General features: G+C 35.5%; 9 protein-coding genes across 9 annotated transcripts; 4 read left to right on the top strand and 5 right to left on the bottom strand.

Annotated features, from left to right (window-relative positions):
* The first annotated feature begins 14167 nt into the window (after positions 1–14167).
* Positions 14168–16159, top strand: BO94DRAFT_526974 (RCC1 domain-containing protein). The gene is made up of 2 exons (XM_025610371.1): positions 14168–15022; positions 15083–16159. Exons 1-2 carry the CDS (start codon positions 14186–14188, stop codon positions 15920–15922), a joined length of 1677 nt encoding a protein of 558 aa, XP_025462510.1. The 5' UTR covers positions 14168–14185; the 3' UTR covers positions 15923–16159.
* BO94DRAFT_502576 (Chromosome segregation in meiosis protein 3) lies at positions 16122–17356 on the bottom strand. The gene is made up of 3 exons (XM_025609455.1): positions 17015–17356; positions 16884–16962; positions 16122–16818 (listed from the first exon to the last, which is right to left on the bottom strand). Exons 1-3 carry the CDS (start codon positions 17218–17220, stop codon positions 16258–16260), a joined length of 846 nt encoding a protein of 281 aa, XP_025462509.1. The 5' UTR covers positions 17221–17356; the 3' UTR covers positions 16122–16257.
* Positions 17357–17640: 284 nt separating this feature from the next.
* Positions 17641–18571, top strand: BO94DRAFT_628380 (putative NADH-ubiquinone oxidoreductase 21 kDa subunit). The gene is made up of 5 exons (XM_025617480.1): positions 17641–17772; positions 17838–17854; positions 17906–18111; positions 18175–18377; positions 18452–18571. Exons 1-5 carry the CDS (start codon positions 17713–17715, stop codon positions 18539–18541), a joined length of 576 nt encoding a protein of 191 aa, XP_025462508.1. The 5' UTR covers positions 17641–17712; the 3' UTR covers positions 18542–18571.
* Positions 18572–18767: 196 nt separating this feature from the next.
* BO94DRAFT_560649 (nucleoside deaminase) lies at positions 18768–19646 on the bottom strand (the record flags this gene model as incomplete). The annotated part of the gene is made up of 5 exons (XM_025614168.1): positions 18768–18850; positions 18910–19007; positions 19057–19265; positions 19411–19515; positions 19572–19646. The coding sequence occupies 5 exons, from the start codon at positions 19644–19646 to the stop codon at positions 18768–18770; spliced, it is 570 nt and encodes a 189-aa protein (XP_025462507.1).
* A 478-nt stretch (positions 19647–20124) lies between these two features.
* Positions 20125–29215, top strand: atrA (protein kinase MEC1). The gene is made up of 26 exons (XM_025609454.1): positions 20125–20808; positions 20859–21484; positions 21540–21838; positions 21894–22289; positions 22343–22495; positions 22557–22653; positions 22729–23208; positions 23263–23505; positions 23560–24789; positions 24850–25390; positions 25445–25919; positions 25977–26283; positions 26337–26434; positions 26504–26596; positions 26650–26811; positions 26890–26986; positions 27036–27230; positions 27288–27570; positions 27625–27822; positions 27895–28019; positions 28080–28162; positions 28221–28343; positions 28398–28485; positions 28543–28627; positions 28679–28797; positions 28847–29215. The coding sequence occupies exons 1-26, from the start codon at positions 20223–20225 to the stop codon at positions 29036–29038; spliced, it is 7374 nt and encodes a 2457-aa protein (XP_025462506.1). The 5' UTR covers positions 20125–20222; the 3' UTR covers positions 29039–29215.
* BO94DRAFT_539870 (RNA-binding domain-containing protein) lies at positions 29116–30625 on the bottom strand. The gene is made up of 3 exons (XM_025612795.1): positions 30090–30625; positions 29929–30034; positions 29116–29875 (listed from the first exon to the last, which is right to left on the bottom strand). Exons 1-3 carry the CDS (start codon positions 30375–30377, stop codon positions 29361–29363), a joined length of 909 nt encoding a protein of 302 aa, XP_025462505.1. The 5' UTR covers positions 30378–30625; the 3' UTR covers positions 29116–29360.
* A 98-nt stretch (positions 30626–30723) lies between these two features.
* BO94DRAFT_539869 (putative AAA family ATPase) lies at positions 30724–33446 on the bottom strand. Its single transcript, XM_025612794.1, has 2 exons — positions 31636–33446; positions 30724–31584 (listed from the first exon to the last, which is right to left on the bottom strand). The coding sequence occupies exons 1-2, from the start codon at positions 33160–33162 to the stop codon at positions 30856–30858; spliced, it is 2256 nt and encodes a 751-aa protein (XP_025462504.1). The 5' UTR covers positions 33163–33446; the 3' UTR covers positions 30724–30855.
* Positions 33447–34423: 977 nt separating this feature from the next.
* Positions 34424–37469, bottom strand: srgA (Rab family GTPase srgA; the record flags this gene model as incomplete). Its single annotated transcript, XM_025614167.1, has 5 exons — positions 34424–34746; positions 34800–35067; positions 36538–36541; positions 36601–36726; positions 36775–37469. 5 exons carry the CDS (start codon positions 37467–37469, stop codon positions 34424–34426), a joined length of 1416 nt encoding a protein of 471 aa, XP_025462503.1.
* Positions 37470–39634: 2165 nt separating this feature from the next.
* On the top strand, positions 39635–40490 carry BO94DRAFT_628375 (sterol desaturase family protein; the record flags this gene model as incomplete). The annotated part of the gene is made up of 3 exons (XM_025617479.1): positions 39635–39733; positions 39786–39871; positions 39926–40490. 3 exons carry the CDS (start codon positions 39635–39637, stop codon positions 40488–40490), a joined length of 750 nt encoding a protein of 249 aa, XP_025462502.1.
* Between the last annotated feature and the right edge of the window lie 20458 nt (positions 40491–60948).

The raw sequence follows: 60948 nt of genomic DNA, 5'->3' as shown, positions 1-60948 counted from the left end.
TTACTACCTAAGATTCTTTAAAACACTATTAAAAAAGTAATTAATTATTAATATAGTTAAAAATATTATCACGTTTACAAAGAATATATATATTCAGTTATTCAGGAATATTAAGTTTATAAATCTATAAAGTAAGATCTATTATAATTAATAATATAAAGAGAAACCTAATCTAAAAAGAGAAAAGAAAGTATTCCTACTCTACAGATATATTAAGATAAAATAACTAAGCTAGAAGCTTGACCCTTATAAGCTAGGACTATTTATCATCAAAAATAAGAAGAGGCTAGTCAACTACAAGTTAAGATTACTAAAGTCAATGAGTAAAATCTATCCAATATTTTATATCTTATTATTAAAACCTGTATTAAAGAACACTAGAATTACAGAAAATATAGAGATCAACAATAATATAAAATAAGAATATAAAGTCAAAAAAATCCTAAATCATAAGAAGATTAGCAGCAGGTCATAATACTTAATAAAATAAGAAGGATATAATATCTTAAAAAACATATAAAAACCTATCAAGAATTTGACAGGCTATTACCAACTTATAGAGTAATATTACTAACAGGCAAGTTAAAATCTGTCTAGAAAAAAGAAGAGCCAACCAGTTAGGACAAACTAAGATCAAGCTCAGATATAGTAACTAGTTTAACATCACTATTTATGATAATACTAGCCTCAGCCTCAGATATTACAGCTTTTTAATCATGCAGTCTCTCTTACACCTCATATTCCTTTTATTCTTACTTCTTAAGCTCTTCCAGCTCCTTAATTTTCTTTATATCACGAGCCATAAAATCACTAACTTATCTTTATAATAACTATTTTCATTTCTATAATTAAAAAAGCTTTACCAGAATAACTTTTTTCTCTTCTTCAATAAAATTTTAAGCCTTGACTAAATGCTTCTACTCAGTATTAAAAAAGAAAGAATCAGGTATTTTATAATAAATATTATTTATTTTAACATATTTACTATAGTAATCAGAACTCTCAGACTTAATATATATCTTGTGTAAATAGATACAGCACTCACAAGGGAAAACTGTAAGAAAACCCTTATTCTTAATCTATTAGTAGAGGCTCTTCTTACAAACAGAAGAACTGGACAATATGATTAATAATCTAGATAAACTTTGGGAAAACAATATCAGATACTTATCTTAAGAGAGAGATATCATAGATTTATATTCTTTAAAAATAAGAAATCTTGAAGAAGGGAGAGTGATGTTACAGATCCCTAGTAGCTGAATAAATTAGTAAGGCAGACTCATCAGGCAGAAGGCCACGTCTGGAAAGACAAGGACTCTTATTAAGTAAGATCCTGATCTGAGTAATTAATAACTAGAGTAGTTATATAACATGTAATCACAGTAAGCATATTACCAATATATTATAATATATCAGTACTATAATAGAACATGGCAGTAATATAAAATAATATATTAATAGCATGATATATCATAGCAACGCCATAATAAAGGATAGAATATAAGGACACTCTTTTATATATTTAGCTAGTTTTGTTCTTCGTGCTTAATATAATTATCTTTAAGTAACCATATGTTTAGAAAGCTTAGTGATAATACTCGTCCACACTTACTTACGGATAGCGACGCGGCACTATCTGGCCTTACTTCTCTTCTTATGTTTAGGACCAATCATCTTTAGATAGTTATCAGTCTGACACTACCTTAATTCAGTTCGAAGGTACGTATACCGGCAAAGCTAAGCTAACAGGAACAGGGAGAAGCGATCCTAGGGTTTGACATACAGTTTGTGTAGAATAAGTCTTATATACTTGACATATTCTTTTTCTGTTTTCAAGAAGATTAAGATATTGTTTAGATAGGTAATTAGAAATCTATTAAGGTGTTTTCTTAATATCTTATTAATATATCACTGAAATGATGCCGGTGTATCAATAAGTCTAAATAATATAATCAAATACTTAAAGTATCTATACTTTGTTCTGAACATGGTTTTCTATTCTTTATCTTCTATAATGCGTATACAATAATATATATCTGTAATATTAAGTTTAATAAATTACTTTATTTCTTATATCTTATTCTAGATTTCTGAGATTAAGAATAAAGAGTGTTAATCCTTAATCATGATTATATTGAGTAATCAGTAATTCATATATAATTATAAACTATTATCTTTTTTTAGTATAAATAAAACTCCGTATCCTGCTGGTGATTTTAAAGATCTGATATTATCTTTTACTAATTAATTATTAATATATTTTTATAGTGTCTGGGATTCTTTTTCAGATATTAGATAAATCTTTTTATATATCAGTAACTTTTCTTTTTTAATAGAAATAATATGGTCATACTTTCTGTGCTGAGATAATTCAGATTATTCTAGTTATTTAAACAAGTCCTTAAATCTTTCATATTATAATAAGATATATGGATTATTTCTGATTACAGCTATAAATTCTTATAAATCTTTTAGTCCCTGTATTTATATCTCAGCTTCTGAGTTAGCATTGTTAATACTATATTTTAATACTTTTCTATTATTGTCAGTGCCCATTCTAATAATTTCTTAAACTAATCTTTCTATAATAGCTTGGTTACTGCTATTACTTATACAATAATACTTGAGATGCTATTTTTCTCTGAGTTTTTTCTAGTATCTGGTATATTAGGCTTCTGTGGTGTTCTCAACCTTTCTATAGATCATTTAGTTCTTGCTTTAACCTTATACTGTATAGCGGGCTGTATAGATCCAGATCTTATATCTAGTCCTTGTTAGTGTTGTCTTAGATAATCATAATTCATGAATTAGAGACTCTCAGTCTTCTAATCAATCTATGGATTATGATTTCTAAGTTATAAAATTCTTAATATAACATTATATTATCTTAGTAATTGTCAAACCCTAGGATCGCTTCTCCCTGTTCCTGTTAGCTTAGCTCCCGTTTCAATACGTACCTTTGAACTGAATCAAGGTAAGTCAGGTTGATGACTATCTAAAGAGACTGGTCCTAAACAGAAGAAGAGAAGTAAGGCCAGATAGTGCTGTGCAGCTATCCGTAAGTAAGTGCAGACAAGTACTGTTGCCAAGCTTTACCAAAACATATGGTTACTTAAAGATAATTGGATTGAGCATGAAGAACAGAACTAGCTAAGTATATGAAAGAGTGTCTTTATATCCTATCCTTCATCATGGCATTGCCATGATATATCATGTCGCCGATATGTTATGTTATAGCACTGCTATGTCCTGTTGTAGTGCTGCCATGTCCTGTCGTAGCGCTGCTATATTATAGTATGTCGGTGACATGTCCGTTGTGGTCACGTGTTGTATAACCGTCCTGGTTTGTAGGTTACTCAGATCGGGATTCTACTTGATAAGAGTCCTCATCTTCCGGCCGTAGCCTTCTGCCTAACAAGTCTGCCTTACTAGTTTATTTAGCTAACAGGGGTCCGTAACACCACTTCCCTTCTTTCAAGATTTCTTGTCCCCAAGAAACATAAATTTACAGTGCCTCCCTCCTGAGGTGAGTATCTGGTATTATCTTCCAAAACTTTGTTTGAATTGTTAACCATATCATCTAGTTTTTCTATTTGTAAGAAAAGCCTTTACTGGTAGATTAAGGATAAAGATTTTCTTACAGTTTTTCCTTGCGAGCGCTGCATTTATCTTTATAAGGTTTATATTAAATCTGAAAATTCTGATTACTATAATAAGTATATTAAAATAAACAGTGTTTGTTATAAAATATCTGATCCTTTCTTCTCCGACGCTGAGTGGAAGTGTTTAGTCAAGGCTCAAAATTCTATTAAAGAGGAGGAAGGAGTCATCCTGGCGAAACTTCTTTAATTGTAGAAATAAAAACAGTTATTGTAAAAATGAGCTGATAATTTTATAGCTCGTGATATAAAGAAAGTTGAGAAGCTGGAAGAGCTCGAGAAGTAAGAGCAAAAGAAATATAAGATATAAGTAAGACTGCGCGATCAGCAAGCTGCAATATTTAAGACTGAGGCTAGTACTGTTACTGGTGATGTTGAACTAGCCACTGTATCTAAGCTTGATCTTAGTTTGTCTTAACTTATTGACTTTCCTTCTTTCTGGGCGAACTTCGACTTGCCTGCTAGTAGTACTGTTTTATAAGCTGGTAACAGCCTATCAAATTCTTGATAAGTTTCCATGTGTTTTTTAAAGTATCATATCCTACCTATTTTACCAGATACTTTAATCTGCCACTAATCTTCTTGTGGTCCAGGATCTTTTTAATTTTATATTCTTATTCCGTGTTATTATTAATCTCCACATTTTCTGTGATTCTAGCGTTCTTTAGTATAGGTTTTAATAATAAGATATAAAATACTGGATAAATTTTGTTTATTGATTTTAGCAATCTTAACTTGTAGTTAACCAGTCCCTTCTTGTCTTTAATGATAAATAGTCCTAGCTTGTGATGATTAAGCTTCTAACTTAGTTATTTTATCTTGATATTTCTATAAAATAAGAACACTTTCTTTCTTCTTTTTAGATCAGGTTTTCTCTTATATCTATAATTATAGTACATCTTGCTGTGCAAGTTCATGAACTTAATGTCTTAGAATAACTATAAATATATGTTTTCTATAAATATAATAATATCTTTAATTATATTAATAATTTATTATTTTTTTAATAGTATTTTCAGAAACCTCGGATGGTAACTGTAATTAGTATAGAATAATAAGACTTTAATGATTGAGTGACTGGTATTATTGTATAAAAACTATATTATTAATAATAGATTTATCTAATTATCTTGCTAGTAGTTTACATAGTGTCTCAGATATTGTTTAATTATTTAGTTAATCTTTTCTGTTTGCTCATTCGTCTGTGAGTAATAAGTTATTATTATTTATTCTTTTATTTTCATAAGATCTATAAATAATCTCCAGAACTTTGAGATAAATAATTTATCTTGATCTAATATAATATACTTTAACATTTTATAATATATAACAATATTTTTTAGAAATAGTTCTATTATCTATATTATTATTATTATTATCTTACTTAATATAAGATAGATATATTTAATAAAATGATTGATGATGACCGTGATAGTGTTAAATCCTTCTAATTCCGGTAGTAAATCAATAAAGTCAATTATTATCTATTTTTATAACTATTATGGCGCCTTCTATACTTATATTTATCTGTAAGATTAATATCTTACAAGCTTATTTCTGATATAAGTCTTATATTGTCTAATATAATCACATATTTTCTGTCTAAGATTCGGAATGTAGTAATTTCCCATGATTAATTTAATTATCTTTTCCACTTTTAAATAATCCTTGAGTGGTTTATCATAGTGTCTAGCCACAATCTCTGTCCTTATTAAGATTGGTATAAAGATTAACCCATGAAAATAGGCTAGCCTATTTTTATTAATAGTGATCTTATCTAGTGAGTCCTTACTTATTTCTTAAAATATTTTGTTATTTTTTATACTGTCAGCCAATTATTTAGTTAGATTATTGCCTATTTCCAGTATTGCTGCTAAATTGGTCTTGTTATAGTTAATCAATCCATCCGTGTTCTGCTTCAGGATGGCTGGTTTGATAGCCTTCTTACTTAGTTTATAGTCTGGCCTGCGGCTCAGCATATCTGTATGTCCATTCTTTACTTTCTTACAGTATATAATTCTGAAATTATATTATAACAGAATCTTAACCTATTGTGCCTATCTTCTAGTCAACTCTTTGGTTGTTATAAAGTAGGTCAAGTTCTTATGGTCTGTCTTTATAATAATAGTATGTTTTACTTTTTTAAGATAGATTCTTTACTGCTTAAATATTATTATTATAGCTAGTAATTTCTTGTCATGAATGTCGTAGTTGAGCTTTGCTTAAACTAACTTTCTTAAATAAAATATAATCAGTCTTGACTTTCTGTCTTTTTCGGGTTGCGTCATACGCATATTAATAATATAGTCTAATATGTTAGTTTTAATAGTGATTTCTTTTTCTGGATTGTACTGTATAAGTACTAATAATATAATAAGTTACTGTTTAATGTTTTTAAACGTATTTTGCTATGGTTCTTTTTACTGGTACTTCTTCAATTTCTTTATAAGCTTGAAGAGTGATATTATGTGGATGGTATATCTGTCTATAAATCATTAATAGTAATTAATTAATCTGATAAACTACTGTAGTTCTTTTAGATTCTTAGGTTAAGGCTAATCCTGTATGACTTGTACTTTAGCTCGCTCAGTATAGATTCTCTCTGTGGATATCCAATATCTTAGGAACTCTGTTTTCTGTATATAGAATTCATACTTCTTCAGCTTATATTATAACTAATATAGGTATAGTTTATACAGAACTAGTCTTACATGCTTTATATATTCTTTCTCAGTCTTTAAAAAGATTAATATATTGTCTAGATAAGTGATTATAAACTTATCAAGATATTCTTCCAGAACCTTGTTAATATATTGTTGAAATGACGCTAGTGTGTTGGTAAGTCTAAATAATATAATCAAGTATTTAAAATATCTATACTTTATTTTAAATATGGTTTTTTATTCTTTATCTTCCGTGATATGTATATGATAATATATATTTATAATATCAAGTTTGGTGAATTACTTTGTTTCTTGTATCTTATCTTGAATTTCTAAAATTAAAGATAATGGATATTAATTCTTAATTATAATAGTATTCAGTGACTGATAATCCACGCATAGCTGTAAACTACTGTCCTTTTTCAGTATAAATAGGACTTCATATTCTGCTAGTGATTTTGAAGGTCTGATATTATCTTTAATTAACTGGTTATTAATATATTCTTATAGTGCCTGTAATTCTTTCTTAGATATTAGATAAATCTTTCTATATATCAGTAACTTTTCTTCTTCTATAGAAATAATATGGTCATACTTTTCATGCTGAGATAATTCAGGTTGTTCTAGCTATTTGAATAAGTTCTTAAATCTTTTATACTGTAGTAGAATCTGCGTGTTATTCTTAACCATAGTTAAAAGTTCTTATAAATCTTCTAGTCTTTAGATAGTTATCTTAATCTTTATATCAGTACTGTTAATACTGTATTCTTGATATTCTTTAGTTATTATTAATATCTATCTTGATAATTTTATAAGCTAATCTTTCTGTAATAACTTAGTTACTGCTATTACTTATATAACTATACTTAAGATATTATTTTTCTTTAAGTTACCTCCAATGCCTGGCGCGTTAGGCTTTTATAGCAATCTCAACCTTTCTTTGATAAGTTACTTAGTTCTTGCTTCAGCTTCTTACTAAGTAGCAGGCTGTACAGATCCAGACCCTATATCTAGTCCTTGCTAATGTTGTCTTAGACAATCACAATTCGTGAATTAGAGACTCTCAGTCTTTTAATTAATCTATAGATTATGATTCCTGAGCTATAAAATCTTTAATATAATATTATACTGTTCTAAAGATATCATATCAAAGTCTATATACTCGTAGTGATCCTTTATAATTATAGATATAGTTCCTAACTTGACTGTTAATGTAAGAGTTCCCAAATTCCCTTTATTTAATTCTGTAATTAGTTCAGGTTCTGCTTTCTATTATCTGAATATCTTAAGCTGTTGTATAAATTATAGATTTATGAAGTTCCTGGTTACTCCAGAATCTATTAATACTTAGACTGGTTAATCTAATATGATTGCTTGGATTTTCAGATGTAGTCCTGACTCTGTAATTACTAATTACTATTTTAGCTAGTTAGGTTTTAATTACTATAGATATCTTTTTAAAAATCTTGAGCCTTTTATCTTTACCGCGTAGTATATTATATACTAATCATTGAAACATGTTAGCTAATATATTAATCTATGGTGAGGATGTTTCTGGTACTCTTTACATGTATAATCAAAGATAGTATATAGATAATAACTTATCTTAGCCCTAACTATTTCTAGTATCTTAGATTAGTAGTTGGTGATATACTTCTAATCATGGTATATTAAGCATGTGTTTATATAATATATAAGTTAAGAAAGTTTATTATATCTCTAATAATCTTTATTTTTTTTAAAATAAATATACAGACATGATTTGTCACACCAAGATTCTATTTTAGTAATATTTACCTTCTGGTTAATCTCTGATAACTGATAATAATAGTCTATATTGTCTCATCTACATGTCAAGCAAACTTCTGGATAATAAAGATATCTTTATAGATATTGTTTCTAAGTCTTATTCCATGATTTTTAATATCTTAAATCCCAATATGGACAATGCTGCATGATTATCTTAAGCTCTAGACAGAATCATGCTGGATTTTCCAAGATCTTCTTCAAGATATGATTTAATTAATAAGCAATATCTTCTTAATCATTCTTCTAATTTTCCTTATTCTTATCTCGCTGCGATGGACAGGGTTTATTAATTTCTGATAGAGGTTTTTCCAGGGTATTGGGTATCTTGCTGAGTCTTTTCTTGCTAAGTTCAAGGCCTTTAAGCAGTATATTATACTCTTTGTTTAACAGTTTATCTTCATTCCAAACTATACTAGGATAGTCATTTCTTGAAACTGGCTTATAATTATTATTATTGACTTTTATAATCTAAACTAATAATACAGATAATCATTAATTTTCTTGTTAATTAAATAGTACTGTTAACTCATCTGTAGTGGCCTGTTGTCTTAATTAATCATAATATATCCTGTTCTCTGACAGCTGACTATACTGAATAATATATAACTTCTTATTATCTGGTATCCGTATCACGGATTCTGTCTAAACTTCATGCTAAATAGTGGTGATATTATAGGCCTCTCTGCCTTGATCTTGGTTTGTAGTCCTTAATTGTTTCTGAGACTGTTGCTGTTTCTGACTTTGACTGTAGTTCTTTGACTAGTGATCTGCTTCGCTGCAGTTAAAGTACAAGCAGTCTTGTTTACGCTGTTTGAGTTTCTCTTTAAACACTTGAATCTGTTGAGTCTGATGCTGTACTGTATCTAGCTCCATTAATTTCAGTCTGTAAGGATCTTTATATCCCAGGCTTCTAGATTATACTGATCTACTGTTGTTGACTCGATAACCTGGCTGGTTATTGTATTAAGATGTAGATCCACTAGTCTATTAATCTTCTTGTTATTTTATGTTAAAGTTGTATAACTTGTTATTAATCTTAACTGCTGCTTTAATCATCTTAGTTAATATATCCGGTTATTCTTGCTAAATGATCTTTTCTTGGATCTCTATCTTGAGTTCTTCTTTGAATCGTGTGATATAGACATCGTCATTCCAGTCTAAGTGACTAATGACTTACTGAAACTCTGAAGTATATATAGATACTGATCCAGTCTGCTTAAGTCATTATAACTTTTGCTCAGTGTTTCATGCTGTATCAATATCTTCGAATATCTGTTTGAGATGCTGTTTAAATCTGGCATAACTAGTAAAAAGTTGCTTTGTATTATTATTCTGGTTGCTTACTAACTTTTCTTATTATTTGCAGATATATGGTTTGAATTAATTAAATACTGCTCTAGTTAGGTAAGTAGACGCGAAAAAGATCTTGTTCTTCTTATTCTTGAGCTTTTCCTTGTTTATGTTGAGGTACAGATCTAACTGGGTTAAGAAAGCTCTGAGCCTCGCTCGTTTGCTGTTAAATGGCTTGGGTGGTCGGACCTTAACAGACTTGACTGCTAAGCAATCTTCGAATAGCTGGTTCTGTTGTTCTAAGACAGTGACACTTTCTTGTAACTGATTAATCATGTCTATCAGTTCCTTGGTTATCGGGCCCTGCTGTGGCGCACGCGATGTGTTTGATGTAGTTAATATGATGATTAGTTGTCACTGGGTAACACTCATACTGACTGGTGCTCAATGTGTCAAACCCTATGATTGCTTCTCCCTGTTCCTGTTAGCTTAGCTCCCGTTTCAATATGTATCTTTGAACTGAATCAAGGTAAGTCAGGTTGATGACTATCTAAAGAGACTGGTCCTAAATAAAAGAAGAGAAGTAAGGCCAGATAGTGCCGTACAGCTATCTGTAAGTAAGTGCGGATGAGTATTATTGCTAAGCTTTACCAAAACATATAGTTACTTAAAGATAATTAGATTGAGCACGAAGAACAGAACTAGCTAAGTACATGAAAGAGTGTCCTTATATCCTATCCTTTATCATGGCATCGCCATGATATGTCATGTCACCGATATATTATATTGTAGCGCTGCCATGTCCTGTCATAGCGCTGCCATGTCCTGTCATAGCGCTGCCATGTCCTGTCGTAGCACTGCCATATTATAGCGTGTCAGTGACATGTCCGTCGTGGTCACGTGTTGTGTAACCGTCCTGGTTTATAGGTTACTCAGATCAGGATTCTACTCGATAAGAGTCCTCATCTTCCGGCCGTAGCCTTCTGCCTAACGAGTCCGCCTTACTAGTTCGTTCAGCTAGCAGGGGTCCGTAACAGTAATATCATATCAAAATCTATTTATTTAAGATAACTTATTACAGCTATAAATATAGTTCCTGACTTAATTATTAATACAAGAATTCCTAAATTCTCTCTATTCAGTCTTATAATTAGTTCAGATTTTGCTTTCTATCTTTTAAGTATCCTAAGTTACTGTATGAATCATAGATTCATAAAGTTTCTGGTTGCTCTAAAATCTATTAATACTTGAGTTATTTAATCTAGTATAGTTATTTAAAATTTTAAGTATATTCCTGATTCAGTGACTACTAACTGCTGATTTAGCTAGTTAGGTTCTGATTATCTTAAATATTTTTTTAGAAACCTTAAGCCTTTTATTTTTACTATATAATATATTATATACTGATTATCAAAGCATGCTAGCTAATATATTAATCTATAGTATGAATATCATTGATACTCTTTATATAAATAATCAAAGTTAAGATATAGACAATGGTTTATTTTAGTCTTTACCACTTCTAGTATTCTAGATTAATAATTCATGATATATTTCTGATTATAATATATAAAGTACATATTTATATAATATATAATCCAAAAGAGCTTATCATGTTTCCAATATCTTCTGTTTTCTTTAAAGTATATGTACAGATATTTTCTATTATCATATCAAGGCTCCGTCCCAGTCACTTATATTTTTTAGCTGATCTTGGATAATTAATAATAGTAATCTATATTATCTTATCTATATATTAAATAAACTTCTGGATAATAGGGATATCTTTATAAATACTGTTTCCAAATCTTGTTCTATAATTCTTAATATCTCAGGTCCCAATGTGGGCAATACTGTATAACTTCTTTAAATTCTAGGCAGAATCATACTGGATTTTCTAAGATTTTCTTTATAATATAGTCTAATCAGTAAGAGATATTGTTCTTATTATTTTTTTTAATTCGCTTTATTTTTGTCTTACTATATTAAACATATTTTAATAGTTTTTGATAAGGTTTTTTCTAGAATATTAAATATCTTACTGAGTCTCTTCTTACTAGGTTTAAGACCTTTCAGCTAAGTACTGTATTCTTTATTTAAAGAGTTAAACTCATCTTAAACTATATTAGAATATTTATTTCTTAAAATTAGCTTATTACTATTATTAACTTCTATGGATTAATTAAATAGTATAGATAGTCAGTAATCTTTTTATTGTTCTGATAGTACTGTTAGCTTATCTATAGTAATCTATTGCCTTAACTAATCTTAGTATATTCTGCTTTCTAATACTAGTAAATATTTATATTATATAATATATAGCTTCTTACTATCTAATATCCGCGTCGCGGGTTCTATCCAAACTTCGGGCTAAATAGTGGTAATATCATAGACTCCTCTGTCTTGATTCTCGTGCATAACTCTTAACTATTTTTAAGACTGTTACTGTTTCTGTTTACAGTTCTTCAACTGATGACTTACTTTAAGGCAGCTGAAGTACAAGCAGTCCTTATTATATCTTTTAAGTTTCTCTCTGAATACTTTATTTTATTGAGTCTAATGCTGTGCTATATCTAGCTCTATTAGCTTTAGTCTATAAAGATCTTCATACCCCAGACTTCTAGACTGTACTAATCTTTTATTATTAGCTCAGTAGCTTTACTAGTTGCTTTATCAAGATATAGACTTACTGGTCTATCAGCCTTCTTTTTATTTTATATTATATTTATATAATTTATTATTAATCTTGACTACTGTTATGATTATCTGTAACAGTATATTTAGTTATTTTTAGTAGATAAGTTTTTCTTAGATCTTTATTTTAAGTCTTTTCTTAAATTATGTAATATAGGTATCTTCGTCCTAGTCTAAGAAACTAATAACTTGTAAGAATTTAAAAGTATATTTAGATATTAATTAAATCTACTTTAATTACTATAGCTTTTATTTAGTATTATATACTGCATCAATATCTCTAAATATTTATTTAAGATATTTCTTAAATCTAGCATAACTAGTAAAGATTTTCTTAATATTATTATTCTAATTATTTACTGACTTTTTCTAGTACTTGCAGATGTATAACTCAAATTAATTAAACACTATTTTAATCAGATAAGTAGATATAAAGAAGATCTTATTAACTTTATTTTTAAGCTTCTCTCTGTTCATGTTAAGATACAAGTCTAACTGAGTCAAGAAAGCCCTGAGCCTCGCTCGGTTGCTGTTAAATAGTTCTAATAGTCAGACTTTGACAGACTTAACTGCTAAGTAATCTTTGAGTAGCTGGTTCTGTTGCTTTAAGGCAGTAATGCTTTCTTATAACTGACTAACCATGCCCATCAGTTCCTGCATTATTAGATCCTGCTGCTGCGGAGTGCGTGACGAGTTCAAAATAGTTAATATAATGGATGGTTATAACTGGTAACACTCATACTGACTGGTGCTCAATGTGTCAAACCCTAGGATTGCTTTTCTATCCTGGTTAGCTTAGCTTCACTGGTGTACGTACTATCAAACTGAATCAAGGAGATATCAGGCTGATAACTATCTAGAAACAACTAGTCTTAGATAAGAAAAGAGAAGTAAGGCTGAATAGTGCCGCGCAGCTATCCATAAGTAAGTATGGATGAGTGTTATTACTAAGCTTCCAAGTATATGGTTACTTAAAGACAGTATTAAGAATTGGATTGAGTATGAAGAACAGAACTAGCTAAATATATGAAAGAGTATCTTTATATATCCTATCCTTTGTATACCATATTATATATTATTCAAGATAGATTAATAATTAATCCAATCATAATCCGAGATTCTAGTATATCCTGAGTATATCTTTAATAATAGGATTAATGGTAGATAATCACGTAACACATGGTCATTCCGGGTATTACTTAAATCAGGATTTTACTCAATAAGAGTTGCTGTCTGTCCGACCGTTACCTTCTCGGTGCTTTCTGCCTGACGAGTCCGCCTCGCTAGTAGTGTAACTAGCAGGGGTCTGTAACAGCATGTTTTGCCGGGCGCGCCGGCCCACTCGCTTGTGCGGCCCACTCGCTTGTGGATTACGTTAAACTTATAATCTTATATAATCTTGATTTAGATAACTATATTATATATAGGCATATTAAATAGGATAAAACTAATTTTTAGACTTATAATCTGTTAAGTTTATATTAATAAGTTAAAACAAAAATCTGCTGACCATCTGGAGAATATATAAAATAAAAGATTCTATATTCTAATATTATTCTCTCAGACTAGCTATTTAAAAGATATAGACTTTTTGATTTTATACAGTCTGCTATAGTTTTAAATTAGTAAGATCTAGACTTAAACTTATAATCTTATATAATCCTGCATTATCTATATTGCCTTCTTTCATACAGAGTATATAAATAAAGACCATTGGCGTCTCATTGTCCACATTCATAAGCAGGGGAGAACAAGCTTCATATCAAGCATGTCACTTGGACGGAATGTTCTCTCTTCAACGGCTGGCTTGGTCTTAGCGTCTGTTCCCCAATCCCAAAACAACCACAACAACACTAGATTTCGTCGCGTGGGCGCATTCCCCTACCCATTCTTTTCCTTTCCACCCCCCTATCCTCTCTTTATCTACTTTCCGTCGTTTTCGTCTTTGACAATTATCGCCCAATTGCTCCTGTCCTTTTTTACCCTGGCAATCCCGCCGCGGTCGCCCGTTGCAAGCTCTAGGAAGAAATAGCCCAGACAAAGAAAATCACTGTCATTCAAACGGCAAAGATGCCCCCCAAAAGAAGCGCACCCAAGACGGCTGCAGAATCAGCTACCACTACAGTGAAAGGCAAAAAGACAGCGGCTGCTACTACGGCGAAAGCAACGGCAAAGACCACGACTGTCAAGAACCCAACAGACAAGCAGAAAATCCCAGCGAAGCCCAAGAAGACCCTCAGGAAACAGAAAGTAGAGAAGCCTGCGACAGCTTCCAAGAAAGGCAAAACCGGCGACGCCATTGCAAGCAATACGGCAGGAGCTGCACCCGAGAAACCCAGGAAGCGGAAGGCGGAAATTGTCGACGAAGCGCCAGCCCGCGAACTCAATAAGGCTCGTGTCGCCAAGCCCCGTGTCACAAAACCGAAGCCGAAGGTGGTTATTAACCATGCACCAACCACTCGACTGAATGTCTATGTTTGCGGCGAGGGTAGCTCAGGTGAACTAGGCCTAGGATCTACCACCAACGCAATTGATGTGAAGCGGCCGCGTTTAAATGCCAACTTGCCAGCGGACGGTGTCGGCGTTGTGCAGGTCGCTGCTGGAGGCATGCATTGCGTTGCGCTTACGTCTGATAACAAGATCCTTACATGGGGCGTCAATGATCAAGGCGCGCTTGGCAGGGACACTACTTGGGACGGAGGTTACAAAGAAATTAACGAAGACAGCAATGAGTCTGACTCGGACTCCGATTATGACCTTGCTTTGAATCCCTACGAATCGATCCCCACTGCTATTCCTTCCGAAGCTTTCCCAGAAGGCACTATCTTCGTTGAAGTTGCTGCCGGCGATAGCTCGAGCTTTGCCCTTACGGATGACGGCCAAGTCTATGGTTGGGGCACATTTAGAGTGAGTCAAATCATGGATGTCGGTGTATGATGAACATTGTCAAACTGAAACGTGAGTTAGAGCAATGATGGCATCCTAGGTTTTGATGCCAACCATAAAGTTCAGCTTACGCCTAGTCTGATATCATCATTGAAAAAGATCAAGCATATGGCGTGTGGCGATAACCATGCTTTGGCACTTGACAATAAAGGGGCTGTGTTTTCATGGGGCTCGGGCCAGCAAAATCAATTGGGTCGTCGTATCATTGAGCGAAATAGACTGAACGGCCTCCAGCCGCGCGAGTTTGGTCTGCCTAAGGACATCGTGCATATCGGTTGTGGTGCCTTCCATTCTTTTGCTATCCATCAGTCAGGAAAGGTTTACGCGTGGGGGTTGAACAGTTTCGGCGAAACGGGTATCAGGGCCGGTGCCGGTGACGACGAAGCTGCTATTGTTCACCCTACTGTTGTAGATTCGTTGTCAGGAAAGATTATCACACAAATCTGCGGAGGGGCTCATCATTCGCTTGCTATTGCAAACGATGGCGAGTGCCTTGTCTGGGGTCGATTGGACGGTCACCAGACAGGTCTGAAAATTGACAGTCTGCCCGACGAGGCAGTAATTAAGGACGAGCGTGGGCGCGCTCGTATCCTGATAGAGCCCAAACCCGTCCCTGGAATCAAGGTCAATGCTGTTGCGGCTGGCTCTGACCATTCAATTGCTATTGATGTGGACGGTCGGCCCTGGTCTTGGGGCTTTTCCGCCACCTATCAAACGGGCCAGGGTATACAGGATGACGTTGAAGTAGCTACTATCATCGAGAATACTGCCGTTCGAGGAAAGAAGCTGAACTGGGCAGGCGCTGGTGGCCAATTTTCCGTGTTTACGGAGCCTGCGGCACTAGCACAAGCTATAAAATAGGACAGGAATCACGTGGTGCCATTGCCACGGCTTGTTTCGTGACCTGGATCATCGTTGGATCATATTGACGCCAACATATTCTTTGCTGTCATGGCCTGTGAACATGATGTTTGTATGTATTGAATTTGGAATTTCTTATATTTCAAATGTAATCGGATACTCTCAGGTGAGAGCGACGGGACATAAGAAGCTAAAGGATATGATGACAGTTTGTAAATCATGACTATTTTTAAGTATAATATAGAACCATTCTGTGCAGTGTATCAAAATCGAGTTTCGCCGAGCATCGCTTAAGTAGCTGCACCACCCGAAGCATCCAAGTTTTTTAAAGAACCTTAGTCACCCAAAGACATATTGAAACCGGCAGATATATCTGATCCTGCCAGACCTTTGTTGCCAATAATTCCGCCCTCATGCTCTCGAAGAAGGGCATCCAGTTCATCATCATCATCATCATCATCATCATCATCATCATCATCAGGAGCGCCTTCTTCAATCACTTCCATCGGGACACTTTCTTCATTCGATGCAAACAATTTCTGGGCTGGAGCGCCCCTTAATGGATGTGCGGGTGGCCATCCCAGGCTATGTGCTGGGGGTGCCTGTGTCACGCTACCTCGCCAGGATGGGACCGTGTCTGCATCATGACGACGCTCAATAGGCAATTCATCATCGTGGGTCCACTGGCTCGACAATGCCTTCTCTAGCACATCTTCAGATCCAGCCGCGGATAGCTTTGGCTTCTCCTCTTCTATCCACTCTCTTCGCATTGTATGCAAGCGCTTTGAATGTCCGAGTTTTTCAATCATAGCTAAACCATCGGCGAACTTCGCACGAGGGAACAAATCATCGAGCCATAATTGATAAAAGTTCAATAGCCGGGCGGCATCCGAAAACTTTGGAGGGGAAAGTTAGCCACATGGCGATCTCTGAGGGAAAGTACGAATTGATTCTAGCAGACCTCGTGCCCTTTGCCTTTGAACCTCAATTTCTGCTTTGCTGTAAGGCGAAGTTTTGGTATTCCGGATTGTGACAATAACCTAGGGAACGATAAGCCCGGACTCAGGGTGCTATCACAGTTGCCAGCCTCACCGGCCCTCATCTAATTTGACAGTATATCGTCGCTGCTTGGTGATTGTGACCTTTTCATCCAACCCTAAGATGGGAGCTGAAACAGCCTCTCTTGTTTTTGAGTCCACTGCTAGTTCTTGTAATGTGCTCTCCAAGCCGGCATCATAATCAAACAGTGTATCATCTTGATCCATTAGAGGATACAAGTGGCCCACATCATCCTCCATTCTCTGGGCGATGAATTATAAAGTTGAACAATGGACAAGGTTCGAAAGCCTTGTAATATGACAAAATGATTCCTATAAAGTCGTGAAAGTGCCTGCCCACCTTAAAGAAAACCTGCAGACTACTATCTATGAAGCAATGTTGACTGATAAGCTACGCGTGGTTTGGGACGCGTGCCTGTACTAATAGGATGCCTAAATTGCCTAAGTAGGTAAGGTCTGTAATAATGGCCAACTACCTACTACCTGATATGTACTCCTTGCTCCATATTTCGTAGGCGGTCATGTTAGCGTGGCAGCGGGTCCCTTTTGTTACATGTTAAGCAGTCAGGTGTATTAATGGCTTAGTAATTGTGAGCATATGGCGAGCTAGTCTTGAAGCGGAAAAGCATTATACTTGGCGCAACTCCCCTCCGACTTTCATCTCCATTGAAGCGGAAGCCAATCCAAAAAGGTCGATTATTATTCACCCTCCGCTATCCCAGCCTTGCAACAATGGCGACTGATAACAAGACGATCGTCGTTCCCCCAAAGCGGGCCAATACTGACTATCCGGTAGGATCGATGATTCTCAATACGAAATGATATTACGGATCTTGGGGCTGACTATGGCTTTGTAGCTGATTGACTCCGACCCGTATGGACCGGCTTGATGTTGCTATACTGCAAAATTGCTCACTTCTACCAGGCATTTGAGACGGGTTTTCGGGTATGCACGACCTTCTGATTATGCAGTGGGCGGTGGAATGGCTGCTGCGTCTCCTCTTGCATTCTGGGTTATGGAAAGAGTGAGCCCGTCCCATGTTGGCAGGGGAGGCTTTGCCCCTGTGATGCGATTGGCAACAGCTATTGGTCTTATTGGTGGTCTACACGTGGTTTATCAGAGATCCTGCAGTGAGTGCAATTCTGGAAATCTTGTTTCGCCCTTGATGCTGTTTCATTAACACTCTGGTATAGATCGCTTCTATGGGTTCACAGAGAACTCGAGAGAAGTCGATATGGATATGAAAGAGATGGTAGAAAAAGTCAAAAAAGGGGAGCCTATATATGGCACATCCAAGGTCTCCGCATACCTGCAAGGCGTTGCTGCTCGGAACTCCAGGTACTCTGAGCTATTTATCCATGTTCTCCCATGGTTCAACCTTGTCAACCACGACCAGGTAAGTTCAAAGAAGAAGCGATTTTCTCACATAGTCACGGGTGTAGCATACAGGATATATATCACTGACTGGAGTACAAGCATGGTGTCGACACGGCCAAATATTATCAGCAGGCTGAGCGGGAGCTGGAAGCCGAGCGGTTGAAACAAGCTGGATCTTCTTGAACTTTGTGGCACGAAGGGCGGTAAAAGCACCAGCCCATTAACGTTTCATTGTCTCTTGCGAAGTCTTGTATATTTAGTTCCCGAATCAACTCGAAATTTAGATGGAACATTTCTTCCACTTCACCTTCTCATTCCATCCCCATTCTCGCTCTAGACCGATTGAAAATGACATTTTTTTTGTTCTTTTTAATGCACAGCTACTCCATTATGAACAGCCTGTTGCTGCCTAAGGTATAGAGGAGGTGAGTGACACTTCATTTTCGAAATCCGTCTTCAATTCACGGTGCTTTTTAGGGCGAGGCTTAGGTGCTGTTGAAGGACTTTGTCAAGAGGCTTTTTCATTACAGGCATGGAAGTCTGCCACATACCCTTCTCATTTTCCTGTATATAAAAGCGACGAAGTAGCATTATAGCTTCTTTATGGAATAATCCACCTTGTACAGGGTACGGTGGATCTATTGAGGGACTAATGCGAATTAGCTTTAGGCGTAGTTCCACTTGGAAACCAAACGAACTCAGCATGTAGTGATAGGATGCTACCTGTTCCTCCAAACCTCTCATTTCCACAACCAAAATATACTTTCTGTATTTGATACTGCCTTAAAGCAGACGCACACATGACACAAGGTTCAACAGTGACATAGAGGTCTGTTGAACGTAGTGCTGACCTAGGATAAGTCTGCAGCATCTCCTCAATAGCAGAAAACTCTGCATGCCTTGTTCCCTGGTAAAATCAGGCTATGGTTTCACACAAACACTAATAAAACTGCTATGTAGTGAACGCTCACTAGAGGTAGAGAAAGATGTGCATGCATCTCAACTTATATTGTGGGAGGATTTTGACTCTTTGGGCCTCCTGGATCACCTACATTCATCGATTTATTGGTATCGTTCATTCCAGAACCAACAATCTTATTGTCATAAACAAGAATACAGCCCACTGGGGTTTCGCCAGTCTTGAGGGCCTTCTCTCCCTAGGACGATTATAAGAATACCTATCTGTAGAGTCACTCGGGCGGTATATAATTACCATCATTAGTGCCTGCTTCATGAAGTAAGCCTGTTGGGAGCAACCTCCATGCAACTCAGGTAACATATCAGACATCTCTGCTTGTGACGCGAGGAAGGGCTTGTGAGGTTGTTGCCGTCGGGTTATTTATGCAGTAGTAACTAGCAGTAGTAATTGGCACCAGCCACACCAAGAGTGGATTTTAACCACTTGATAATGAGTAAAGTTAGGATAAGGAAAATCACCTACTCCGTAAGCGCCGTAAGTAGATACCTAGACTCGGCATATGCTTTCCCGGAAATTTTTCCCTCTAAGCGGAAAGAAAACCTTGTAATTGTACCAGGCGTCTGTCCCTTCAGAACCATATAATTACCCACCGCCCGGAAGCCCACCTAGTAGCATAATCAACATGAGTCTTCCGAGGCACGTTTACGTGTCAAGTGTACCATAGGTAGCTATGTAATAGTTTTCTCTGTTACAAATTGTATCACCAGTATCATGTGATCCATAAGTTGCATTTCCGAGAGGACATACCTGTACTTACAGCGTACTAGCATTACCGAAACACACATATCTTTGTGTGAAGGCGGAGACGTCAACACACTTGATCATTATCTTTGTGTGTTACCTCAAGACTGCAAAGTACCAGGACCATGTGTAAAATCATCACCGATGGCAGCCAATAACCGCAAGGTATCCCGACTACCTACTTCAGGACTTCCAGTTTGGAATCCTGCAGAGCCAGTCTCCTCTACATTCACAGCACACCTTGTACCACACTTCTCGTCACAAGGTGATGGGACGCTTGGTCTAACTAAGGAGGCATTCTCACAACTCCGCTATGAACTACTTGAGGGGAAATGCAGTCACTTGCCACTGGACAACAACATCACTGAAGTTACCAGACTAATATGTATCGTGCTGAAAGCAGGTCTAGAGCCTTGTATCAAGGATGACAAGTCCGAATTGCAAGGCCAACTCTTGGACTGCTTGGACATTGTCCAAACAGCCGTTATCAAAGCGCCGTTAGCACTATTGGAAGTGCCGGACCCAGAAATTCTTGGGAAAGATATATCTATTCCCTTGCATTCCTGGCTAATCCTCTGGCTTGTTCACTTGCTCACTACTTGGGACAGTGACTCCATTGAAGATAAGATTGATGACATCCTCTCAAGTATAGCCAGCGCTTCACGTAAACATATCAGGCTATGGTCATCGTTCCTTGGGATTGCTACCTTTTTGCAGGCATGCACGACCGGTCTGTGAGATACCGAGATTAGAGTTCAATCCGAAACTGATAGTTTTTAGAATTGATACATGATCTTGAGGCCTCTCAGTCTCCAGGTCATCTTCCTTATGTGGTCAGCTCCTCTGTAGTCAATCCGAAGCGGTACTATACTTTGGATCTGGACAGACTCGGCCTGCGTTGTGGATCTTTCAACAAAGTGATAAGGCTTGGGAGTTACGCCCAAGCAGTTCGTCTATGTCTCAACCTACTCGGCTCTACGATCAATTCTCATGTCGTTTACAACGTGCCCTTGGATCGGCAGAACCTGGCGTCGTTCTCTAATGCATACCTACGTCTGTGGAAGCTCATCCGGAATTGGCTCCGAAGTGTGGATGCAGCTATCATCGCAAGCAAAAATCGAATTTGCTCACAGCTCCTGGAACTCACTCAGAGATTTTGCAGCCATTGTTCATACACGTCATCGAAGCAGAGGCTGGCATACATGTTTCTCCAAACTTTGGCCGAAATTCTATCCTTAGATAACTTGAGCCAGTCTTCTCATCTTCAACTCAAGCTAAGCCGTGCTGTTGACAGTTTCACTGATGCTTTTGGTTCAAGAGTGGATCTTATGCGATCTTTGAGGGATAGTATACTGCTTGTTAAAGAGAAACATGCCTCATTTGAGTCATTGGAGCCTTGTCTTCAGGTAACCATCCTATGCAATTGTCAGTATAGTTACTTTGTGGCTAACTAGAGACTAGACTGCTATTGAGAGGTCCCTCGCGTGCTGTTCCGGGAATGAGGCTCACAATAATGCCACAAGGGTATTGGCTGGTATTCGCAGGGGAAAGATACGGGAATCACCTGTTCACAAAACTCCCGTCTTAAAGCAGTCAGCCAATAGTGTTAGCACTGTCCACATGGCTAAACGTCGCTCTCTTCCTCGGAATGTTGCTGAAACAGAAAGCAAGGGTATAGCACAGGAGCTTATAGGCAAATCACTTCAACTACTTTGTTGTGAACAGACTGGAGACTTGAGAGACCTAAGCTCTGCAGTTTCGTAAGTTAAGCTACACTGGCCACGATATCCCGAAAGCTGACATGAGAATGGGAAGCACATCATATGCTGGACTGGCCGAGCAAGAAAAGTGCAGTTTTTTACGGACCCTGTGCGGTATTCCTTGCGCATTGACTGGGAATCTGGTAGATATCACCGGCCTAGACTTGGAGGGCGCTCTCAGTTGTAGGGTTTGTGACTCTGAAGAGTATGACCTCAACTCGAAGGACGAATGGCGTTGTTTGAACAGTTATGAGTTATGTGAGATCTTGGATTACACAATTTCAAGCCCAACACGCCCTGCAAATCTGAGAATAGCTGCAGCTGTTGCATTGAAAAGAACACTAATGCATACTTCCGGCCTAAGTTACATGCAGCTTACATCTTCTGTTTTCAGGGAATTTTGCCTAAATTCCCTCAGGAGTTCTGTTAGAGAGCTGCGTCTCATCATTGGGTATGATTTGACAGGGAACTGGTGAAGCTTCTTCAGTGCTAACACCGATTCAGACATTCAATAACCTCTTTTGTCCGTAAAGACCTGGACCGTGAAACCAGAAGGAGTAACTTTGTCGTCATTTTGGACTGGTTACAGAGCCTCTCTGAAAAGCAAGAAATAGCATTACATGAGACTTGTCTTCTTACTCTGTGTCATCTTGCGAAGTGGGTTTAACCTTATCATTGAATCATCTGTATTGGCTGACATTCTTGATATTTTTACCAGGTTTTCTAACGATGAAGAAATGAATATCATACTCCTTCGCTTGGTAGAGTACCTGGGACATCCAAATCCGTTTATCTGCGCAGTGGCTTATACCGAAGTATGTGTGGATCCCCATATTTCCGCCATACGCTGGATTCGTGATTCCTTAATGTTATAGTCTAACAGGATCTAGCTGTCAAGGCTTGCACAACATCTTTCTGTCACTCCAGCCGGCTTGTTCCGGCCCTTTTGGAGGACTTTGTCGGTAACAATTGTCAAAAATTTCCAGTCTCGCCCCTACATGGCGGAACAGATCTGCGATCTCCTAGGTATGAAAGTGGATGACTTTCTTAGATTGACTGAGATATATGTCCTCCCGTATCTGGTACTCACACGGAAGCGAGATGTCATCATCAGAGTTGGTGCAACATACAAAGAGAGCAAGACGCCCTTCGATCTTTGCTCGGAGAAGAATAATCTCGCATCAATACTGGCTTTTTTGTTGAGTCAGCCTTCGTCCAATCCAGAAGAATCAATCATGTCGGCTTTGTCGGAGGTAGATTCTGCCTTTAGTGGGCGTACTCTGGCCGAGCTTTTGAGGATTGAACCAATTCTGATCGCCTGTGACCTGCTCAAAGGCTTAGGAGACCTGGGGGAGGAGAAAGGTACCAGGGTAAGTCAGATAAAACTCGATGGTGTGAGCAATGCTGACCCGAAGGGATCTCAGTTTCGCCGGGCACTCCATCTACTAGCCGTCCTTGTTCCACGAAAGTCTGGCTACACACCAAGACGAGCGAATCTGATAGGTCATTTTATCGAAGAACATGTTCTTGGCATAATCACACAGTTCGCTCATGCTATTAATGATTTTCAAGTCAGGCAGCCTCTTGTTGAGAAAAAAAGGAACATCGCGGCCATTGGAGAGATGGTGAAGGTCGCACGCGGTCACATCAGTAGCGCCTTACCACAGGTCTGTGCATGATGCCCATATATGACCCATATCTGAATAGCTAATGTGGGATAGATATGTGCTTGTTTACGGGCCGCTCTCGAAATCGGAGAGTTATGTAACAATGCATTCATTGTCTGGGGGGTTTTGATCAGCTCCTTACAAGAAGATGAAATTGAGCCCCTCATTGATCAGACACTGTCAATCGTGATCAGACACTGGGATAACTTTACTGAAGATACCAGAAAACAAGCCTGTGAGCTTGTTGAATACATTATGCAGCGCCACCATGAACTGGTACATGACATTTTCAACACCATGCCTTCATTGGCGTCCATACCAATATTTTCGAAATACGAAGCCAAACTGAACAATTTGAAAGAGAAAATGGATGTCCGAAGCCATTTTCTCGCATTCGTTCGTCGTTGTCAGAGTGAGACTGCAACAGTTGTTGAGCAAGCCTTGCGAGAACTAGTTCCCTACCTCTCCCAGAACGAAGAGTTCATCCATAGATCTGTCCTCAGCGAGATTCCAGATCCAGTCGTTGCACAGTTAACACGATCCTTACTTGACTGTTGTGTGAAGTTCAACACAAGCTCGGATGTTATAACAGTCTTATCCGCCGAATGTCTAGGTTTGATCGGATGTCTTGATCCCAACCGAGTGGATACAGTCAAGGAAAAGAAAGACATCCTGGTTTTGTCTAACTTTGATAGTATGGAGGAGACCTTCGACTTTATACTATTCTTCCTTCAATACGTACTAGTCGAAACATTCCTGTCTGCTTCCAATACTAGAGCCCAAGGGTTTCTCGCGTACGCAATGCAGAATCTACTTAGGTTCTGTAATCTTGATTCAGCTGTCGCCAATCGGTCTCGCGACATTCGCGCAGAGGAAAAATATCAGCGCTGGCTAGAATTACCTGAAACCGTTCGCAACATCTTGGCCCCGTTTCTTACATCAAAGTATACAGTCACCATTGGCACTCTCAATACTTACTGTAGCTATCCGTTGTTCTCAACTGTGCTGACACATGGCAATTGGCTACGGACTTTTGTGCAGGACTTACTGCAAAGCGGAAATGGTGATAATGCAAAATTAATATTTAGTGTTTGCAGTCGCATTGTTAAAGGGCAAGATATCTCAATAGCATCTTTCCTGTTGCCATTTGCGGTGCTTAATCGCACAGTCTCTGGGAGTGCAAAAGAGAAAGAAGACCTACACTGTGAACTAGTGAATGTTCTGTCTCATCCACTCCCTGATGCTAACAACCACATACATGAGAACATCATAATGTGCAGCCAGGTAAGTCGTTTAAGGACACACTTTCAATAACCAAGGTCTGTCTCTTACTGTTTAAAACAGAGTGTTTTCGAAGTCCTTGACTACCTTTCAAGGTGGTTACAAGGGAAGAAGAAACAAGTAAATAGCCTCAGAAACCAAGGCCACCATTCAAATCGCGGCCACAGGGAAACGTCCCGAGATGCTCTATTGGACACATATTCCTCGCAAGTGAAGGCTGTAGAGACACTCATGAGTTCAATTCCCCCAGAGATCATCTCTAAAAGGGCGGTTGAGTGCAAATCATTCTCACGCGCTCTGTTTCATTGGGAGCAGTACATCCGACAGTGTAAAAATCAAGCAAGCAAGCAAGAAGGCGCCACAGTTGAAACTCTCTACCAACGGTTACAAGATATCTATAGTCGAATCGATGAACCGGACGGGATCGAGGGTATCTCGAGCCATCTGCATGTGCTAGACATTGACCAGCAGGTTCTCGAACATCGAAAAGCCGGAAGATGGGCAACTGCGCAGAGTTGGTATGAATTGCAACTTGAAAAAGAACCTAATAATAGCGAAGCACAGTGGAATCTGCTTACTTGCCTCAAGGAATCAGGACAGCAAGGTACCCGCTTCCCCGGTTCCAGTCCCTTTATCATACCACTGCTAACACTTTCAGATGCGATTCTCACGCGTTTTGAAATCTCGAAAATGAAGAATTTAGGCAGAAGGTTTCTCCCTTTCGCGGTGGAAGCGACTTGGATCACAAGTAACTGGGCAAAGCTGCACGAGTATCTTCAGTTACCTTCAAAGCACGGTACAGGGGAATTTAATATCGAGATCGGTTCGGCTCTCAATGCCTTTCAACACGACAACGATACGCAATTCAAAGAACATATGAAATCCTTGCGACTGAGTGTTGCCAAGTCCCTGACAGCCAGTTCTGTGGCGTCGTTGCAATCATGCCACGATAGCATCCTCAAGCTACACGCTTTACATGAGATCGAGTCCATAGCTCGTACTAAGTATGGCGAGGGCGGCAGCCCACGCTCAAAACTATCCGATATCTTGCACCGCCGTTTGGACATTCTTGGGGGCTACATCTCTGACAAGCAATATCTCCTTGGTCTTAGAAGGGCCACAATGGAGCTAACGTACGCTTCTTTCCCCTTTTCGTGAAAATCACAAACCAGTGCTGACCAAGCCGAAAGGGGCAAATTCGCCGATTCCGACATAGCTGCTGCTTGGCTAACCAGTGCACGTCTCTCGAGGAAAGGAAATTTTACCAGCCAGGCTTATCAATCGATGCTCCATGCAGCCCGCTTGAACGACAGATCAGCCACTATTGAACATGCACGACTTCTTTGGAAAGATGGCCATCACCGAAAAGCAATACAAACATTGGAAGGCGCAATCGCTGCTAATGAGTTTTCTTCAGAACCACCCTCGTCGGAAGGACCTGCCCCATCTTCTCTGGCTGCAAATAAGGGGAGACATCAGAATCTTCTCTTGGCTCGAGTATGTATAATTTGCGAAGCAAGTGACATGATCTGGATACTCACACTACTTAGGCACATTTACTCCTAGCCAAGTGGACAGATAGAGCTGGGCAAACTCAGTCAGATGCCATCGTTCAGAGATACAGAGAAGCCATCAAACTTCACTCAAGGTAGACTTCTTTAATTTGGAGAAATACTGCTACTGTGGTTTGAAATTGCAGAGGCTGATTTGTTAGTAGGTGGGAGAAAGCCCACTATTATTTGGGCAAGCACTACAACAAAATCCTGGACTCTGAGAAAGCAAAGCCGCTGGGGAAAGAGGCGCAGATTTAGTCAGTCTTCCCAGAACGTTCGATTGAGTTGTAGAAGCTCATATATTTCACAGTCTGAGTGGTGAGGCATCTAAACTTGTCGTTGACAACTATCTCCGGTCATTGGCCCATGGGAATAAATATGTATTTCAGTCCCTGCCCAAGATATTGACACTCTGGTTGGAACATGCTTCTACTGTTGACCAGCCGTTTAATCCGAAGAGAGGAGACAACGAGTGAGTGGCCAAATACCGCTTTATATGCTTCCAAAGCCTTTTATCTTAAGGGCCGAGACTAAAAGTACATCCTGCAAGGGAATTTCAAAAACATACTCTAAGTCAGCGGAAGAAGAGCCTTGATGATATGCATGCACAACTGAAAAAATACGTGAACAGAATACCGGCTGCACTGGTGGGTTTTGCATCCAGTTGCCATATGAATGGCTCGTTAACTGAACCAGCTCTTCACGATTCTCCCTCAAGTTCTTGCTCGAATATGTCACCCAAACACGACAGTATATGATTTATTGACTAAGGTGGTAGCCAAGGCAGTCAACTCTTTCCCCCAGCAAGGGCTATGGACAGTACTTGCTGTAGTAAAGTCCTCTTCCAAAGACCGAGCCTCCAGGGGCATTAACTGCCTCCAGAAGATTACAGTAGGTCAACAGAAACAACAAGGCACTGTTTGACGTCTACATCTCTAACATGAACAGGAGGTAAACAAGAAACTGAAGAATGAGACTCCATCAGATATGCATTCCATGATAAACCAAGGGCAAAATTTTTCACAGGAAATGTTGAGGCTGTGCATAGCTCGCATTGAAGATAAGGTCGCTCGGGTTAATTTACGCAATTTAGGATTCAATCACAAAGTGGCACCTTGTCGGCTTGTGGTGCCATTCCAGGCAATGTTGACACCAATACTACCAGCGAGCCATGAACCTGAATACTTGAAGGGTTTCAGGGCCTTCCCTAGGGACCCTACGACAATGGAAGGTAACACCTCTCGACCGTGGCTTCTACATAAGTTCCCTTATTGACTATTGTTAGCTATACTCAATGATGCACAGGTTTTGAATTCTCTCCAGAAGCCACGGAGGATAGGTATCCGAGGGTCGGATGGAAGGATATACAATATCCTGTGCAAACCCAAGGACGACCTTCGTAAAGACCAACGACTCATGGAATTCAATAATATGATCAACAGGTTTTTCAAAAGGGACGTGGAATCAAGCAAGCGGCGAATGTGTGAGTAACTAGACTCCAATCACGATTTCTTGGATTCATCCATTGTCTGCTAACTTGGTCGGTGGTGCGAAGATATCAAAACATATGCCGTAACACCTTTGAACGAAGAATGTGGGCTCATCGAGTGGGTCGATAATCTTCGTACGTTGAGGGACCTTGTCATCAAACTCCTCAGAGAACGAGGGATTGCACCAAATGTAAGTTGCTCACCAACAAGAGCGATAGGGCCTATAGTTGCTGAACTGGATCTGCTACAGTATAGTGAGATCAGACAGAATCTCAACGAAGCATGCTCGGAAAATTCCAAGCTCCATCTTTTCACGACTGAAGTTTTGTCAAAGTAAGCTTTTTGAGAGCACTTATTACTGAGATATGTGCCATTACTTACATCAATGTAGGTTTCCTCCAGTTCTACATGAATGGTTCATTGAAATGTTTCCTGAAGCGGGAGCATGGTTTGCAGCGAGACTTCGCTATACTCGATCATGTGCTGTCATGTCAATGGTTGGGCACGTCCTAGGGTATGTTGGCTCCACCCATTATCGAGGATGGTCCTAGAATTTACTTTTCTACAGGCTGGGTGACCGACATGGTGAAAACATATTGTTTGAGGAAGGGACAGGTGGCGTGTTACATGTTGACTTCAACTGTCTTTTTGACAAAGTTAGGCGCCAAATTCGAAATGAGCAGCCCTTTATCGCTCAAAGCTGACAATCATAGGGATTGACGTTTGATAAGCCTGAATTGGTTCCCTTTCGCCTCACACAGAACATGGTTGATGCGTTTGGCGCATACGGATACAATGGTTTGTGCTAATCAAGCATGATACGCGTGCATTTGTTAATGCTATTGGCAGGTCCCTTCCGCAAGACATGCGACATAAGCCTTGGGCTGCTCCGCCGTAACGAAGATGCACTCATGACCGTCTTGGAGACGTTTTTGCACGATCCTACCACTGATTTTATTGGGAAAAAGGTAGGTATCACGCGGATTATGGAAAACCGATTTTACTAACAGTTCGAAGCGTCGCACACACGCCAGTGTCCCAGAAACACCAGCTGGTGTTTTAGAGAATGTTCGCAATAAACTTCGCGGCCTTCTGCCTGGTGAATCTGTTCCACTCTCAGTGGACGGCCATGTAGACGAACTGATTGTACAGGCAACTGACAAAAGGAATCTAGCTGCCATGTATATTGGCTGGTGCGCTTTTTTTTAAGGACTGCCTCTGGCACTTACCCCTTCCCCAACATTCCCTCCCTTTGCATCTTGTATTTGTTTAAAGAACAATTGTCGTTGAATGATTGGATTCATAACGCCCGAGTGACGCAGGATAATAAGTCTTGGATGAATTCCTTGACTGCACTACATAATATTACATTATAATTTTTGCGACAATGTCTCAATACTTTCGCATAGCGTACCACTGACTTGTTACCCCACCGTGTCAGCACCATGTTTGTGAAAAACGGACACCCTTCATTACAGCATCCTGTCAAGATTCTCATGACATGAAGAGGCCTGATTCAGCAGGGCCCGTGTCAATGATGATTTCTACTTGGACTCAAACTCCGGCTCCCATCGCTGCGACTGCTATAACCATAGCTGCTGTAGCTGGGACTGCGGCGGCGACGGCGGCGACGGGAATCATCGTATCCCCTCCTCCTTGGTGGTGACGTTGAAAGAGATTTAGAAGAGAGTGATCGAGAGCGACGTGGCGATCTAGAGCGGGATAGGGACCGCGGCCTATAGATGTCATGTCTCTCCATATGCTGAGAACGGCGATACCTCCTAGTAGGTGTAGATCTGCGCATATGCGGAGAGGTACGGGGTGCGCGGCTATCCAACATAGGTCCACGACCGTGACCCTGGCGGCTGAAGCTTCCTTTTCCGTTCTGGACCGGTGGCGGCGAGCGAGAAAAAGCTCTTTTTGGGAGGACGATAGATACATTCAACAAGGCACCATCTAGCTGTGCTTCATGCATGTGCGCGATAGCCGCTTCTGCATCCGCAGGATCGTGGTAGAGTATGTACGCAGTACCCCTGTTCGTCATGACTGGTGACGGGTCAGACTGAAGAAGCAGGGAAACTTGAGCCCAGTGCACCTACAGGCTTTATTCATAGGGATATCAAGACTTTGAATGTCGCCAAAGCCACCAAATATTTCCCGAAGGTGCGACTCGGTGACATTTTTGGTCAACTTTTCAACAACTATCTTTAAATTTTATTAGCTCCAGCCGGACAATGTGATTAATGAGGCCATAACAGACCTTTGAGCTTCTCGATCTATTAGCAGATGGGCTCGGGGTCCGACTATAGTCTCGTTTTCTGTGGCGCCTGGAGGTCTCGCTTCGGCTTGGACTACGAGATGGAGACCGAGACCAGCGGTGTCCAGTGCGACGGACAGCTCCACGCTCGACAGACCGACTTCGAGAGGTACTATTAGGTCTTGATTGTGAGCGAGGGGATACAGAACGTTGCAGGGGCGTGGTCCGGTTAAGTTCCGAGTAAGGTGGTAAACGAGCTCGAGAGCGACCCCGAGAATAGCTTTCGGACATGCTGCAAGATCCGCGTGGTAAAGGAAGGTGAAAATTGACCAAGAACCAATTTCATTAAAGACGAATGTGGAAAAGCGTAGTATCATAAGAGGTAGGTGTAAGATAAGCCTAAGGTGGGTGGAGGTGTCCAGTGCGGTGGACCAGAAGTAGCAAGGTAGAGAAGAATGACAACTTTCGGCATGGACCATGTATGAAAGGGTCAGAGTCGAGTAGGTTTGCTGGTAGGTACCAATTCGGACAATTTTAGGTTCCACCTATTACGGTGCTGTTTTTGAACTCTCATACGCTGCTTCTCATAAACACTACGTGCTGAAGGGCATCGGCTTAGCTAAACTGTTAAGAGATTTGTCCTGGGTAGAACTACCGCCATCTATTCATCCTCAATTTATCAGTGAATCCACTGCGAGGCGCGTTGCAGTGGAGCTAGACGGCATGGATTGCTTTAAGGTATCTATAAAACCTCCAAATGCAGTTGCGCCTACATGTCAACAGAGTCACTCCATCGTTCGTACTCTTCGATAACCGCTGCTGTTATCTGTCTTTTCACCTGCTTGAGCGCATGCTCAAAATGCTCCCATCGGATATCCTGTGCTTGTCCCGTCTCCTCTTCTTCATCCAAGGCAGCATCACCGGCTGTCTCGCATATACTCACGATCTCAGCCCCGGAATAACCTTCTGTTTTCGAGGCTAATATGTCCACCTCCACTTCCGGGTCAATAACAGACTTGCGGAACCATATGTTTAAAATCTCCTTCCGCGCCTCATGGTCAGGAGGTCCGATGTAAAGTATATTGTCAAGCCGACCAGGGCGCATCAAAGCCGGATCTAGCACCTCAGGCTTGTTTGTAGCGGCAATGACGAGGACGCTTTTCAATTCCTCGATGCCATCCATCTCATTGAGAAGGGTTGTGAGGACATTAACGCCTCCCTGTGATGAACTTCCACGTCTTGACGCGATTGCATCAATCTCATCAAAGAATATGATGCTGGGTCTTGCAGAACGTGCTTTCCGGAAAATTTCTCGCAATGCTCGTTCTGATTCTCCAACGTACATGCTGAGTATCTCAGCTCCCTTAACCGCCAAGAAATTCAGCCCTGCTTCCGTGGCCAGTGCTTTCACGGTCAACGTCTTAGAGCACCCTGGCGGCCCATATAGGAGTACGCCTTTCTTGCTGTTCAAATTAAGCCTTCTCATTCGTTCTGGGTACTAATGGCTTTGTCAGAACTGTATTGATGCATCAAAGAACTGAAAGCGTACCTTCAAGGGCCTCTCCACGGCTTTTTGTAAGCGTCTCTTGATTTCGTGCTGTCCACCGATGTCCGACCATTTAACTCTAGGCGTCTCCAAAAACACTTCTCGCATAGCAGTAGGTCGAGTTTCCTGTAGGGCTGATAGGACATCAACTTCTTCAACCTTGAGTCCTATAGCTGTTTCCCGGGTAGTCAGGACTTCCACTGTAGTGTCGGCAGGTGTTTGGTCCTTGGGAGAAGACATTCCATCCTCCAGTGTCTGTCTTTGCCGTGCCTTGCGACAAATTAGTTGGAGAAGGGCAAACAAGTCCGCTCCAACATAACCATGTGTTTTTTCCGCAATCAAGTCTATGAGACTGTCACTCAGTGTTGGGGACGGGCATCCACATATAGCACGTAATATTTGACCTCGATCTTGTGCTGTCGGGATTTGCAGCTCGATCTCGTTTGCCAGTCGATGCGGGGTCCTCAGGGCATCATCGACATCATTTGGATGCCGAGTTGCAGCCACGATCAGTATAAGCGCACTCTTTGCATCGTCGAGGCATTCACATAGAACCGATGCTAACGACTGGGCGTCAAGCGATGTCCGTCTGGGCGCAATGAATTCCACCTGATCAATGATAACCGCACTCGGTTGACAGCGCTTTGCTTCTTGGAATACATTGCGCAACTTCGATTCGGCATCCCCAATATTCCGGCCAAAAGTGGAGGAACCAATATGGAACGTTTTATTCCATCCTGCTGCTTCAATCTGTCCCAAAAGCGCCGTCTTACCCGTTCCCTTGGGGCCATATAGAAGTATGCCACGACTATGTTCATAAAATGACGGCATTACTAGATTGACTGGGCCGAGGTTAAAATCAGTAAGGCTTTCATTGATGCTCTCAATTTGCTGGTCCATCCCACCCAGGCCAGCAGGCCGAACCTGAATGTTGGAAGTCCCGCGCTCTAACGGCTTTTCCAAATATTCGCCCATTATTATTCTGCTGGATTCAGTGAATTTGAAAAGGGTGCTGGAGGTACTTCCTTCATGACATGAAACGTCTGCCACTCGGAAACTTCGACGCTGGTTCCTAAGCTCTAGCTCAAACACTAGGCCGACAGTAATGCCATCGCAATTTAGGAGAGGGAGCTCCAAAGACCAAGACCAGTGACATATGTCAGAGGGTGGGATTGCGCCGTACTTTGCAAGCCTATCACTATCTGAACACTCCAATATGGAGACTCTAGTGATCTCGTCCAGAGGCCCGTCGGTCTTAGATATTGTAATCTTTTCGCCGATTTTTATTCCATAACGTTCTTGAAGTGTTCTTGAAGTCTGTACAACAGTATTCTGGATGTTCTCGGTCGCATTCCAAGCTACTGCCGTTCTCGATGAACCACCAGGGAGATAAATATTGCATGGTTCTCCCGCGCGGAGTTTAAGGAAAGCCAACGATGACAACGATAGATAAACGCGAAAGGCATCTCGATGATCATTTCTGGACTGTTTCGAGAGCGGCCGAACTGTAAAATATCGAGTCTCGGACATATCGGGAGCGGCTCAAGAGAGCTTCAAACTTGATTCCCAGTATTCTGCGTTTTTACTACCGCAGAGCGCGACCGCCTCTTACAGTATCATAACCTGCAAAATCGCACATTTTAGAAACAACTCGAGCAGGAAAGGTGGTATCATATTATTTTGGGGGGAGCTATCATCTGCCTTGGTCGTGCCGTTGATATACGTACAGTTTTGTTGGTGCAAGAGAGTAGAGAGAAGATTTGCTAGACTTAGATGTGAAAATAGGTGAATTGGTATGATAGAGTAAAGAAAGGAGGAAGAATAGAAGTATGACCCCCTGGAAGGTATGTGGGAGGCTTGAAAGAAACAGATGGCGGGGGGGGGGGGGGGGAGGAAAGCTGAAAGTGATCCGACAGAATCTGTAGTAGTCCATATGGAACATTGGCTTTCCAATCCATTTCGGATATCCACACAGCCCCACTTAAGAGGAGCACAATCGGTATATACGCATCTGGGTGTAGGTAGTTACAACACATGTGGTCAGATGCAACTTCTATCGCAGCATATCTAAAGCGGTCGTCATCTGCAATGTGAACACACAGCAACAAGACCATTGTAGCCGGAGTTCCGAGATCATTAAAACCACGAGTTAAGAAACAAAGTGCAAGAAACGGAGAGAGCTCTGGAATATCGGCCCAATATGGGTATATCATCATTCACGTCACTCGCATTGTAGGTTGTAGCTAGTTGCGTGGTCTATTCTAATATTTACTATTTTACGCTTACCCCTTCATTACAGAGTCGCCGATAGCCATGATGTTTATCTATCTATTCATCTTTGACAATTTAGTGACTCGATACTTGTCCTCTTACTTGCCAATATTATCCAGATACAAACATGCAATCCAATTTATATCTTATCAGGGTGCTCCTGATGTATATGCTGTACATGCAGGTACTTATTAGATACTTTATACCTAGTAGGACCGACACTAATAATTGGATACAACAGAAGAACGCCGCCTAGGAAACTCTGATAGCAGAATGGATGAAAGCACAGGAGAAACCAGAAAGAAAATAAAAGACATTCACAATAACCATGAGCCCCTACCTTCATTATCAACATACATAGAATAGAGGCACCATCAACCAATCAGCTTCCCAGCATCTATTCGAACCCCGAAGATATTGATGTATTGAAGCTGTGGCACACAAACCTGTAATGCGCGAAGGCATAGAGTCGTACGGAAAAGAAGTAGTCTGGCGGTATGATGGTAAGTGTAATATCAAATCAACAGCACTTCCCACCCCCGTTGCCGTTCAACCCAGAACCTTGCTGGTCTATGCTCACGCCCTGAGAACCGACCTGTTCGGACTTTGACGTATCCATTCCTCTCTTGATATCAGATGCAAGATCATAGAAAGCTTTCTCGATGTTGATGTTGTTTTTAGCAGAAACTTCGAGGAATGGTATTCCAAGCTCATCAGCCAGTTGCTGCCCCTGCTCGGTTGACACGGCCCTCTTCTCTTCCCAATCACATTTATTACCAATGAGGATTTTATGGACTCCTTCGCTTGCGTGTTGCTCGACATTTGAAAACCAAGTACGAATGTCTAACCAACTGGATCAGCGTGGGATTGTCTTTCAACAATCAGGGGGTTCTTACTCTGGAAAGACCGTTCATCAGTGACATCGTAAACGAGAAGGATACCCATCGCTCCTCTGTAGTAGGCTGTTGTAATCGTCCTAAATCGCTCCTGCCCGGCGGTATCCCATATTTGGAGCTTCACGCGCTTGCCGTCCAGTTCAATCGTACGGATTTTGAAGTCGATCCCGATAGTAGTAATAAACGATGGAGTAAACGAATCTTCGCTGAACCGCAATAGACAGCATGATTTTCCTACCCCAGAGTCTCCAATCAGCAGTAGCTTGATCTGTAAAGAACGACACTTAGCTTATTTGATGCTTGGGAAATATGTCAGAACTTACCAAAAAGTCGTAATTCCTTGTACCGGCCATGTTGATATTCCAAATTTGAGCTATGCAGAGGGCAAGGGATAAACGGTAGAATTGGACCAGGTCCGGCGTCGTGATAGCCCCTACTTGATATTCGGATTTATCCGTTTGTCTGGCGTTACTCTCCCCTCTCCCTCTGTGTCAGTCTTTCTTCCCCCCTCTCTCTTTTATTCTTCACACCTTGAACCTTTTTATACCCGGGCTGTTACCTCTTTGTATGCGATCAGCCTTCACTTTACTTAATTTAAGTGCTGATCTCCTTTGGTGGTACTCACTGCAAAGCTCCTGCAGTCATCGAATAGTGGCAGGTGCTGGTTTCAGGAACTTCCCACGGAGCCAAGCGCCGGTCCGGAGAATGGGGTCAGGGGACGGGACGGAACAAGACAGGTGTTGTATCGGAGACCCTTTGTTCAGGTATGGGAATATCCGCGACCTTGAGTTGCCTAGTCTTCAAATTTTGAGGAGATGGCTAATCTTAGCCTATAGGGAGCAGTAACAGTGGGCGATTTCTGAGAACCCTTAGCTCTCAGGGTAAGCTAGGGATGTAGCAGTAACATGCGTGTACCGATTAAGGCGGAGTAGTATCCCGGGCACTTGTGTAATCGCCTAGTATCGTTCTGTCTAGGCGCACCCCGCGGAAAAGTATTAACATTTATATACTACGCAGGACCACGGTTCAAAAAAATTCTCTAAATACGATGAAATAAACCTGGGGCAAATGAAATCGTTCTTGGTTATTGCTACAAATGATCGGTCTCCTTCGGCTTCATTGTTCTGTAGCATTACGGTTCTCGGAGCCGAGTAACTAGAGCAATTTCGGACTATGAAGCCATACGGGCTTCTTCCAACTGGAAATTGCAACCAGCTGTAATTGCAATGAGCAGAAACTGCTCATCTTTTTAGCTGGGCTTGATAATCTTGATGGGCTAAGAAAGGAAGCGAAATAATAACTCCCCTAGAATGCTACTATTCCGCATTCGCATCATATCTTTAGCATCAAAAAGAAACAAAGCATATGATTTCTGTAGTCCGGCTGACTACCCAGATCATTGCCCTTCGCCTTGGCAGCATTGAGTCGCAGGATGACTCAAGATACCACCAAGTAAATGTACAAAAGCATCGCTCCGATTATTGTGCATACAGATTTGTCGTCAAATCTATCTTGAATAAACCCAAGCCATCCTTTCGACGACCCTTAGTTGTCCATCAACTCTATCTCGCTCGATTAAGTCACTGATATCTTCCTGAAACGAGCGGAGATCCGTGCCTCTCAATATGGTCCGCGCCTTCGAAAGTAAGGCTTCGGCGTTGCAAATTAGAAGACCATAATCCCTAACAGTGAGAACACCACCAGCAGTGGGAGCTGATAACGTCAAAGTCCGATGGACAGTCCTGGGGCAAAGTATGAGATCCAGATCAAACTAATTCTGTAAAATCAGGCGACAACTTACCGGAGGGCATGCCTCAGTTCGTCCTGCTGCTTACCCATTCTCAGGCCTTTTCTGCTGCCAAACAAGCCGTAAAGCCAACGAAGAGATGTATATGACACCAATATACCAGGTGTCAATCCAATGAACCTGCAACAAGTTAAAAGCTATTCCGCTATCCTTGGTCGTGCTTCATACCCGAAAACCAGCTCCTGGCTTTTCAGCAATGCGTCAATCCCGCCAATAGCAATCTCGACGTCTACTTTTGTCTTCTGTATCTGTATCAAGAGCGCTCGTACCAAATCACCTCGTATGGTCCCGACAAAGGGACTACGCAGGTCTTTTTCATATGCCTTCAGCACGGGTGTCAAATCACCTTCCCTAACTTTGGCCGTGATGGAGTGAGTGTTAAACAAGTCATGATTATTGCTGCTTGGTTCACAGCGGTCGAGAACGAAATCCACGACCATCCTTTCCAAACTCGCTCGATCGGCTTCCAAGCTGTTCCTACTCATCAACGCAATTTCACTCTCTTCATCATGTCGGATAGTTCCAATAAGTCTCCGGAGAGGGTCTACAACCCAGTTGTTCCAAAACTCGATGGTAGTTGAACCAAGGTCGGCGACCCATCTTAGAAGCTCATGGCGTCTGTTTCTCAACAGCTCCAGTGATGTACTTGCCGAGAATAGTGCAAAGGAAACCGGTAACCAATAGCGGACTAAGTAATGGGGACGTCCAAAGTTGCTGATCGTTGTCGCTGAAACTCTAGCATGGCCGGGAAGAAGCTCTTCGAGTATATAGCTGACTTGCTGAATGACAAATTTTGGCCCTTCAGAGGATGGGTCACTACAGTAACGCATCCGCAATGAAGAGACTTCCAGGTCGATCGCCATAGTGCTATCTTCGCAGTTGCTAGTAACTCTGCCATTTGCCGCATCTTCAAGCAGTATTTTCATCAAAGCAACACTCTCGAGAACATTGATTTGCCAGTTTTCATTAAATGAACCATAGCCATCGGCGCCCAAGAAACCATCGCCAACTTCACGTGAGAAACATTTTCGTATGAGAAGACCAATACTGCTGGCGTTCATATCCTTCATTAGATTCAGAGATTTTCGCTTCTGTCGTACTTCTGACTTTGCCGTTGAAAGGCTTGATCGAAGTCGTCGCCAAGGATATATTGTCTGTGAAAGGATACACCGGCGGGCAGATTCATAGAATTGCATCCATCCATACGTAACAGGGACCGCGGGTTTGTCCCTGGAATTAGCATTGCACCAAATTAAAGAATTCACCCCGAATCGGCTCCACAGTACCACGGGAAATGTTTGTATCATGTATAATCCCAGGCACCAATGAGACTCTGAGACGCTATCCCAGTAGGACATCTCGTCATCGAGGGCGAGCACATCCTCTGACAGGGTATTCAGTATAATCCCAAGAGTTTGAACCGCAGCTTTAGCAGCTAACAGCCAAGAAGTATTTATCACGTGTGTTCTAAATATATTATGGTCTGGAGACGTATGATTAACAGCGAGCAGATCCCCAGGGTATTCGGCAATCAAATTCACGACCTGCTCTGTGCGTAGCATTGGTCGAGACTTGTATATCATAGAAAGCGAGTCTATTATCCTATCCAATGTCGCAATATTTTCAACAGAGTAATCTGTTTGGCATGCATGTTCGTGTAAGTCTAACGAAGTAAGATATGAATTATCTTTAATTCGCTGTTGCAATTTATCCAGATGCGTATCCAGATAGTAAACTCTGCTATAACAACTTGAGATAAACGTATGGACGAAGGCATTGAGGAACTTACTTTCTGATCGCATACATAGTTTAACCAAGTGGGAGGGAAAGGCTTGGAATGAGATACATCGAAAGGTAAAATTGAGGCCAGGCTAGAAGACAAGGCCGAGAGAAATGGCGTCATGCGTAATGAACAAAATATGCAAACATCAATTAAGCATCCACTCGATAGAGTGTACTACGTGCGGCTGCATACTGTGTCCAACTACTGCCTCGTTAATAATCAATAGACCATAGTTATAAAGATGGTCAGTGTTGTGGTGCCTAAAAACAAAGGAAGTCGCCAATGAAATTATAGCTTCATATATCATGGTGCGATACGTTGTAAAAATGCTGTCAAAGAGAAAACAAATCGGTCGGGAGAACGGGAGAAAGGTCTAGACTCCACTGTGTCCAAGGCAATTCGCTTGAACGCTTGAGCGTGGAAATAGATGAGAAACACATATTCTCAGTGTACGGAAGAGATCTATGACAATCCATCTTAAATCTTTACTCCGTACTGTGTATGATTCACCTTTGGCGACAAATTGATGACATGGAATGTAAGTGGTAGCTAACTTGATTGGTAGACGGTAAGGACTACGGAGCTCGTATTGGTGTAGTAAAAGTAGGTAGTGTACTTGCTTCAGGCTAGCTGCTAGGGATCGGAATAATAATAATCAGATCAACATTAATGGACAGTGGCTAAGTGGAGCTAGCATCGGTCCCAGTCGGCTAGCCAGTGGTGCCAGAAAGCTCAAGGCCAGGGGGAAAGGTCTCGCCACCTCGGGAGTGGACGTCCTGATCGCGCGGTTCTTCCACTGGTGTTCCTGAAATACCGGCCGAGTACCACCAACTCTCCTAGCCAACATTCCATTGCCCGTCTCTTGACGCTTGAAATTCTCCATTGACTATAGCCACGTTGGCCATTGACCGATTACATTACTCCGACTAGCCGAACACGTTAGAATTGCCTCGCTTGCGCAATTCCACGCCGCTAGTAGCGAGGCTTAATTCGAAGGACAAACGAGAAGAAAAGGGGAAAGAGTCTGCCTGCATATCAGCATCATGTGAGTTGCTTTTCCTGTGTGAGTCCTTTCATACACGAGCACTAAAGGAGAATAGGAATTCCACTCTTTTGTCATCGCCAGAAACGTATTGGGGCCAATTCGAAGAAATTTCCAAGTATAATACCCATTTAAATGTGGTCGAACGACTATGGACAGCATGGTATGCCTGGATGCAAAATGATGTTCTTGCAACTGGAATAATGTCTTTTATGATGCATGAAATTGTATACTTTGGGCGATCCCTTCCCTGGATCTTCATAGACAGCCTGGGTTTATTCAAGACCTACAAAATTCAAAGTGTGAGTGTTATATCAACCAAGTCTAGCTACTGTATTTCTAACTGGTCCGCAGAGCAAAGTACCATCCGTACGAGAGCAATGGGATTGCGCAAAATTCGTGCTTCTTAGTCACTTCACTGTGGAATTGCCTCAGATTTGGTAAGGAGCATTGGCGGAGCCAGCCCCTTACGATTAGGTCACTAATGATTTCAGGTTGTTCCACCCAATGGCTCAGTTCTTTGGCCTTTCGACCTCTGTTCCCTTCCCTTCTTTGTGGACCATGGCATATCAGATCGCCATATTTTTTGTCTTGGAGGACACGTGGCATTATTTTTCCCACCGTGCTCTTCACTGGGGGCCTCTGTACAAAGCTATACACAAGATTCACCACCAATACTCTGCACCCTTTGGCATGGCCGCTGAATATGCGTCTCCTATTGAAGTCATGATCCTTGGATTCGGTACCGTTGGCTGTCCAATTCTATGGTGTGCAGTGACCGGGGATCTACATATTTTCACGATGTACATTTGGATCGTATTGCGGCTTTTCCAAGCTATCGATGCACACAGTGGTTATGAGTTCCCTTGGAGTCTCCATCATTTCCTCCCATTCTGGGCCGGGGCAGACCACCATGATCTTCATCATGAGAAGTTTGTAGGAAATTATTCCAGCAGCTTCAGGTGGTGGGATTACGTTCTGGACACCGAATATTCTCCAGAAGCTATCAAGCGCAGAAGGGAGAACAAAGCGGTGAGGGGAATGAAGAAATCCCAGTGATATTCACGGTTGACAGCTTCTTTGAAAGTGGCACTTGGTTTGGGTGGTCCAAATGAACTCACTGGAACATTGTTCCTTGGTGGAGTTCCAGCCATGCTTATCGATGACTTGATACATCACCTTATGATTTTATACCTGATAATATAGATATACGGCTTTTAATTCGAGGTTTATTCTTCAAACTGGCTGACCGGTTCATGTTAGACTCTGGACTAACACATGGCTGTTATGGCCTTTTACATTTACACCAAGTTACTTTATGTGCTTGGCAGTTGTTCTAATACATATATATATTTGTTTGTTTGTTTTCATGTGAATTAACTTGTCATTTTGCTGGTTGTTTATCACGATAGACTATAGGGCAAATCTGGTTTATTGTCTACTTCAAGAATCATGTTATAAGTTAAATGAAATATGTATAAACCAACAGAAATGTGATAGAACGGGTTCGGATGGTGATCCTTACCTAATCACTACCTGCTGATAACGTAATCCACAAGCGAGTGGGCCGGCGCGCCCGGCCAAACATGCCTCCATGAAAAGATGAAGCTTATATAGTCCACTATATCAACAAAATAACGTGTTTAACTGGTGTTTTGACGTGTTGGACATCTTGTTCTTATATGCCCAATTGTTCCACACTCGCTGCAGCGAGATGGTGCCCGGCAGCAAGGCTGTTCCTCGCCTGTAGCTGATTCTACAAGCTGACTTCCACCAACTTGATCAGCCTCGCAAGTCTGTTTGAACGCGATTTTAGCCTCTTCAACAGTGAGGCCGTTAAGACCGGCCATTTGGCAATAAGTCCTCTTCTTCTTAGTGTTTTGCCTCTCTAATCCAGCCTGTAATTCGTCGACTTCCTGCTCAAGCAAAGCAGCCCGGTTGAAAGCGATTTCACATCCTTTTATAACATAGAATAACACTGCTTTCATCTGTAAAGATAGGCTAATTATATGTTTACAAAGAAGCCTTTTAATAGTAGTTTCATGTCTCCGTAACTGCCTTGTATTCTTAGATATTTTTAACACTTAATATAGTAAAAATACTGTCAGTTAGAATAGGCTCACGGAGCTGTATAACCAGCCTATTAAGAACCTTGTCTAGCTGGGATAGAACCAATCCTAAAGTCTTAAAGATGTTGCGTATAGTTGATTCTTTAAAGATAAGAAAACATGTATCTGGATATATATTTAAGAAATTAATCTTATTAATATAATAAGTATCCTGGCAAATTAGCCATTCTATTAAACTTCTATACACTTATTTTAATAGTATAAAGTAAGTAATATTAAATAATTAATAAAGATATAAAGAATATAAAGGCATACAGATAGAAATAATATGTCAAACCCTAGGATCGCTTCTCCCTGTTCCTGTTAGCTTAGCTCCCGTTCCGATACGTACCTTGTGAACTGAATCAAAGGTAGTCAGGCTGTTGACTATCTAAAGGTGACTTGATCTGAACAGTAGAAGAGAAGTAAGGCCAGATAGTGCCGCGCAGCTATCCGTAAGTAAGTGCGGACGAGTGTTATCGCTAAGCTCTACCAAAACGTAGGTTACTTAAAGACAATTGTAATTGAGCACAAAGAACAGAACTAGCTAAGTACAGGAAGGAGTGTCCTTATATATCTGTCCCTCGTATACCATTCCGTATACCATTCTATATACCATTGGCATATACCATATACCCGACCATATACCCTTTCGTATACCCGCAGTCACGTGACTCGTGACACGTAGCGGCTCAGTTCGGGTCTTCCCTGATAAGAGTTGCATCTTCCCGAGTACAGCCCTTCTGCCTGACGTAACCGCCTCACTAGTCCCTTTAGCTAGCAGGGGTCCGTAACACCACCTCCCTCCCTTCGAGGTTCTTGTCCCTAAGAACATAAAGGTGAGTGCCCCCGTGTGCACGTCGGCTGGGTTCTTCAGTTCTTTTCCTCCCCAGGATGGGTCATCATGCCTAAACGCGACAAGTACGCTGACAACAAACGTTTGGCCGATAGGATCGAAAACTCCGGTCGTCCCGTTGACACTCCTTGTGCCTTCTGTTTTTCTCGGGGCAAGGTCTGCATCATGAGTTCGTCTGCTCGAAGCAAGAAATGTTCGGCTTGTGCCTTGCGCGGTCGTAAGTGCGAAAAACAGTTCCATAGTGACCGAGAATAGGATGAGCTCAAGCAAAATGAGCGAAAAGTTGCGGCCGATCTTGCAGTGGCCTAACAGCAATTTCTGCAATATTCCGAAAAGATGAATCAAGCGATGGCAAAGGTCATCCGCTTGCAAAAACATCAACAGTTCCTAAAGGATCGTGGTGGTCGGATGTTAGATCACGACTCAAATGTGTTGGAACAACTGGACGATGAGGATCCTCCAAGCGCCGAGGACCTCCGAGAGCTAGAGCGTCTGGCTGACGAACACGACGCCGCTCAACTTGCCGCTGCGTCAGACACTCCTAGTCTGACTCAGTTGGTTGGTTCCCCTTCTTTCTGGGCGAACTTCGACCTGTCTGTCGGTAGTACTGCTCCACAAGCTGGTAACAGCCCGTCAAATTCTCGATAAGTTCCCACGTGTTTTCTGAGGTATCATATCCTACCCATTTCACCAGATACTTTGACCTGCCGCTAATCTTCTTGTGGTCCAGGATCTTTTTAATCTTGTATTCTTGTTCTGTGTTGTTGTCAATCTCCATATTTTCTGCGATTCTAGCATTTTTTGGTACAGGTTTTAACAATGAGATATGAAACACTGGGTGAATTTTGCTCATTGATTTTGGTAATCTTAACTTATAGTTGACCGGTCTCTTCTTGTCTTTAATAATAAATAATCCTAGCTTGTGATGATTAAGCTTCTGATTTGGTTATTTTATCTTGATGTTTTTACAGAGTAAGAATATCTTCTTTCCTTTTTTAAGGTTAGGTTCCCTTCTATATTTATGATTATAATATATCTTATTATACAAGTTCATGAACTCAATATCTCAGGATAATTATAGATATATGTTTCCTGTGAATATAACAATATTCTCAGCTATATTAATAACTTATTGTTTTTTTAATAGTATTTTCAGAAACCTCAGGTAATATCCATAATTAGTGTAAAACAGTGAGACTCTAATAGTCAAGTAACTAGTGTTATTATATAAGAACTATATTATCAGTAACAAGTTTGCTTAATCATCCTGCTGATAGTTTATATAGTGTTTTAAATATTACTTAATTATCTGATTAATCTTTTTTATTTGTTTATTTGTCTGCAGGTGATAAGCTGTTATTATTTATTCTTTAATTTTCATAAGATTTGCGAGTGATCTCCAGAACTTTAAGATAAATAATTTATCTTAATTTAATATAATGTACTTTAGTATCCTATAATATATAATAATGTTTCTTAAAAACAGTTCTATCATCTATATTACTGTTATTATTATCTTACTCAGTATAAGATAGATGTATTTAGTAAGGCGATCAGTAATGACTATAATAATATCAAATCTTTCTGATTCTGATAATGGACTAATAAAGTTAATTATTATCTATTTTTATGGTTATTGTGGCGTCTCCTGTACTTATATTTATCTGTAGGGCTGGTATCTTGTAGACTTATTCTTAATATAAGTCTTGTATTGTCTAATATAATCGTGTATTTTTTGTCTAAGGTTTAGAATGTAGTAATTTCTCGCGATTAGTTTAGTTATTTTTTCTACTTCTAGATGATCTTTAAGCGATTTATCATGGTATCTAACCACAATCTCTATTCTTATTATGGTTGGTATAAAGATTAATCTGTGAAAATGTGCTAGTCTATATTTATTAATAATGATCTTGTCTAGTAAGTCCTTACTTATTTTTTAGAATGTTTTATCATTTTTTATACCTTCAGCCAATTGCTTGGTTAGGTTGCTGCCTATTTTCAACATTACTGCTAGATTGGTCTTGTTGTAGCTGATCGACCCATCCGTGTTTTGCTTCAGGGTGGCTGGTTTGATAGTCTTTCTACTTAATTCATAGTCTGGCCTGCAGCTCAATGTATCTGTATATTTATTCTCTGCTTTCTTGCAGTGTATGATTCTGAAGTCATATTATAACAGAATCTTAGCCTATTGTGCTTGCCTTCTGGTCAACTCTTTGGTTGTTGTGAAGTAGGTCAAGTTCTTATGGTCTGTCTTTATAATAATGGTGTGCTTTGCTCCTTTAAGGTAGATCCTTCACTACTTAAATATTACTACTATAGTTAGTAATTTCTTGTTATGAATATCGTAGTTGAGTTCTGCTTGAACTAACTTTCTTAAGTAAAATATAATTAGTCTTAGCTTTCTGTCTTCTCCGGGTTGTGTTATACGCATGTTAATAACATAGTCTGATACGTTGGTTTCGATGGTTGTTTCTTTCTCTAGATTGTGCTGTATAAGTACTAGTGATATAATGAGTTGCTGCTTGATGTTCTCAAACGTGTTCTGCTGTGGTTCTTTTTACTGATACTTTTTTAATTTCTTTATAAGCTTAAAGAATGGTATTATATAGATAGCATATCTGTCCATGAATTATTAATAGTAATTAATTAATCTGATAAACTGCTATAATTCTTTTAGATTCTTAGATTAAGGCTAATCCTGTATGGCTTGTACTTTTACTCGCTCAGTATAGATTTTCTCTATAGATATTTAATATCCTAAAAACTCTGTTTTCTATATATGGAATTCACACTTCTTTAGCTTATATTATAACTAATATAGGCGTAGTTTATGCAGAACTAGTCTTACATGTCTTATATATTCTTTCTTAATCTTTAAGAAGATTAATATATTGTTCAAATAAGTGATTACAATCCTATCAAGATATTCTCCAAGAACTTTATTAATATATTACTGAAATGACGCTGGTGCGTTAGTAAGTCTAAATAATATAATCAAGTATTTAAAATATCTATACTTTATTCTGAATGCGGTTTTCTATTCTTTATTTTCTGTAATGTATATATGATAATATATATTTATAATATTAAGTTTAATAAATTACTTTATTTCTTATATCTTATCTTAGATTTCCGAAATCAAAGGTAACGGGTGCTGATTCTTAATTATAATAGTATTTAATGACTAATAATCCATGTATAGCTATAAACTACTGTTCTTTTTCAATATAAATAGGACTCTATATTCTGCTGGTGACTTTGAAGATCTGATATTGTCTTTAACTAGCTGGTTATTGATATATTCTTGTAGTGCCTGTGATTTCTTTTTAGATATTAGATAAATCTTTCTATATACCAGTAACTTTTTTTTCTTTATAGGAATAGTATGGTCATGCTTTTCATGCTAAGGTAATTTAGATTGTTTTAACTACTTAAATAAATCCTTAAATTTCTTATACTATGGCAGAATCTGCGTGTTATTCTTGACCGCAGCTAGAAGTTCCTATAAATCTTCTAGTCCCTGGATAGTTATCTTAATCTCAGTATTAGAGCTATTAATACTATACTCGTGATACTCTTCTATTATTATTAATACTTATTCTGATAATTCTATGAGCCAATCTTTCTATAATGATTTAATTATTGTTATTACTTGTGTGATTATACTTGAGATGCTATTTTTCTTTAAGTTATCTCTAATATCTAGTGTGTTAGGCTTTTATAATAATCTTAATCTTCCCTTACTAGATTACTTAATCCTTGCTTCAGCTCTATGCTGAGTAGCAGGCCATATAGATCTAGACTCCATACCTAGTCCTTGCTGGTATTGTCTTAGACAATCATAATTAGTAAATTAGAGACTCTTAATCTTTTAATTAATCTGCAGGTTATGATTCCTGAGCTATAAAATCTTTAATATAATATTATACTATCTCAAAGATATCATGTTAAAATCTATATACTTATAGTGATCCTTTACAGTTATAGATATTAGTCCTGATTTAACTGTTAATATGAGAGTTTCCAAATTCTCTCCGTTTAGTCCTACTATTAGTTTAGATTCTGTTTTCTATTGTCTGAGTATCTCAAGTTATTATATAAATTCAGGATATATAAAGTTTCCAGTTACTCCAGAATCTATTAATACTTGGATTAATTAATCTAATATAACTGCTTGAATCTTCAGGTGTAGCCCTAATTTTATAACTATTAACTATTATTCTGGCCAGTTAGGTTCTAACTGCTGTGGGTATCTTTTTAAAAATCTTAAGCCTTTTATCTTTACTGTATAGTGTATTATATACTGATTATTAAAACATGCCAGCCAATATATTAATCTGTGATAAAGATATTTTTAGTATTCTTTGTATGTGTATTCAAAGATATTATATAAACAGTGGCTTGCCTTAGTCTTAACCACTTCCAGTACTCTAGATCGGTAGTTAATAATGTACTTCTAATCATGGTATATTAAGCATATATTTATATAATATATGAGTTAAGAAAGTTTGTCATATTTCCAGTAATCTTTACTTTCTTTAAAATAAATATATAGATATGGTTTGTTGTACTAAGACTCTGTTCTAATAATATTTATTTTCTAGTTAATCTCTGATAACTGATAATAATAGTCTATGTTATCTTGTCCACATGTTAAACAAACTTCTGGATGATAAGAATATCTCTGTAGATATTATTCTCAAGTCTTATTCTATAATTCTCAATATTTTAAATCCTAATGTGGGCAATGCTGTATGATTATCTTAAATTCTGGACAGAATCATACTGGATTTTTCAAGATTTTCTTTAAAATATGGTTTAACTAATAAGTAATATCCTCTTGATTGTTCTTCTAATTCTTCTTATCCTTATCTTACTGCAATGGACAGAGTTTGCTAATTTTTAATAAAGGTTTTTTAGGAGTATTAGGTATCTTGTTAAGTCTCTTCTTACTGGGTTTAAGGTCTTTAAGTAGTGTATTATACTCTTTATTTAATGATTTATCTTTATCTTAAACTATACTAGGGTAGTTGTTTCTCGGAACTGACTTATAATTATTATTATTAACTTCTATAGTCTAAATTAATGGTATAGATAATTATTAATTCTTTTATTAACTAGATAGTACTGTTAACTTATCCAGGGTGGTCTATTATCTTAACTAATCATGATGCATTCTGTTCTCTGATAACTAACTATGCTGAATAATATATAGCTTCTTGCTATTTAATATCTATATTATAGATTCTGTCTAAACCTCGTGCTGAATAGTGGTAATATCATAGACTTCTCTGCCTTGATCTTGGTGCGTAGTCCTTAATTATTTCTGAGACTGTTGCTGTTTTTAACTACAGTTTTTTGACTAGTAATCTGCTTTACTGCAGCTGAAGTATAAGCAGTCTTGTTTATACTGTTCAAGTTCTTTCTTAGACACTCGAGTTTCTTAAGTCTAATACTGTGCTACATCTAGCTCCATGGGCTTCAGCCTGTAAAAATCTTTATATCCCAAGCTTCTAGATTATGCCGACCTTCTGTTGTTGGCTTAGTAATCTAGCTGATTATTGTGTTAAGGTGTAGACCCGCTGGTCCACTGATCTTCTTGTTATTTTATATTGAAGTCATACAGCTTATTATTAATCTTTACTGTTGTTTTAATCATCTTAATTAAGGTATCCGGTCGTTCTTGCCAAATAATCTTCTCTTAGATCTCTATCTTAAGTCCTTCTTTAAATCATAAAATATAAGTATTATTATTCTAGTCTAGATGATTGATAACTTATTAAAACTCTAAAGCATACATGGATACTGATCCTGTTTATTTAAATCATTATAATTTTTACTTAATATTCTGTACTATATTAATATCTCCAAATATCTGTTTAAGATACTGTTTAAATCTGGTATAATTAGTAAAAAATCATTTTATATCATTATCCTGATTACTTACTAACTTCTCTTATCACTCGCGGATATATGGTTTAAATTAATTAAATACCGCTCCGGTAAGATATGTAGATATGAAAAAGATCTTATTCTCTTTATTCTTGAGCTTTTTCTTGTTTATATTAAGGTATAAGTCTAACTAGGTCAAGAAAGCCCTGAGCTTTGCTCGTTTGCTGTTGAATGGCTCGGGTGGTCAGATCTTGACAGATTTGACTGATAAGCGATCTTCGAGTAACTGGTTCTTTTGTTTTAAGGCTGTGATGCTTTCTTGTAGCTGACTAATCATGTCCATCAGTTTCTTGGTCATCAGGCCCTGCTGCTGAGGTGCTTGTGATGTGTTCGATGTAGTCAACATGATGACTAGTTATTATTGAGTAATACTTGTACTGACTGGTGCTCAATGTATCAAACCCTAGAATCGTTTTTCTTTATTCCTGTTAGCTTAGCTTCCGTTCCGATACGTATCTTGTGAACTGAATCAAAGGTAATCAGGCTGTTAACTATCTAAAGGTGACTTGATCTGAACAGTAGAAGAGAAGTAAGGCCAGATAGTGCCGCGCAGCTATCCGTAAGTAAGTGCGGATGAGTGTTGTTGCTAAGCTCTACCAAAACGTAGGTTACTTAAAGATAATTGTAATTGAGCACGAAGAACAGAACTAGCTAAGTACAGGAAGAAGTGTCCTTATATATCCGTCCCTCGTATACCATTCCGTATACCATTCCGTATACCATTGGCATATACCATATACCTGACCATATACCCTTTCATATACCCGCAGTCACGTGACTCGTGACACGTAGCGGCTCAGTTCGGGTCTTCCCTGATAAGAGTTGCATCTTCCCGAGTACAGCCCTTCTGCCTGACGTAACCGCCTCACTAGTCCCTTTAGCTAGCAGGGGTCCGTAACATAATACTATTTTAATTATATATATTATCAAATTCCGGAGTCAAATGGAAGTCATGTTTATCAAGACTTAGAAGGCTATATCATCCAATCTACCAGTCCTTAATAGAAGAAATAAAGTATTCACGAAGCTAATATAAACTAATCTTATTAAAAGTCGAACTATTTAGTAATAGATTAATATGCTAATCAGATAGAATAAGGCCTTGATATCATATCTCTATATAAATCTTTTTCTTAGGAATCAAGTACAGTGCTAATACCATACTGGTAGAATTAATATATTTAATTAAAATCACCTATTCGCGGTTGTCAGACTATATAAAAAACAGTTTATTTATACAGTCAGATCTTATAATTACACGTATTGTAATTATTATATCTATAGCGAAGCCTGTTTTATCAAAGTTCCAGATATCTTTATTAAAAATACTGTATTTCTTTCTTACAGTTTTAATCCGATCGAACCACTCATCCAAGAGCTTGGAATCTTCATATTTCGCATGTTAGATATGATATCTTTAAGAGAATTGACTCTTTAAAACCAGTATACGCTTAACAAAGTTATATACCCAGATTTCGCTGACAGAGACTGCGGAATTCGAGACACGTTTTAAAAGAAGAATAGATACCATATTTCAAACATATAACAGCCGAGGATGAAGCCCACACTTAATAAGTAAGAGTATCCAGTCCTTTAAAGCCTCTTCTTCAAGAAGAGTCAGTTTCATAGACTTGACCCGTTTATCTAAACATGATTTAACTCCTTTAATACATCATTGCAGAGTTGAACGCGGAACATTGTAAGCGCTCGCAGCTTCATTTATATATAAAATTCTGCCACTTTGAATAGCCTCAACAACTAGGCAGATACGGCCTTCTTGTTCCACCAAAGATTTTGACGATTGAGGCATGTCTGGTAGAGTTGTTGGTGGTTAAATAGCTTCAAGTTGAAGAACGCGAGAATAACGCGCGCGCCGGCCCACTCGCTTGTGCGGCCCACTCGCTTGTGGATTACGTTAGTGATTGTAGCATCTAGATGAGTGAAAAGGGTTAGACCCTGTCAGCCATCCGGAACCAGAACATCCTATTCCATCCTGTCTTGTTTTGTTTTTTGTTTGTTTCATTCCTTACTCCATTTCAGTACCTTTCAGGCCATGCCAGAGGTTCCTAGCAGCTTGGCAGTGTCATGTAATCAACTACCTGACTTTTCAACTAGATAACTGTTAGATACCTCAGGTAATCCTGCAACAGACAGCGCGCCCTCCTGGCATACCAGGATTACAGGACTTATAGAAAGTCAGACTATCTGATTAAGTAATTTATATAATTAAATAACTTAGTAAAATATTTACTATATTAATTATTAAAAACTCTAGAAAGCTAGTAATCAGTTTTATATCTATCTCATAAATAATATAATCGTATAATTGATATAATAGATTATAAAGAAAAAATTAAGTAAGATAGATACTGATTTAATATAGTAGATATACAAGATTATAATATTATTTTAAATTTATTATAATTATAAACTCTAAATCCTGATATTAATTAAAAAGAAAATTTTTAATAATATAGGATTATACAGGTAGTTCTAGATATTATCAGTGAAAGAAGATAGATTAAATTTTTTTAAAAAAAACATATTTATATAATTCATATAAAAACTGTAAACTATATAATTTAAATATAGATAATAAATATTTAAAAGAATAATTTGAATAAAGGTTTTTTTTGAACTTTATTTTAATTTTACAGATATCTTCTTAGAAGAATAAATTTATATTTTATCTTTATAGAAAGACTATGATTATATAATCAAATTAAATAAATAATCTTTATATCATCTTATCTATAACTTATTTGAAATAAAATTAAAAATATTGAGAATTTAGATTTTAACAGTATTTTAGAAGGGCTAGATATAATTCTTATAAAGTTTAATAATAATATTAATTCTATTTATTTTTAAAAAAGATAAATTACTGCGCTTCTGTATAGATTATTAAGATCTAAATATAACTATAATTTATAATTATTATCTATTATCTTTTATTAATAAAATAATAAATTACTTAAAGAGTATTTAAATCTTTATTGAACTTAATTTATAAAATATACACTACAGAATTCAGATTAAAAAGAATATAAATAAAAAACTGTTTTTTATATATAATATAGATATTATAAATATAAAATAATATTGTTCAGCTTTATTAATATATTGGTAATTTTCTAAAGCTATATTAATTATATATTAAATGACTTATTAGATATATATTATATTACTTATCTGACTAATATTCTAATTTATGTATAAAATAAGAAAAAATATATTTAATGTATATAAATAATTCTAGAGAGACTATAAAAGTTCCAGTTAATTATTAAGATTAATAAATATAAGTTTTATACTACTAGTATATAATATCTAGAATTTATAATCTCTTTATTAGATATAATTATAAAAAGTAATATATGCAGACTATAAATGAATAGCCAGAACTTATTAGTATATATAAAATCTTTATTTTTATTAGCTTTATAAACTTTTAATAATAGTTTATAAAAATTATTTATATATTATATTATCTCTTACAGAGCTTATATAAGAAAAAAAAAGAGAAAAAAATAGATTATTTAAATCATATAAAATAGTATAAAAATATTTTTTAAATAAAGATTTTACTCTCTCTGAAACTGTGCAAGAAGTATTTAGTATATTAAAAAAAATTTAAATCTGCTTTTTTATTTAGATGATTTGATTTAATATAGAAAATTAAGATTGAAACTAATATATTAAACTTTATAATAAATATTATTATCTTATAGTTATAAAAAGATAAAATCTAATATCTTATTATATCTTTCTTGAAAGTCATAATTAATATCAAACGAAGATATATTATAAGTAATCAAGAACTTTTACTACTTATAAAAGTATTTAAATAATAGTATTACTCTAGCTAGTTAATATTATTTTATTTCTGTACTCTCTGAACGATTACCTGATTCTAATATGTTTAAAAGTAATTAAGGTAATCTTAACTGATTTGTTATCTAGATCTAAGGAAAAATAATTGTAAACTATAATTATTATCTATTTTTTTAAGGTTGTATATCCTTAATTGCTAGTTATCTTGGAATATGTTATGGGATTAGATCCTGCATACTGACAGACTCAGCTAAGCAATCTTATTACTACTAGCTGACTCATCCTGCCACATACAAAATCCTATAAACCTCCAAGCTCTTAATTCTAATACTAATTATTTCTTCTTATATCTAAAGGTGTTGTTCTTCGAGACACATGGGCTTAATCTTTAATATTAAAAATAATTTATTTTTACAGTATAGAGAATAGTTATATATTAAATAAAATAGAATAAAATAGAAAAATAAATAATTAGATACAAGCCCAGTTCCTTGCTAATCTAATAAGTAAATTAAAAGAAATTAAATAATAAATAATAAAATAGCAGAACTACTATTAATAAGCTTAATAAAATCAATAGAAATAACTTAATTAACAGATTAATAAATTATAAAATATTATTGATATATAAGTAACTGCTACTACTATCATAATTACTATAATTATTATTTTACTTAATAATATTTAATAAGCTGGTCTGATACTGATCAGATAATTAACTATATAATTAAGATCTCTATATCCTGAAGTTAAAGTCTTTAATAAAAATAATAAATAAAATTATGTAAGATTCAAAATATATTTATATTTTAAATTTTTAATAAATATTATCATATATCTAGATAATATTATTGAAGTAGTATATATATTCAGATAACTTGAAAATAATATTAAAAAAAGAATTTTATTATAATATCAGAATAAGAGTAATATAGTCATTTATATTAAAATAATAAGTAAGTTAAATAAAGCTTATAAAGATAATAATTAAAAAATAATAGTTTTAAAGAAATTATATTCTCTCTACTAAGATAATAAAAACTTTGATAAATTTTAAGAATTTTAATATTACCTTAATCTAAGTAAGGGATACTGTTTAAAAATATATTTTAAAAGTTACTACTTTAAAAAGCTTTATTAATTATTTTTCTAATATAAGTAATTATAAACTTACAGAAAGGTTATTTATATAAAAATATTATAATTAATTATAGTAGTATAATTATAATATAAAAAAGTAATATTTAAAAGAAATTAGAACTGTATAATATATACACGTCCTTATTAGTATTTTTAACATAATGTATTAATTAATAGTATCAGAAATATTATAAATTAAAAATATATAGTCATAACTATAAATAATAAAAAATAATATAAAATTTTTTGATTTAAAAATAATATAAAATTTTTTAATTTAAAAATAATATATAATCTAGTTCTTACCCAGCCAGATAAATACCAGTTAAAAGTTTTTAATAAAAAAAATTTAAATGTCTGTATTTACTGTAAAGAAAAAAGATATTTTGTTAAAAAATATTATTAAAAATTTATTATTTAATTTATAGTTCAAGCTGCTTCTACTAATTCTAAAAAGAATTTAATAAAAGAAATCTTAATCAATAAAAATAATAAAACTTAAAAAAAAGAATAGCCTCTGCATAAAATTACGGATAAAGACTTATAAATAAAAAAGTTTATCTTAAATAAAAAAATTTTGAAGAAAAGTATATAAATACTAGATTATTATTTTTTAAATATAATTCTTAATTAAATAACTAACACACAAGTTATAGTAAATATCAAATATTTTATTTATAACATTATTAACTAAAGATATACTTAGAAATATAACTTAAACTTGATTTTTTTATTTCTATATTAATAATTTAATAATATACTAATTGCAGAGATTGTTGCTAGATTTATATATATATATATATATATCTATTATCAGCCTTCTTTAATTTCTAAAGTATATCTTTCTAATCCTGATCCGTGGGCAATATCAGACTTTAATAAGATAAATATTAAATATCTATACTGTAAGACATTATATTAGTATACAGAAATTTAAAAGAAATAAGATATTTTTTTAATAAATACTGTAGTAAAAAAGTATAATTTTATTATCTATAAATATATTTTCTAAATTACTTAATCACTACTTTCTTATAAATAAGCTAGATTTGAAACTTTTTTACAGGAATATCTATATTTTAATTATAACTTTTATTTATATTTTAGCCGGATATTAAATAGATCTTATTCTGACTGTAAATAAGTATATATATATATATCTTTAAGATTTATAATTATATATATTATTATATCAACCTACTAGAATCTCTAATTCTAGTATATATGTCTTTACATACTTAATCTGGAAAATATACTTATAAGATATAAAGAAGTAAATCTTATATTTGTTTAACTGTAGAGTAATGTTATTTTAATAATATATTTATAATAATAATTCTTATTAGTAGATTTTTCATTACGTGTGTGATTTTCTTAATTAGTAGTAGGATAATATTTCTTATATACAACTTAATCTATAATTATATTTAATAGTGAATAATATAAATAGTTATATATATATTCTTTTATTGTTAGATATAGAGATAGCAGACTTTCTATCTAATATAATTAATAAAGAGTAGAGAAAGTCGAGCTACTATAATATCTAATTTCCTTTATAGTATATCTTATAGATGCAGGTATTTCCTGTTAAGCTTTAAATAAACACTGAGATTAATAAGATAGATTAATAAAAATCTACTTATATTTACTATTTATATTTACTTTATAATATTCTGTGATATATACTGTTTTATTTATCTAAGAATACTCATTACTATTAAGATTTATATCTTCAGGATCTTACTCAGAATAGTTAATTATATATTAATCTTAATATAATCTTTCAAGTCTTTACTTAATATTATCTGTATATCTGTTAAGAGAATTTTAACATATTTTATTATAAAGAGCTGTTATTCTAATAATAGATTATTAATTTCTGGCTTACAGTGGAGTTTTCAAAGCTTGATTATTTATACTATAATTAAGAATATTTATATTTAAATCTTTATAAGATAATTACTAAATTAATCTATAATAATAGTAACAATAAAAATATTAGATACTATATAGTCTTATCTGTATCTTTTACTGGCAGTATCTAATTTATATAATAATATTATTAAGATTTAATAATAATTATATATAAGTTTGGCAAACTGATTTATTTGATTTTTATCATTAATTCTTTATAGTTAGAGATTAACTGTGAGCTGTTTTAAGATAATGATAGAGTGTTTATTCAGACTTAAAAAGACTATCTAGATTTGGTATTATACAGATTATTCTGATACTAATAAATATCTATATTAAGACTTTCTCTATTACTTTACTTAGACAGGCAGGGAATAAACGTTCTGAAAATAAAGTAAGATAATAATTAAATATATAGTATTTTCTAGTATAATAATAAGTAAAAGGTTTTCTTTAATAAAATATATATATTTCAAATAGGATAATATTTATATATAGTTCTTATATCTATTATGGTCTAGATGTCTCTATCTGTATTTACTTTATTAATTCTTTAGATTTATTTTAAAGAGTATATATGTAATGATTTATCTTGATTAATTATTTTTATAGTAGATCCTTTCTTTAACTCTTCTATAAATAGCCTTTTTTTTTTCTTAGTCTGTTTTATATACTTAAAGTCTTAGTATATAAGAATAAAAGCTTGGTAAACTATAGATTATTAGTAGTAGTTTATAATTAGTCCTGTTTTATAGTATATAATGAAAAGCTGTAAGAAAACCTTTCTTATAATTATAATTAAAAAGAATATATAAAAGCTTAATAGCATGAGAAGCTTAATTTATGTTAATATATTGTATTTAATATAATAATTACTTAAATTATTAAGAATTCAATATAGGTATATTTTTTTACACGGTTTAGAAGATATAGGAAAGACTTTTATATATATTATATTAGTTATATATTACTAGGCTCAGGAAAAGATTGTATTATATATCATATTAATTAATGTAATATTATTATTATTTCTGGGTGGCTGTATAGTATATAAATACTTTTATATTTTAATATCTTGAAATGAGTTTTTTATTTCAGTTATTAAGTGAAATACTGATATATAAGAGCTCTTTTATAAGATATTTTTAATTATTTAAAATAAGATATTAAAAATTAAGATATCTTTAATATAATTAATTAGATACTTTAGAATATGTGACAGAGTCTACCAGGATATCTTAAATTATCTAGAGAGATTCTGATTTTACTTAATAGTGATTTTTAGTAGATCTTATCTGTTATTTTCTAGAAGAATTATATAATAATAATAAGTATATGCCTGCAGAAGTTAAAGATCTGGCCCTATCTAGAACTACTTAAGTTAAAAAAGAATATATATTTCTACTTAATGAATTTAAATGGATTAAAAAATAATTAAATAGTTAAATATATTATTATATTTTCTAAATAATATTAACATGTGTTTATGTGAATGCGTGTTTATATTAATATAAGACTCTGTATTTTTTTTAAAAATATTAATATTAATTAATAATTTTTTTCTTTTTTTAGTAAGCTTTATATGAAATAAGAATAATATAGATTAATCATACTATCTTTTTATATTTTAACAGTCTTTGAGATAGATATATTCCTATATTTAGTCTATCTTAAGTAAGATTTAATAGTATTTAACTATATCTGGAAGAAATACTTAGTACCTTACAAAAAATATTATATTCTCACTATTAGAAATATAGATATAGATGATTTTAATAATTATTTACTAACTTATTTATCTCAATATACTATATTACTCTTTTTTAATAATATCTGTATTAATCAGACTCTGAATATAGAGTTTCTTTATTTAGTAAGTCTCTAAGATTTTCTAGCTAGTAAAATCAATGTTAGGATTGATTATCTAATCATACTATTATATAATCTAGATGTGTAGAACAAATTATATAATAAGATATATTTAATACATACTAAGATTTAAATCTACTGTTTAATGACATATATTTTAAGTAATTACTTTAACAGGCAGCTACAGATGCTACTTTACTGTATTTTCTAGTTTAAAAAGAATAAGTTTCTATATATCTGATTTTTTTCATAATAATTAATAAGATCTAGAACAAATTTTTATATAATATTAACATTAATTTACAGATTCTAATATTCTTGTATAGCTATCTCTATATTGATCTATTTTGAACTATATTAGCCCAAAATCTAAAGATTTTCTTGATAATAAATAATAAAATATATATAATATAGAATATTATTTATATGAAGTGATTTAATTAATATTATCAATATATCCGTAGATATTGTTAAGATAGTATTTAATATCAGGATTTAGAGATGTCAGTTAATACTTCTTAATAATCTTAATATTTCTTTCAACAGTATTAAGATCATTATTAACTTTTATAATATTAAAGATAGAAGGCTTTAATTAATATTATTATTTTCTATTATAGCCAGGTAATGGTACAGATTTAGCTAGATAGGATCTTTCTTATTGTCTTTATATATACAGAGTAATTATCTATATTAATATATTTATTTTATTAATCTGTCTTATAACTTATTAAAATTAATTTATCAGATAATTCAGGTATATATATCTATAAGATTATATTACTTTTATAAGTATATATTATACTGTTATTTATTAACTTAATATTATTTCAGATGATTGATAAGGGTATGAATAAAAAGATTTTGATTATATAAATAATAATATATAATTATAATATATATTTAGAAGATATATATTAGTATATTATCTTTTTAGTTACTTATATGTTTTCTAAGATAAGTTACTAGAATAAGTTTCTATTCCTAATGTCTGGTTATATAGTATAAGTCTTTAATACTTTGATTAATTATTATCTCTAGCAGATTATTTTTATTTTAGTATTAGTTATAAAAGATATATTATATATACTGCATAATTTTAATATTAAGATACATTTTCCACAGTTTTAAATTAAAGTTACTGTATCTTAATCTTTTAAACCTGTATTAGAATCTGTAGTAGAAGTAATTATTAAGTCTGCTAATAAACCTACTCTGCTAGCTTTTATGTTTAGTTAAGTAATTTTTACTTATATTTTCTCTTATATCTTAATTTAATCACATGGAAGTAATACTTGTGGTTTTAAAGGATAAATATTTATAATTTTATATCAAGAATATCTTTATAAAAATATTAGAATAAATCTATATGTAAGAAGCTCTGTTATAGATTTTTTTCTAAATTATATTCTTTTTCTTATTATTTATTCTGTGAGTAGTCTTCTTCCTGTATCTTTCTTTCTTTAATATTAATATTTTCTAGATCTGTAAACTATACTGATATATATTCCAGTTTAAAAATAATCTTTAATAATAATAAAAAAAATATTTACTGTTAAAAAGTCTGAGACTGAGAAATCTGAATATAAATCTAAATTACTGAAACTAAAGCTAAACCTAAAATCAAGATTTAAGATTTCTATTAAGATTAAGACTGATATTATTTAATCTGTTCTAATATCTACTCTAAAACTGAATATTTTACTTTTTATTATCTTTATTTCTATTTTTTATTAGTTTTAATAAAGAGTATAAAATTAGAGATACAAATACTGGTACTATTAAAGAAAAAATTAAGTACTGAGAAAGAAGGTTTCTAGTAATAAATATTAAAATAGTAATATTAAGACCTGATATATTTTATATTATAAGATCTTAATAGTACTTACTATGTATTAATTATAATTACAGTTATAATTATTACAGTCTATACTACAGTCTATATATAGCTGATTTAACTAGTAGATTTATTAATAAAGATCCCTGTTTTTTATTTTATCATACTGTAAGATTATTAGATTAATCTTTATAGATTATAAGTGATTATAGGAGGTTAGTTCTGCATGATCAAATATTATCTTTCTGATTATATCCTCTTCTTGATATATGCAGATATGAGAGAGGTAAGCACGCGAGGGCGCGGTTGCAACTCCTTGTATTGTGTAAATAAGTAATATAATATATATTTAACAAATTACTTAATATATAGTTGCTATAGCTTTAAAAGATTACTAGTATACTAATAAGATTAAATAATATTATTTTATATTTATAATATTTATATTAAATATAAAAAATAGTTTTTTATTTATAGTTTTTTTAATCTGAATTCCGTAATATATATTTTATAAATTTAGTTTCATAAAAATCTAAATATTTTTCAAATCGTTTATTATCTTATTCATAAGAGATAGTAGATAATAATTATGAATTGATATTATATTTAAATCTTAATAATCTATATAAAGACATAATTCTTTTTAAATAAATAAGATTAATACTCTTAGTAGACTTTTAAAAGATTATATATAACTCTTTTAAAATATTATTAAAATATAACTTTTTTATACTTTTAATTCTATTTTAGATAGATTATAAATAAAATAATATAAAGATTATTTTCTCTTTGAATTAATTATAAAATTATAATCTGTATATAAAAATAAAATATTAACTTATTTTTTAAGAAAATACCTATAAAATCAAGATAAAGTTCTGAAAGAGAATCTTTATTTAAGTTATTTTTTTAAATGTTTATTATATATATTTAAATTATATAATCTATAGCTTTTAAATAAATTATATAAATATATATTCTCTTTTATAAGATTTAATTTATTTTTTCTTTATTAATAATATTTAAAGCTATCTATATAATTCTGTATTATTAAATATTTCTTTTCTAATTAATATTAGAATTTAAATTTTATAGATATAATAAAGTTAAGATAATATTATAGTCTTATATATCTATTATATTAAATTAATATTAGTCTTAGGTTTTTTTCATAATTAGTTATATTAATTATAAGATTATATTATCTGTAGAACAGGACCTTATATTTATTTAAAATCTAAAATTTTTATAATATCTTGTTTAGCTTTTTTAAATATTATTTTATTTATAATTAATTTATTAAATTAATTTATATTTCACAGATTATTAATATACAGACTAATATTACCTCTATCTATATTAATATTAAAATAATAATATTAATAAAGTTAAAATCTTTATATGATAATAATTCCAGTACTATTATTATATAAAAAATAAAAATATGTAGTTTTTTGCTCAATATCTCATATTTCTATACTTTTATTTTATATATCTTAAGTTGTTTGTAATAAAGTAACTATATAAAAAAGATAAATAGATATCTAATATTTTAAAACTTTTAATAGTAAATAAGAATTACTATCTAGATTTTTTTTGAAATTTTTAAAGCTTATTATTTTATAGTAATTATTTTTAAATTTATAATTATAATAAGTTAAAAACTGAATTAATCCTGCCTGGCTTATAATAAACTCTTATTAAAAATTATTAAATAATCTCATATTTATAAAGTATTAATATAGAAATATTACTAGTCTAATTAATATTAATATATGAAATAATAATCAAAAAGCTATTACACTTATTAAAAAAAATCTCCTTAAAATAAAATAAAGGTTTTTAATATTTTTATTAATATTATAATATATATAATAAAATATATTAATAAACTTTCTAATATATCTGCTAAAGAGTCAGAACTATAATATCACATTAATAATAATAAATTATCTAATTAGAATTGAAAATTTAAATTTTTATAATCTTATAATTATGATCATA

The sequence above is a fragment of the Aspergillus sclerotioniger genome (genome assembly GCF_003184525.1).
Source record: "Aspergillus sclerotioniger CBS 115572 chromosome Unknown BO94scaffold_40, whole genome shotgun sequence".
Classification (NCBI taxonomy): domain Eukaryota; kingdom Fungi; phylum Ascomycota; class Eurotiomycetes; order Eurotiales; family Aspergillaceae; genus Aspergillus; species Aspergillus sclerotioniger.
The sequence above is the reverse complement of the archived record's forward strand: the minus strand, read 5'-3'. Positions and strand labels throughout refer to the sequence as shown.

Coding starts and splice junctions, on each gene's coding strand:
- BO94DRAFT_539870 (XM_025612795.1), bottom strand. CDS start 30,377: ATGTCCGAAAGCTATTCTCGGGGTCGCTCTCGAGCTCGTTTACCACCT. Junction 30,035..30,089: donor ATAGATCGAGAAGCTCAAAG/GTCTGTTATGGC, acceptor TAAAATTTAAAG/ATAGTTGTTGAAAAGTTGAC. Junction 29,876..29,928: donor TATCCCTATGAATAAAGCCT/GTAGGTGCACTG, acceptor ACCCGTCACCAG/TCATGACGAACAGGGGTACT.
- atrA (XM_025609454.1), top strand. CDS start 20,223: ATGGCAGCCAATAACCGCAAGGTATCCCGACTACCTACTTCAGGACTT. Junction 21,485..21,539: donor CATTGGAGCCTTGTCTTCAG/GTAACCATCCTA, acceptor ACTAGAGACTAG/ACTGCTATTGAGAGGTCCCT. Junction 26,812..26,889: donor CCGAAGAGAGGAGACAACGA/GTGAGTGGCCAA, acceptor ACATCCTGCAAG/GGAATTTCAAAAACATACTC.
- BO94DRAFT_502576 (XM_025609455.1), bottom strand. CDS start 17,220: ATGGAGGATGATGTGGGCCACTTGTATCCTCTAATGGATCAAGATGAT. Junction 16,963..17,014: donor GTCAAATTAGATGAGGGCCG/GTGAGGCTGGCA, acceptor ATCGTTCCCTAG/GTTATTGTCACAATCCGGAA. Junction 16,819..16,883: donor TCAAAGGCAAAGGGCACGAG/GTCTGCTAGAAT, acceptor TCCCCTCCAAAG/TTTTCGGATGCCGCCCGGCT.
- BO94DRAFT_628380 (XM_025617480.1), top strand. CDS start 17,713: ATGGCGACTGATAACAAGACGATCGTCGTTCCCCCAAAGCGGGCCAAT. Junction 18,112..18,174: donor GGTTTATCAGAGATCCTGCA/GTGAGTGCAATT, acceptor ACTCTGGTATAG/ATCGCTTCTATGGGTTCACA. Junction 18,378..18,451: donor ACCTTGTCAACCACGACCAG/GTAAGTTCAAAG, acceptor CACTGACTGGAG/TACAAGCATGGTGTCGACAC.
- BO94DRAFT_526974 (XM_025610371.1), top strand. CDS start 14,186: ATGCCCCCCAAAAGAAGCGCACCCAAGACGGCTGCAGAATCAGCTACC. Junction 15,023..15,082: donor ATGGTTGGGGCACATTTAGA/GTGAGTCAAATC, acceptor AACGTGAGTTAG/AGCAATGATGGCATCCTAGG.
- BO94DRAFT_539869 (XM_025612794.1), bottom strand. CDS start 33,162: ATGTCCGAGACTCGATATTTTACAGTTCGGCCGCTCTCGAAACAGTCC. Junction 31,585..31,635: donor CCGTGGAGAGGCCCTTGAAG/GTACGCTTTCAG, acceptor CAAAGCCATTAG/TACCCAGAACGAATGAGAAG.